The 64,980-nt window shown below is 34.6% G+C and overlaps 4 protein-coding genes and 1 long non-coding RNA gene across 9 annotated transcripts; 3 read left to right on the top strand and 2 right to left on the bottom strand.

The window, feature by feature from the left end:
* Window positions 1-5,724: 5,724 nt before the first annotated feature.
* LOC107460297 (uncharacterized) lies at window positions 5,725-9,166 on the bottom strand. 3 transcript variants are annotated; one of them, XM_016078658.3, is made up of 5 exons: window positions 8,918-9,166; window positions 8,150-8,236; window positions 7,938-8,035; window positions 7,132-7,448; window positions 5,725-6,423 (listed from the first exon to the last, which is right to left on the bottom strand). In XM_016078658.3, the coding sequence occupies exons 2-5, from the start codon at window positions 8,156-8,158 to the stop codon at window positions 6,011-6,013; spliced, it is 837 nt and encodes a 278-aa protein (XP_015934144.1). In that variant the 5' UTR covers window positions 8,159-8,236; window positions 8,918-9,166; the 3' UTR covers window positions 5,725-6,010. The 3 variants fall into 3 exon arrangements, with proteins under 3 accessions (XP_015934144.1, XP_052109162.1, XP_020984219.1); XM_052253202.1 differs by having other exon boundaries at window positions 8,904-9,166; XM_021128560.2 differs by having other exon boundaries at window positions 8,877-9,166.
* A 334-nt stretch (window positions 9,167-9,500) lies between these two features.
* LOC107460300 (uncharacterized) lies at window positions 9,501-12,718 on the top strand. 2 transcript variants are annotated; one of them, XR_008002246.1, is made up of 6 exons: window positions 9,501-9,632; window positions 9,728-9,883; window positions 10,778-10,924; window positions 11,371-11,470; window positions 11,625-11,719; window positions 12,458-12,718. It is a non-coding gene; the product is annotated as an uncharacterized LOC107460300 (long non-coding RNA). The 2 variants fall into 2 exon arrangements; XR_008002245.1 differs by having other exon boundaries at window positions 9,513-9,883.
* A 535-nt stretch (window positions 12,719-13,253) lies between these two features.
* Window positions 13,254-14,038, bottom strand: LOC127741074 (uncharacterized). Its single transcript, XM_052252529.1, has 2 exons — window positions 13,862-14,038; window positions 13,254-13,770 (listed from the first exon to the last, which is right to left on the bottom strand). The coding sequence occupies exons 1-2, from the start codon at window positions 13,946-13,948 to the stop codon at window positions 13,555-13,557; spliced, it is 303 nt and encodes a 100-aa protein (XP_052108489.1). The 5' UTR covers window positions 13,949-14,038; the 3' UTR covers window positions 13,254-13,554.
* An 11,768-nt stretch (window positions 14,039-25,806) lies between these two features.
* LOC107460280 (uncharacterized) lies at window positions 25,807-27,179 on the top strand. The gene is made up of 4 exons (XM_016078635.1): window positions 25,807-25,936; window positions 26,123-26,275; window positions 26,481-26,687; window positions 27,148-27,179. The coding sequence occupies exons 1-4, from the start codon at window positions 25,807-25,809 to the stop codon at window positions 27,177-27,179; spliced, it is 522 nt and encodes a 173-aa protein (XP_015934121.1).
* A 4,476-nt stretch (window positions 27,180-31,655) lies between these two features.
* LOC107460287 (uncharacterized) lies at window positions 31,656-48,940 on the top strand. Of its 2 annotated transcripts, none has more exons than XM_016078640.3 (27): window positions 31,656-32,337; window positions 32,759-32,824; window positions 33,574-33,691; window positions 33,802-33,911; window positions 34,003-34,098; window positions 34,530-34,653; window positions 35,486-35,553; window positions 37,130-37,216; window positions 37,467-37,619; window positions 37,744-37,839; window positions 39,481-39,540; window positions 39,647-39,765; window positions 39,862-39,949; window positions 41,952-42,056; window positions 42,146-42,250; window positions 42,335-42,387; window positions 42,484-42,547; window positions 43,132-43,266; window positions 43,539-43,651; window positions 43,724-43,817; window positions 45,536-45,755; window positions 46,350-46,480; window positions 46,655-46,801; window positions 47,039-47,167; window positions 47,354-47,452; window positions 48,159-48,197; window positions 48,394-48,940. In XM_016078640.3, the coding sequence occupies exons 1-27, from the start codon at window positions 31,939-31,941 to the stop codon at window positions 48,529-48,531; spliced, it is 3,156 nt and encodes a 1,051-aa protein (XP_015934126.1). In that variant the 5' UTR covers window positions 31,656-31,938; the 3' UTR covers window positions 48,532-48,940. The 2 variants fall into 2 exon arrangements, with proteins under 2 accessions (XP_015934126.1, XP_015934127.1); XM_016078641.3 differs by having other exon boundaries at window positions 42,149-42,250.
* The last annotated feature ends 16,040 nt before the right edge of the window (window positions 48,941-64,980 follow it).

The raw sequence follows: 64,980 nt of genomic DNA on the forward strand, positions 1-64,980 counted from the left end.
GATTCATCATATACTCTTAATCATATTATACTCAATTCTTGCTTAGCTATGATTGTGGAATATACGTCATGAAATGACTCAAAACAATTGAACCACAGAAGATCAAAAGCAAGAAGAGATATAAATATAGAGCTTGGACACAAGTTAGTACTTTCTAAATTTATAAACTTCTTTCTTTTCTGATTTCAGTTGGGTTCATTTCTCATGTAACTAATTCCTTTCAATTGAAATGTAGGAAGAGATTGATAGCTTTAGGTACCAAATTGGTCCGCAACTTATGTTCCATGAAATGAACAAAATTAGAGACCAAGTGATTTGGGAATCTCAAGCAATAAAAATCCCAAAGAAATCTGCTGCCCTCTCCAGCCCTTATTTTCAATACACATCTGAGTATTTAGATAGTAAATAGCATACACTATGATTGGTTGTGTTTGTAATTAATAATATTTTGTTTAACTTGTGTAAAAAGAAAAAAATGCTTACATCAAATGTATATATGTGAATATTAATGTAAATATTAATGTTAATTTTTATTTACCAATACATTACAAACTCCAAAAGAACACAGTGAACCGAAATTAATTCACCTGGCAAACCGAAAGTTGGAAACACACTGAACCCCTAAACCCTGAACCCTAAACCCTAAACCATAAACACTAGAACCAGAACCCTGAACACTAAACCCTGAACCCATAAACCCTAAAACCCTAAAAACCTAAACCATAAACCATAAACCCTAAATCCATAAACCCCTAAAACCCTGAACCCTGAACCCCCAAACATTGAACCCCCAAACCCCTAAAACCCTGAACCCCTAAAACCCTAAACCCTAACCTCTAAACCCTCAGCCCTAGACACGGTGAACCGAAATTAAAACACTTGGCAAACCAAAAGTTGGAAACACACTGAACCCCTAAACCCTGAACCCTAAATACTAAACTCTAAACCATGAACCCTGAACCACTAAACCCTAAACCCTAAATATTAAACTCTAAACTCTAAACTCTAAACCCTGAACCACTAAACCCTAAACCCTAAACACTAAACCTAGACCCTAAACCCATAAACCCTGAACCCATAAACCCTAAAGCCTAAACCCTAAACCCTAAGTCCTAGAACCTAAACCCGTAAACCCTGAACCCTGAGACCCTAAACCCTAAAAATCCATCCAAGAAAGAGTTTTAATAGTCCACTAATGTAAGTTAAAAATAATTATATTACTCTTTTATATTTTTTAAATAATTTTTATTTAATTAATCACACGGAAAATGTAACTAGCACTACACATGATTCCCATATCTCAAAACAAATTCTAATTATTCAACTTAGAAATTAATACACCGGACGAATCGAAAAACTGCATATATCAATATAGAATTTCATAAAAAGTGACTATTCATTAAAGACAAACAACATTCAGAAATTAACCCTGCTATAAGCATGGTGAATCGAAATTTGTTCATGGATGAACAAAAATTTACATTAATAAAAACTAAAACTTGTACAATCCTCTCTTGAATAATTTATATCTGGTGCATTGTAAAGAGTGGAGCTTGACTGAATCGATGATCTGGAGTCTCAACTACAAAATCGTAAATTAATTGTATATTAGCAAATTGAACAATTGAATTTAAACTAATCAAAAGCAAGTCAATTTTACCTCGCTTGGAGCTGTCTTTTTCTTTTACTTGATGGCATTTGAGATCTTTTTTTCCAAGTTTGATCCAAGTCTGTTCATGGGCCGACTTCTTGTTTTGACACATGGCGGGCTTTGAAGATCATTCACATTGCTTAATATCGCCTCTTCGTAGGTTAACAAACTTTTTCCTTTGCTTCTCTCTTGATATTCTTCCATCTCAGCCATGACCTTGTCAAATGCTCGGTGCAAAATTCCGATCAACTCTTCTGATTCGGATGCAAATTCACATATATTGTGCGACCAAAACACCAAGTCATCAAATCTCTTACTTCTTGGCTCCAGTAGAGGTTCATCTTGGTTGCTCTTGATGTGTGTATGCCTCCTCTTTATGTTCTTGCTCTAACGTTCCAATATGTATTTCGGTGCCACATTATACACTCGCTCAAAGCTTAGGATGCTTAGGGAATGGCGGCACAATATGCCCCTAGACTCAAACAGCAAGCAATGGCACTTTACATCTCGTGATACTGCATCGTAGGTGACGAAAAACTTGTTGAATGTGGAGTTGGAAACCTGCTCTATGACTTCATATGTTGTGAAACCTAGGGTTGAATGCATTGATCTTGTGATACAGTTCACTTTACCTCTGAATTGAACTTGAACTTCCTTGAACTTCTCATGGGTATATACATGCTAAAACTGTGCCTCTATTGCTAATTTTGTTGCGCACGGTATCACAGTGTGAAAATCTGCAGCATCGAATTATCTCTCTGCTTGCTCTATGCTTGCTAGGAAATTGTCATATTGCTTTACGAATTGTCTCAAGGAGCTATTATGTGTGATGAACTTGTTGAAAAATGAATGCATGCTCTCACTCTTTTGTGTGCTTCTCATCCCGGCCCAAAAACGGTGATCCAAGTAAACCAGAATCCATATGTGCCGATCCGCGTACAGCTCTACAAACCAAACCAAACTCATAAGGTCTAGTGAACTGAAAATATTGCATGCTTTGGGAAAAAAAGATATGAGCATAAAAATAATTAGAATTGAAATCTCAATTACCTGAAAGCCACTTGTTGCTTTCAAGGCCGTACTTTCCAAGGAAATCAATCGAGTTTCTGTCAAATGCTTCTTTTGTGTACGAGTTCTAAACAATATGGCTCATCTCTTGTTCAATTTCGTTGCGTCCCTTGTAACCATTTAATTTTCTTGGAATCTTCTTTATAATATGCCAGATACACCAGCGGTGAATTGTTGTTGGCATACACAGCTCAATTGCCCTTTGAATCGATGCACATTGATCGATAAGAATACCTTTTGGTGCCTTCCCTCCCATGCAACATAGCCAACAATCAAATAGCCATTTGAATGATTGGATGTCCTCATTTCTCATCAGCACGCAAGAACCTAAAACCAAATTGTACCTGCATAAATAACAAGCACACGGTGGTGAACCGAAATATATACACTCACTGAACATCCAAAATATATTTGAAAGAACCGAATACCTGTTTGTGTTATATGTGGTGTCAAATGAAACCACGTCTCCGAAATAATCAAATGCAGCCCTGCTTCTTGCATAAGCCCAGAATGCATGTTTAATGCAATTATTGCCTTCAAGGTTGAGCGCGAAGAAGAAATTTTGGTTCTTTTCTTTCATTCTTACTAGGTACTTCCCAAATTCTTTGGCATCGTCTTCTTCGGAAATATTCCGTACTTCCCTTGTGCTATAATTCTTGATGTCTTTTTCTATAAAACCTAGTTCACGGTGGCTACCAGTTGTTGCCACGAATGATTGGTAAGTTTTACTCGGTCTGATTCCGGCTTCCTCATGGGTTTCAATGGTGCGACGCATGAACATGCTAAGCTCCCTGTGTTGTTTGAACATCTCAGCCTGGTCTGGACAACAAGGATGTGAGTGATCCAAAACAACTTTGAAAATTGTCCAAAGACCAACATCCTTCATTATATGTACGTAAATTCTGGCCGGACAATTTAACCCAGCTGAAGGATTTGTCTTCAAGGTTGGAGATATCTTTGATTTCCACCTCCCCTCGCTAGAGCATACAATTAGTTGATTCTTAATCTTGTCTCTGTCTCGAGTCGTGTTCCTTATTTTGGTGGAAAAATCGGCAAGTTTGAAATAATGTTTGTAGAACTTTCTAGCTTCTTCTAGTGTCTTGAAAATCATTCCCACCTTTGGGACAAATTTTTCATCCACAACACAGCTGATCTGCACGGTAAACTGAAATCTTAGTTATCGTGAACCGAAATCTTAATTACGGTGAAACAAGTATATAGTGCTTAGGGAACAAAACAGAATATATTCGTCTAATTTTTTTTAGACTCCTTTCTGCATACTGAACCGAACACATGCACATGGTGAATCACCTCTTTAGTACTTACCGAACCGAAAGGTTACTCACATTTACTCACAGTTACTCACAGTTTCATATTATCAATTCAATTCAATTTAATTCAGATGTAGATCACCTCAGTCCATTCAATTCACTTCAAATAAAATTAGCAATTTCATTCCATTAAATTCGATTCAAAATTCAATAATCCAAACCTCATCAAATTGATGCATTTTAGAAGAATCATCCAAATCGCAGTCATTCAACTGATTTGAAGTTGATTCATTCATTGTTTCAATTCTAAAGTGCACATCGAAGAAGAAAACGAAGAAGAAGATGAACGACGAAGCTAATTGCGTTGAATCAATCCAAATCCATAATGTAGAGAAGAAAAACGCAAAAGAAGAGAACAATGGATTTAATTATGTTGAAGAAGAAGAAGAAGAACAAGAATGCGAAAGCGGTTTCCGTTGTATGAAAAGGTTTAAGTTGAGAAACGTTAATCACGCAAAATAAGAATTACCTTATATATGTTATAAGAGGCGCGGGTAAAACACACGAGTGTGTGGGGCGTGGAGTGAATGTTACTTGGATACCATCCATGTAATTTTTACATGGATGTAGAGCTTTTCCGTATTTTTATATAGATATTTTTAATACGCTATAATTTTACTATTATTATTCTATACAAAAAAATAATAGGTAAAAAATGTATATAAACAAAAAAAAATAAGAATTCTATAAAGAATAATAATATCCATGAGAGAGTACTAGAGAAAAATATTATAAAAAAAATAACAAAATTAATCATATGAACAATGAAGGACAAAATTGGAAGATAGAAAATAAATTTCAATCTAATGTGAAAATGTAAACGCAAAAGCTATCATTTTTAGCTTTGCCTAAACTTGAAAAAGAAGAAAAAATAGTCAAACTAAAAAGTGAAACTTTCAAAAAAACTAAACTTACGTTTGGTGCTTCAAACGCTAAGCCAAACACCCCACGCTAAGCCAAACACCCCCTAAATTGCCATTTGATGCCTTGATGTTTGTTTGAGTGATTTAAAGTTTTAAAGGCAAAAATAACTTGAAAGAAATGGAAAAAAAAATGCAAAGTGGAGAATTTAAGATGAAGTGGAGAATTCATGGCGACGCGTACGCGTGAGAAGGAAGTCTGTCAAGGGAAGTCTATCATGCGACGCGAGACAAACGGAAGCTACATCAGACTTTTCTGTTGAGTATAGGAGGCATTTGGACGGAGGAACTATTCCGTCCAACTTTTAAAGACGTCGAAAACTTAAAAGTATTTTTCAATAGTAAAAAATAAAAATATCCACAAAAAAAAAGTTAAAAACCTATTTGTTCTACTCAAAAACATAATAGAATATTCTAGGATAAAGCAGCAAATGTTACTTTAATCTTTATTTTTCTTTAATTTCTTTGTGCTTGTTTTTTTTTATTCTTGATTGTTTTGTACTTCTTGCTCCACCTTGTTTTGAACTCCTTTACCTCAAAATAATTTGGATCAATTAGAAGGTTAAATTGAGTCGAAAATCCAATTTCAAGAGCCATTTTAAATATTACGTCAAGAATATTGAGAAATAATATACAGAATCATCACTAACGTACAATAGGGACCTCCCGTCACTAACAAAAGCTTCACTCGACAGAGACAGTCGGGGAAAAAATATTATGTAACTATAATTACTAAATCAAGAAATGCCACAGCTTAAAATACTACTTTAAAAGAATGCATTCCAAGAAAAGTAGAATCGTTAGAAAATGTTCGTCACAATTTTAATTAATAAATGACAACACAAAATATATTCAATCCTTTGACAAGGCACGAAAACCCAAGGGGCAAAATGCATTTTGCTTGCCCTGATCTTGAGATAGATACTAGCATTAGTATATAGGGTAATCTGGAACCCAGTAGGGTATCAATGATCAATTAGGTAAACAACATTGCCAGTGAGGAAAATTGAAACTCACTTCAAAGATAGAGTTACTAGCACTCACGATGACGCCACAGTTTGCCCATATCTTTGCATAACTCTTTTAGTGGCAAGGGCTGCAGCCTCGCTGGCACGCATTGTCCCAGTTGCCATAATTGCTGCAAACTCTTTGACGATCTCATCTTGAACCTTACTGCGAGCATCACCAAGGGGATCTCCTGTAACCCCTTTAGGAGATGACATTTGTTGTGCCTCGCTTGTTGGTTTCGCAGAGGGTGACATTGAGTTTCCGGTCGTCTTAGATTTATCATCTCCGCTTTTTGATCCATCATCTGTGGACGAGTTAGGAACACTAGTCTTTGCAGTGTTAGTCAAGGGAGGTTGCAAAGGACTAGTTGTTGGAGGCCTAAATTGCGGTACCTGAGGAACTCCACCTGACTTCAACGTTGCCTCCAAATTCTGTATCATGGGCACTGGAAAATTGAGATTATAAATATAAGATTTCAGATGATAGAATACCAAGCACACATCAACATAAATGAAAAGGAAAAGCCTAAGGAATAATCATATCTTTATAGCAGTTTCAAGTTAATATCATATAATACATTGTGCTTGCAACTCTAGAGACCATTCTACATTCACAAGGGAAAATTCTTCAACACAGACCTGATAATTGTAGTTCGCAGATAACTATCAGAAAAATGGGAGTGGAGTAAGAGATGAGTAATTTTTACTGAGATGCAAAGCCACATTGAATGCTCAAGTAAGACGAAATAAATAAAAGAAGTTACAAATTCAGATGCATGAAAACATTGATGTCATCAAGTTCCACATCCAAATGCATAAAAACACTTAAATGTCATCTACCATAAAATAGTTTCAAACACCCATATTTAATAGAATTCAACTGTCTTCTATTTTGCATAAGAACTTACTCTCTATCTAGTAGAGAATAAATACTTTTGATTGCAATTGCATTTGCCTCATTTGCTCTTCCACTAATATTGAGAAATAAATTCCCTACTTATTTTTACATTAGCATCTTTTAAATTCAAAACGCAGATTACTAGTAATAATAGTGCCTATCAATTCACTGGTAATAAAATTATCCATATCTAGGGAATGCGGACAACCATAACAATTGAGACTTGAAAAACAGAGTAAAGCAGACGATGACTTACATATAAGTGCACCCATTGGGCTGCTCATTACTTCATTAGGGAGTTGTAGGATATATTCCGGAATGGTTGAACCAACCAAAAATTGGGCAATTTCATTGGTAAAGTTGTTGCAATTGTGCGTAAGCAAACTATATGTCTCGGCTGTGTAACGGGGACTAATCTCCTGCAAATACATTTCAAACACATCCTTGGGGACATGTGTGACACCTAATTCTACCACTCTAAGCGGTGTTCCATAAGGTGTTGATCCAGCAAGAGAATGTTGCACGCCCGCACCGAAGTAATACTCATTACCATAAACCACAATTCCAGTGTGCCTGCAAACAAATAGAGATCCAAAGTTTTTAACACCCTTCCGATGTGTAAAAGGAAAAATAAAATAACACAAAACTAAACATTCAAGATAATTGCATGAGCATGACTACAAAGGCATTAGAATGTTCTGCGTCATATATTATCAATTTCTACACTAGCTCAGCAAACAGAGTATGCAAGTTACAATAACATTTTGATATGCCAATTTAATCAATAAAATATACAATAAAAAAAGAAAAATAATTGAACATTCAAGATATTTGGCCTGTCTACAGAGAAATGCAAGAGGAAAAGAAAAATAAAGTAAAGGCATCAGAATGTCCGGGATTTAGGAGAAAATATCTATTTCTGCACTATTTCAACAACTGCTCAAACCCACAGATCAAAGCATCAAATTACACATCCTTACGAGTCCATATTTGTAGAGTAACATAACTGATTATGCATTCTGATGGAGAGCATTTAACTCATCACCAAAGAGATACACTCACCATATGCCCTCAATGGCTTTCCCCAAGAAAGTAGTTGAAAGCTGACGAGCAAGTCCTTGGCTTAGGTCATAAATATTTAGAGTAACCCTGTAACCCTCCTGCAATGATAAATTATAGGATAAATGTGTAAGCAATTGCAAAGCACAAAGTATATCAAACTACAAGAAAGGAACAAAAATAGGCAGAGATAATTAGTTCACATATGCACATACCTCAGCCATCTACTGCAGTTGAATATAAACTAGTTAGCCTCCTATAAACTGTGTGGTGTTTGATATAATCAAATAGACCTCAAGAACCTGACAGAATCAATAAGGCAGCTACATAAGAGGCTTAAACAATCAACCATAAACCTTGGAAGGGACACAAGTCTTCAATTGAGAAGGATCCATGCATTTATATCAAAACACGCCAATTCTTTGCACTTGTTTTTCACTTCTACCCCAGTTTTGGATACATATGAAATAATAAATAAAAGAAAAAATCTGTCGTTTCTCGTTCCAAGTACCTTGGGCTGCACTTTGGATATCTGTTTCTAAAAGAAAAAGCCAGAGAAACCATAAACAGAAACTCGTTTGGTTTTGGTTCTAAAATACATTTAAAATTTGACAAAATATTCTCGTATTTTCTATACTATCTAAACATGAGTACAGAAAATATCCTATCTCTGCCCATTTGTATCTATATTAAAGAAAAAAGCCAAACGCATATGAGATTAATTAAATCCAAACGCCATCATCAAAACTAAAAGAATCTGGGAAATAGATAATAATAATAATAATAATAATAATAATAATAACCGACAACTTTAATTGAAAATGCTATTGCTTTTTCGTTCCCATAAATTAGGGCAGGACCAGCACTCCAAAGCTTCAAAGTTTCAGATCCAATCCAGAATAACCATCAAAAACAAAAATTAAAATAAAAGATTATTCATACATCATAGTTAATTTCCGTAGAATATACCAGAGAGAACTAACAATGTGCGAAGGCAAGTAAGAATACGCGAAAGATTGTAGAAGGTAGCGCGAAATGAGAGGAGTTTCAATGCTACAAGCAATTGGAACATTGAAAGCGGTGCATTCCTTTAAATAGAGGGGCGTTGGCCGTTGAGACTTAAGATCTGAATCTTCTATTCCCACCCCTTGTATGGTGTGCGTCTAATACCTTCCAGAAGAACCTACATACTAGGTTTGGTGGATGTTATTATAGGGGTGGCAACATGCCCCCGAGGAAGGGTACCATTGTCAATTCGATCCGCATAAATAAATAGGATAGTTTTTTTTTTTTTGGTCAAGTGGATTGGACAACCCGAATTTTAGGCTGCGTATGTTATTAGAGATAGAACAGAAAATGACATTGAAACAAAAACAATAAGACAAAGACATTAAAAATTATTGTTTATGTATTATGTTTAGATATAATGAACAAAACACTACTAATATAATATCCAATATCATATTTGAATAAACATAAAAATACATGAACAAAATTAAAATATTAGATAAAATGATTAAAATAGACATCCCTCCCCTCCTTCCCTGTATCTCTAATCCTTGCCCTCCCTAACCTTTCGCTAAACTCTTCTCACTCTCTCTGGTGGACTACTCTTCAACACATCGCATTCCGTTTTACCATACCTCTCTTGACTGCAAGAATGTTGTCATTGTTCCCATTCTCACGAATCATGTTAAGGTACGCTCTTCTTCAAATCCCAAATTCTGTTCCTCATTCCGCTCTCGGTCTTTGCTTCCCTTCAACTTCATCCCTACACTCTCACTCACTCTCAGCCCCAATCGCTTGACGAAGCTGTTGATTCCTTCACTCGCATGCTCTTTATGTGTCGCCCTCCATCCATCCTTCAATTCCCCAAGATTTTGGGATCTCTTGCCAAGACCAACCATTGCCCCACCGCCATTTCCCTTTTTCAGCAATTGCAATCCAGGGTAATCGCTCCCAACTTATTTACTTTGAATATTTTAATCAATTGTTCCTGCGGAATGGATTTGGATCACTCTTGCTGTCTCTGCTTTTGCAAAGATTTTCAAGAGTGATTTTCAGCCTTATACCGTAACGTTGACAACAATCATCAAAGCTCTCTGTCTATGTGGTAACGCTGAAAAAGCACTGCACTTTCATGGCAAAGTGCTGGCTCATGGATTTCATTATTAGTTTTATGAGCACTTCCATGTTGGAACACTATATTTTATACAATAAGAAATTTGTTATTGAAAAATAGACAGTGTTGTGAATCATCTTTGTTATTGATTATTGTTTCTGGTCATTATATTTGAGCTATATCTAGAATGGCTATTTATGTGTATGTGGATGAGCTTCATCATGAATGAATTTGGGTAATGTTTCCTATATTGTCTTTGCTGAAGAAAGAATAAAGACAGGGTCGATTGTTTACTCAAAATCAAACTCATGTAAATATACATCATTAGTTAAACCCTTAAAAGTGGGTAATTAAGGAGCTAATGCTTAGCAGTATTCATAATAGTTAGAGTTGGTTGGGAGTTACGGAATTCTACTATTTTGTGCAGTTCTTGTTAGCTTGTTGTCCCCCACTATAAAATAAATATCCTCTATATATTCTTCTAATTATCATATTACCAACTCAATAATTCTTTCATTGATTTAGCTTCTGCAAATTCCAATCTTTTACTGTCATTCAAAGCCAAACTGAGCAAAGTTTCATGTAAGTGCAATATTAAATTTTGATCAAAATTTACTACCTGGATACTATTATTAGTACTTGACTATATGAATTGAGCTTATCATGAAGATTGTGTTTTTTTTAGTAAAAGGGACTTTCTTGTGTTTTTTTTTCTTTGGAGATGCAAAGAAGATGGAGAAGAAAAGAGAGATTGTGGAGCTGTATAGGGAGAGGCTGGACAACACTCTTGCCTCACCTCATATGACAAATTATCACATGCTCAAAAACCTTGTTCAGACTCAACTCTTGCATTCTTCAAAACAACAAGGTACTAATAACAGCATTCCTTAGCCATATTTGCTTTGTAATGATTGAATGTTTATTAGTACTATAGTTGAGGAGTGTTTCTGAATATAGTAAAGGGTCTAGTACAAGTACACCATCATACACTGATTGGAAAGTATGCTATCTACACTACAACTATGCTATATTTTTATTGTCCATCCTTTTAGATATAGAACTTGAAATCAGTAATTTGCATTGTTGTAATTTTACTTCTTTAAACAGATAAAATAGGATAATGAAGGGTTTCGTGTTATATATCGCGAAGAGCCGGAGGGAACTCCGTTTCAAGTGGCCTTATATCCGTTTCAAGTGGCCTTATATTATTGTCCATTCTGTTCCTATACATCTCAGTTTGAAAGATTCGTGTCATCCATTTAATTTGGTAATTTTGGTAGTTGTTAATCTAACACTGGTTGATCTTCCTGCCAGAATTCTACCAAGGTGAGGTGCCGATAGCTTAAGGTGAAGAAAGAAAATTCCTAGAAGAAAATGAGCTAAGGGAAAAGAAAAGAAAAGCAGCAGCATGAAGGTATGGACCATAAGTTTAAGCTTTTGGTTAGAAATTCATTTGTTCTGTTATTCTTTGTATACATAAAATCTTACATAGGTATGGACCATATATCTCACTGTGTCCATCAATCACACTTATCTTCATATTTATAATCCCTTGTGCTTTTGTGCAGCCAACACTCCATTTCTTTCAAAATGGAAAAAAGGCTGATGAACTTATAGGTGCCGATGTTGCACGATTGAACTATATTACAGAGAAACTCTTCAAGTAATCCTTCAAACCTTCACTTTATGTAATGTTTTGGTTGCTGTTATTTCCTTTCACTAAAGTTTTGCATTGCTAGCATTTCACGTAGCAGTGCAATTCTATTCTGCATGTTATTATTGATCGGTCGTATATCGTTGTTTCTACTTGCTTTCCCGTTAATTCATTGAGCTATGGGCTGCTCACATATCTTGAAACTTCAAGCATGCATGTTTAGATACCTGTATATGAAAAAGATTATTGCTTTGCATTGATAATTATTGTATTTTGCTTTAGTATTGGTCTTATTGGTTCAACTTTGACAACATTGCACATCTGTTAAAATTAAGACAAGGCTCCTTTAAAGGGAGCTTGTTTGTAAAGTGAACCAATAAGAGTGAATTCATTTGTAAATAAATATTGCTGTGCACTTAGATTAAGCAAAAGCTGGATAGGCTCTTACTCACTTTAGAGGCAAGCTCTGTTTTGAAGAGCTATTGCTATCTGCCACAGCCAAGCACATTTAGATCCTCTGGATTGGGGTATGAATGGGGAGTTTTGACCACAAACTGACCTAAGAGGCTAGGACTTCTCTCCGTGAACACCCCACTTTTGTTTCTAGCTTGGGTAGACTTTTCTTTTTGGTAACAGAGGAAAGCCATTGTTTTAATCAATTGAGATGCTTTTGCATTGTAGTTTTGATGTAGCATAAAATGTAATTGAAGCATGGAAATTTGACTAACTGTGTGTTCTCTGTTCCAGGAAGGACTGAGTTTGGTTTTCAGAGGTGGGAATGGCTGATGGTTGATGAAGTACAAAATGATCAAACTGCAACTGCTTAATATTTTATTTTTTTAAAAAATATTATTCACAGTCATCATTTTATTCTATTTCAAATTTCCATGAGAGAAGAGAGAATATGCATACATGTTTAGGACATGGGACATATGCATTTACACGTAGAATATCGTTGAGCCTGAAGTTTCAAGAACTTGTGTCACTTATTTTTACACTTAATAATAGTTTTCGAGCTTTATTTTTCAGAAGTGGACCATTTGAGTTATGCTTGTTCATTCCATCTCTACATGGTTGATTTTTGTGAAATACAATATATGAGTTTCCCAAGTGTTCTTAAACCGCTCCGTTTAACTACTTTGGGTTCTTTTGCATAACAAACCTTTCCAAACTAGCGCAACAAAATGAAATGAGGTCTACTAATTGCAAATTATCTACTCTTCAACCTTATTAACAATGAACACCGGAAAAACTAATATCGAAGACTGGACGTAACTTTATGAAAAAGACATTATTTTTTAAAAAAAATAATTTAAAATAAATGAATTTATATTTATTTTAAACCATATACAAGATATTAATTTCTAACTAAAATCTTAAACAATTAAACAATTTCTAACCAAAAGCTTAAACAATTAAGCACCCATTTTGAACAAGTTTCTGCAGTAACATAATTAAAATCAATACGTAAAACTAACTATGCACTAACATAAAAAAAAATCTTGCATGTAAAATTATGCTTGTTTGAACCTAAATTCGGTTTTCTGACTATTTTCCAATGACCAAAACATTTTTTCCAGTTGAGGATTTGTGGAGAACTTGAGTGCAATAGAAATAACTTCATCATCAGTGAATCCAAGTTCGCTGAGTATATCACCAACTTTTTTTTCCTCACGAGTGTTTACCATAGCTTGGGCAAAAGCATCCAAACGTTTTCCCTGTTGATCGAACACATATTTCAGCGTGTCAGTTAACTCCTTCATCATCTTGGTATCCTTTGCCGCTTTAAATGAGGAAGGCTTCTTTCCTTGTTTCTTCCCAGAAGATGAAGCCACAGAATTTGATTATTGGAATAGAGATTCACTACAATCATGATTTGAGTTAAAGAAATCCGTATCTTCTTCGTCCATTTCTTCATACCCATTCATTTGCACTTCTTCTTCAACGTCATTGCCGCATACAGCAGCATCCCCATTTGCTCTTTCCTTACAAAATATTTTTTCCAAGCGCGTATAAAGGGAAAAAGGCTTTCCTGGAGTATACAACCTTACTCCTTGTTTCTAGAAAAAATAAAAATAAAAGATCAACAAAAAAGGACAGACTATCAAGTAGAATAAAATTAATTCAACAAAATCAAACTTGTAAACCAACCTTCATATAAGCAGTGAGGATCTCTTTGTTGTCCACAACCACACATTGCTTCACATCATCCCATCCAAAACCACTACGGCCTGCCATGTCAGCAGCAAATTGATATTTCTCTTTCAACCTCTTAACCTTGTTTTTACAATGAGTTATTTGAAAACCACCACTTGGAAACCTCTCATTCATTTTTGCAGCAAGTTTCTCAAAAGATCCAGGCCTAAATTGACCTGCATCAGCTATTCCTCCTTCAATGATAAGCTCTATTCTTTCTTCAATGACAAGCTCCTCCATAAAACCAACAAATACCTCTGTCTCCTCATCAGTCCAAACATGTCTGTCCATTTGTCCCTACAATCTAGATTAACTAAATCAAAATTCAATTGAACATCATAAACATATCACGACATTATCTTTATAATGTATCAATACAATATATTTAAATAAAATACACATAATAATTCAAATAAAATACACATATAATGTATCAATACAACACAAAAGCGTATCTCCTTAAATGCACCTCATACTTTTAAGAGGCGTCAAATCCTTTGTTGAATCTGCAGTTTTGGAGAGAGAGAGAGAATTAAAATATAGGACAACTTCTAGCACAATACAAATAGATTATAAGTTTAACCCAATATGACAAGTAATCAAAGCAAGAATTAAAATAAATCAATGAACCTTAAGTGGAAGCATACTTCATTCCTCAGCTCATTACAATTAAGCACTCCTTAAACAAATCAAATCATTAGAACAACGACTTAAAACCTAAGAGAACATCCTAACAGAGAAATAGCCATTCAAAGGGAAGCAGATCCAAATAGCACCAAAGATACAGTATTCCATGCCATACAAGTCCAAATAGAGTGTACAGGGACACTTCAGACAAATAGAATGCGAAAAAGTTGGAACAGATCAGGTGATGACCAATGCTAAGAGAGGGAACAACAGATGAAGGGAACCCAAGGAAGGATAAATTAGCCAAACTATCAAACACAAGCCAAAGGCAGTTAGCTTGGCTAGAAGAACATTCTTTGGTGAAGGTGTCCTAAGACATGGCAACTAGCAGCTTGAACATTGGTATGTATAGTTCAGGTTGCCTTTCCATCAATTATTGTTTCAAAATCTAGGTAATCAATGCTTGTTTTTGAAAGAAAGTGACAACAAGAGATTAAGTGAGCTAAGCATGAGTTCCAACTTCCAACCAAGCTAAAAATTTTGATAAGAAATCAGAGGAATGGCAAGTTAGTTGGAAACTGTTTTTTTTTTATTAAATTCATTAGACGGGGAATTAAAAAGGATAAGAAAATCCATCAAGTATAATAAATATCATGAAACAAAGCTAACCAATCTTTCAATCAATCTAAAAGGTAAATTGGGCTGGAAAAGAGTTAAATATGATTGCAAGCAGGAAAATGCAAGACGTAGATATAAACAGAAATCACAGAAATGTGAAAACAGGAGGCTACAAAGAAAGATGATCCATCTTTTAGGAACTCAGAAAAATAGTTATATGATTAGGTCTTAGTTGATGTTACCACTTTGACACTATGTTGAAGAAAAATATGGAAAAGGAAGAAAAGACGATAGTACAAGTAACAAATACAGGAATATAAATATTTCAGAGAATATTAAGATTAGAGAGAATGAATCAAAATGAATCAATAATATACATTTTCAATCAAATAAGCCAATCATATGACAATTAATTAATTCGGCTATGCATCCACTCATTGTATATTTCATGTGCTAAGTTGTCTCGCCAAACAGTCCATTCATTGCTGCCCTCTACACTGTCAATCATTTCATCATCGCTATCTTGGTTATCACCGTGCTCCTCTCCAATAAGCACTTGTTCATTCTCAAGTGATATGTCCTCCTTAAGATTGGAGTCCATATTAAGCCGAATAAAATTTTGTAATAAACAACAAGCAATAATTATTTTATTTTGTGTTTTGATTTGGTAGAAACAAGGACTCCTCAAAATTGCCCATCTCTTCTTCAATAAACCAAAACAACGCTCAATAATGTTCCTAGCTGAAGTGCTTCTTGTTAAAATATTCTCGAAAGTTTTTAGGCGCATTTCTACCATAGGCCCATTCTTGTACGTGGTATTGAGTTTGCCTATATGGTGCTAGAAACCCCTTGCAATTAGTATAACCAGCATCCACTAAATAATAATTCCCTATAAATTAAAAGAGACACGTTATGAGGATTAAGAAAATTGTATGAATTAAAAATTTTGAAGTGTTTTTGTTACCTAAAATTTAACTATTACATACAAATTGGTATCTTGAGGTTATTACGACGTGAAATTGCATCTCTAAGGACTCTTGAATCCGATGCGGATCATTCCCATCCACTAAGTACGTACACAAAATTCATATCTCGATTGCATACGCCTAGGATGTTGGTTGATATTTTACCCTTTCTTATTCTGTATCTTGATTTATCTTCTTTAGGGACAGTCACATTTATATATGTTCCATCTAATGCTCCTAGACAATTCTAAAGCAAAGAAATTGAAGGTTCAAAACTATCGCTATACCAAACCATATATAATACAAAACCACAACCGCGTTTCTTCATTAGACGTACCTTGAACCATTTTCATCGGGGATCTATGCAGTCATCTGGAACAGAAACAGGCTTTGCAAACAATAGGCTTTGGACATGTATTACCGACGACAAAACTTTATTAAAATACTTATTTATTGTTTCTCTTGACCTATAAAATCTAACTTGGAGTGTGCGATTCTTTTTATGATGAGCTAAAATTATTAAAAATATAATCACTTGCTTAGGTATATTTACATGACATTCATCGCTTAATCCACCCTGAACTTTAAGTAACTCACATAATCTTCCTAATGCATCTACGCTCATCCTTAATTCCCAAATACAATTCCTATCGCCTCCTCTTATGATGCGGCTTAACACATTCCGTCTTAAGGGATTAGTATTAATTTCTCTATTCCTAATCAACAAATGTCTCCTTCTCTTATTTCTCAAATAAAAAAATGCAAACATCAAAATTAATATTGTGGCTGTCTCAAGTTTAATCTCAATCATAAAATAAAAAAAATCGCCTAAATTGTTCAGAGTGGTCCAATGGTTCCATTCTTCCTTAACAACAGATAAAAAATATAAATCATAATTTATTATAAAATAACATAAATACTATAAATAATCAATAAGAATAAAAATAACAACATCACCAACTAATTATTTTATTTTTGCATTCAAATCAATAAGAAGAGTTCAATATAATTTTTTTCATTCCTTATTCCATTCTAAACAAAATATGTTCAATCATTTATTCACAGCCGGATTGCATAAATTAAAAATTTTGACACCAAAAAGACCATTTCTCATGTCCAAATTCAATTTTTACATTTTCAAATCACAAATAATATAAACAAATAAAAATAAAAGAAGCCAGAAGAACCCAATAATTTAAAGTAAAATAATGCAAACGAAATTAAGAAGCAAAGAGAAAAGGCAGTTATATACCTGCATGACTGAGAAAGAGAAGAACACGTGAATTCCAAAAGTTGTGACAAACTCTAATAAATATTTTGCTTTTGAAATGTTGTAATTAAATTAGTTGAGCAAAAAAATGAAGAGGAGAAACAGTAAAGAAGAAGAAAAAGAAAGAAGAATAAGATAAAGTACTAAACAATAGAACACCGGAGAAAGAAGAGAAATAAGAAGAAGAAGAAAGGGACATAGAGCAAAGAGAAAGAGAAGAGACAGAGAGCTAGACCTGGGAAGTGAAACGAAAAAAGAATCTGAAAAAGAGAAGGAAGAAGGAGAGACGAAACAGAGAGCATGGGGAAGATAATCTTGGAGGAGAAGGCTGCTGCACAACACATAAAATTAGGACTTATGATATGATTTAAAAAAGGGTAACAATGGAATAATAATAATATGTAGAGATAAAATGGGAAAGAATTTTCATTAAAAAATCTGTGTCCACTTTGTTAATTTCCGTGTTCGTCATTGTCTTCCATAAAAGAGTGGACACTAAAATTAAAAAATTTATTCTAGAGACAATATGTCCACTGTCTATGTCTCTGCTACCAAACACGTTTTAAACATTTAATGTCCATGTCTTTGTGTCCATCATTAGTCCCATGTTTCAGACATCCACACAACACACTCACATACACTACATGGATACTATGGAATTAAACAACATCCAATCTCAGCTGGAATTTGAACCCGGATGCAGCTTGATGAGAGGCGTACAAATCCTCCATCTGTGCCAAGTCTCAGTTGCAACTAGGATAGGGTTTGAATAGGATTTTGAGGTGCGGATTAAGCTCAATTTTATCTGACCCGCGTTTTATACGTGTGTGTGTATATATATATATATATTTTGGTTAATAATAATTGAGTTTTTTTATTATTTTATTAATTTTTAATTTTAGATTTACTAAATATATTGGTTCACTTAACTGAATGTATTATTTATGATTCACTCAATAATGTATTCACAATCCCTGTTAAAATCAAGGATCATGTGATGTTTGCACCAAATGAAAATGAAGGTATGTAATTAGTTTTAATAAATAAGCTTAATATTTTTGTTTTTTTTTTCTATATTGATTAGCACAATTTTTTTCGTGACATATGATACTGTAATGATACTGATTATTTTATAAATAGGATACATGGGCCACGATGATTGTAATTACAGTTGCACATGGTATGGTGCAGCTTTTTGGTATTCTGAACGTATTTTAAGGGAATCTAAAGTTAATTGTCTAATATTTTCAATGTGTTGTCTTAAAGGAAAAATGGAATTGCCATTGTTGAAAAAGTCCCCTGAATTGTTGGTATCGCTTTTCAATGAAAATGATCCAAGGAGTAAACACTTTTTGAAGAACATTCGGGCATATAATAATTTGTTTTGTTTTATTTCTATTGGTGAAAGGGTTGATACATCTCTTAGTAATAGAACAGGTCCGCTTCAGTTTATTCTTTGTGGTCAGAATTATCACAGAATTGGTAGTTTACTTCCAATGGCTGGTAAACCACCAAAGTTTGCTCAGTTGTATATCTTTGATATTGAGAATGAGTTGGCAAGTAGAGAAGGAATTTTTCAATATGATTTGATATTTTGATTATGTTTTAAGTAACTCCCAACTATTATTTTTTCCAATTTTTTTTCATTCTTTTTTATGTATAAGTACCTAACATTTGTTTTTGTATAAAGTTTGACCAGTGGTATAGGTTCTTTGGATTCAACATTAATTGAAGATTTATTAAAAATGATCTATGAAAATAATATTGTTGCTAAATTTTTTCAGATGGCTAAACAGTTCTATCAGCAACATCCTGATGAATCTTTTTCCATTCGGTTGTTTAGACATCGAGCTGCAAACCCTTGAGTATATAGTGAACCCATAGTTGCTAAAATTACTGGTCTTATTGTTGGTGACTTCGATGGCTCAAATACTGGAAGCGATATCATTGTTCATTCTAAGAATGGACAGTTATAGCGTATTCATAAGATACATACTTGCTATTGGCCATTGCAATATCATTTGTTGTTCACATATAGTAAAGATGGATACCAAGAAGATATACCGTACCGTCATGTCAGAAGTAGAGAAAACATACTCACAAGACAAAGAATTTCTCTTCGGGAATTTGTTTGCTTCCGAATTCAAGAACGAGATGTTGAGTTTGGGACAATACTTAAATCTAGAAGGCTGTTTCAACAATTTACTATTGATTTTTTTAGCATGGTAGAGTCACAAGGACTTCTGTATATTAGATTTGACCAGAAAAATATAAGATCTCATATGTTGCAAGGAGTTGAGGAGGCCAAGGAACGAGGAGATATCGATGCATCGTCCATTGGAACTAGGAATATGTTGCCGTCTTCTTTTACTAGGGGAAGAAGATATATGTTTAATAATTGTCAGGATGCTATGTCTATTTGCAAACAATATAAATACACTGATCTATTTATTACTGTAACTTGCAATCCAACTTGGTTGGAGTTTTAAAGATACACTGAATAGACTCATATTCCTATATCTGATCGACCCAATCTTTCATGCAGATTGTTTGAATTGAAAATTCATTCTTTGATGACTGATTTAAAGGAAGGTGTCTTATTTAGACATGTGAATGTAGGTAAATTTCATGGAGTTTTTTGTTTCTTATCTAATAATGAATTATATTTAAAATTAGATTTTTCTTTTATTCAGTAATATATACAATTGAATTTCATAAAAGAGGCTTGCCACATGCATATATATTGGTTTGGCTTCAAAATGTACGTAGTATGCAAACAATTGAAATCCTGGATAGGGTTATATCAGCTGAGTTACCAAACCCAACAAGATTTCCAAAGTTGTATAGTGTTGTTACCAAATATATGATTCATGGTCCTTGTGGTAAATTAAGACCTTCTTCTCCATGCATGAGAAATGGTGGTTGTTCTAAATTTTTTTCTAAAAAATTTGTTGACTCGACAAGTTTTGATAAGGATGGTTATCCAATATATAGAAGGCGTAATACGGGGATTACATACATAATAAATGGTGTAGATGTGGATAATCAGTTTGTTGTTCCTTATAATCCAATGCTCCTAATGAAATATCGAGCTCACATCAATTTGGAATTTTGTAATAAGTCAAATGTTATCAAGTATTTGTTCAAATATATAAACAAAGGCCCAAATCGTATCACTGCAACAGTTAGAAATGTATAAACTCAGGAACATGGTGTTCAAAATGTTGATGAGATTAAGCAATTCTACGATTATCGATATCTAGCACCTTGTTAATCTGCTTGGAGATTACATGCATTTGATATTCTTCACAAGTGGCCATATGTTCAACAGTTGATATTCCATTTGCCCAGAAGACAGAATTTGATATTTACTGATGATGATAAGATTCCAAAAATTGTTGAGAAGAACAAGTATAAGGACATAATATTTATTGCTTGGATGCGAGCTGATGTTAAGTTCCCGCATGGTAATCATTTGTTATATTCTTAATATCCAAATCAATTTGTTTACTTGTGTGATACTCAGGAATGGGTTCCAAGGTAGAGAAGGTTCTCAATTGGAAGGCTAACTTTTATCCATTCTGATTTGGGTGAGATATTCTATTTGCGTCTATTGCTCAATGTTCAGAGGGGTTGTAAAAGTTTTGAAAGCATTCGTACTGTTGATGGTGTTTTATATGATTCTTTCAAGGCTGCTTACAATGCTCTTGGTTTATTGAGTGATGATCAGAAGTTCATTAATACTATTAAGAAAATTGTAGAACTGTCTTCTGGTTTTCAACATCGTAAGTTGTTTGTTACATTGTTGGCATCTAATTCAATGAATAAACCTGAATTAGTTTGAAAAGACACTTGAAGACTATTAACTTATGACATTTTATATTATAGAAGATGTGAGTTGTAATTGTCAGGTATTTTGCAAACTCTTGTTTGATTATTTATTATTGATTAAGTTTATACGTAAATGGTTATATCATGATATGTTTAGTTTTTATTTATAATTTATGTGTTCTTTTTTTCACTTATTTCTTAGAGCTCATGATCACATAAGAAGAACTTGAAATTCTTTGTTTGATTGAAGTTGAAAAATTATTGCAAATAAATGGCAAAAGCTTGAAAGATTTTTCCCAAAAGCCTTTTCCTAATCAAGATTTGGTTTCTCATTTGTCAAATTCTATTATTATGAATGAGTTGAGTTATGATGTATATCAACTTCGGGAGTAACATGCTGTAAATTTGAATAAAATGATAGCTGAACAAAAACTCATTTACTAGAAAATAATTGACGCAATTACAAATAAAAGAGCTGGCTTCTTTTTTGTTTATGGATTTGGTGGTACTGGAAAAACTTTTTTGTGAAAATTGTGTCTTCTCATCTTTGTTCAGAAAGGAGAATTGTTTTAAATATTGCTTCTAGCGGTATTGCATCTCTATTGCTACCTGGTGGGAGGACTGCACATTCATTATTTTGCATCCCAATCAAGCTGAACAAGGAATCTGTGTGCAATATTAAGAAAGATAGCCAACGAGCAAAACTCATCTGTCGTGCTTCTCTAATAATATGGGATGAGGCACCCATGACGAATAAGTTGGCACTTGAAGCCCTTGATAAGACTTTTAGAGATTTAATGAGTTCAAATATGTCTTCGGCTCGTGATATTCTCTTCGGTGGGAAAGTTATTGTGCTTGGTGGTTACTTTAGACAAGTGTTACTAGTTATTCCTAAAGGAACTCGTGCTGAAATAGTTATGGCTTCAATTAATTCGTCGTTTCTTTGGAAACATTGTAAGGTAATGTGGTTGACAAAAAAAATCTTCGATTGCAAAGAGACTCCTTAGTATAAAATTTGGATGAAGTAAAAGAATTCTCTAATTGGATTTTAAAAATTGGTGAAGGTTCTTATGTGGTTCAAAAAGAGGATGAAATTATTGTTGATATTCCAAGTGATTTACTTATTCCTCCGACTGACAATCCAATTCAGGATACTGTTTCAACTATATATTCACATATTGATGATAACCATGGTAATGCTTTGTACTGTTAAGAACGTGCTATACTTGCTCCTATTGTTGATATTGTGCAGTAGATAAATGATTTTGTTGTCGATACACTTCCTAGGTTATAAAAGGTTTATTTGAGTTTTGACTCTATTTGTAGAAGTGATTATAAGATGGGATTAAAATTGATTGATTGACAACTGAGTTTTTGAATTAGATTACATGTTCAGGGATACCAAATCATGTTCTTAAATTGAAAAAATGTGCTCCTATTATTTTGCTAAGGAACATAGATCAGGCAAATGGATTGTGTAATCGAACTCGATTCATTGTTCAAGATCTTGGAGATAATATTATTGGTGCTGAAATTGTGTCTAGAAGTAACATTGGTGTCAAATCTTTTATTCCTCGGATGAATTTAGTACTGAGTGATTCTGGTATTCCTTTTAAATTTCAGCGCAGGCAGTTTTCAATTAGTCTTTGTTTTGCGATGACTATTAATAAGAGTCAAGGGCAAATTTTATCTCTAGTTAGTATTTATCTTCAACGAGCAATTTTTTTTCATGGACAGTTATATGTTGTGATATCTATAGTGACAACAGGATCAGAATTGAAGATATTATTGTCTAATGAAGATGATAACTATTGGAACTCCACATCTAATGTTGTTTATAAGGAAGTTTTTCAAAAAATATAATTTGGTAAGTGGATTATTCAACAGAATTCTTTGTTTAGTATATTTTTTCCATACTCCTATGGATCTTACTTTTTCCTAATTCCTATTGTCTTCTGCGTTTAGGCTTCGTTTTGTTCCATATGCCATAAATTCTATATTCAGCTATCGTTCAGAAGAGGTACCATGGGTCTACTGACTGAGTGTTCTTTGTTGATATGTAGGTCTAACATTGCTGACAATGAATTTGGATTAGGGTGTTATTGACGATGATGACCACCTTATTAGAGGAAAACAAAATGTCTATTTAAAAGGTCCTACTATTATTATTTTAGTTTGGTTGTATTTCTTTAATGTCTATTTCAAGACAAAGATTTTTACTAATGTAAAAAGTAATGATATGAAACAATGTGTTGTGATTGATTGGCTTGTATGTATGTATGTATGTTTTCAAGAAAAAAGAATTTCTGGTTTCTCTAAGAAAAGTGATACGGTTTCGAGTAATTGTATTATTAAATACATGGATGATGTCGTAGTATCCTTGCTATCAGAGTGGCGCAACCAAAAGCGTGACATTCTGGCAGACGCCAGTAAGGCTGTTATTCTACCTGCAACCTGACGTTACCGAGCCCTACGTCCGGATATGGTTACTCCACCGTGTACAGTCGCGCATAGGGGCCTCATGAGTTTCAATAAACCATGTACATCGCAGAACTTTAAAAAGATGGCCAAGAAATATTCTCATAGTGAGTAACGGTCCTTATGGTAGGGTGTTCGTATGTTCATATAGTCTCTGGCTAGGTGATAGGAAGATTTATTGTCGGTCTAGACTTTCCTCTTGAAGAGAGGAGTTACTTCGTTGTTAGTATAGCTCCCAACCGACAAACAACTCTCACATCAAATTAAATTTTGGTTTTGTCATGAGTACAAACCCCAATGAAAATTAACCGAAGTATTTGAACTCCGGGTCGTCTCACAAGGAATTACAATGAAGTGCTCAATTATTGGCTATGAAAATGCAAGAGGGGTTTGATTTGGAAATTGACAAGAAAATGTAAATGGCAAGAAAAGTTAATCAAGCAAGTAATTAAAGAAAGCAAGTAATAAAGAGATACATTCATGCCAAGGATTGAGATCATAGGCTTTCCATCCTAGTCACTAACTACAATAACTGACAAGAATTTATCTTATTTTGTAATCTCCAATGTTGGAAGAAAGTGTAAGTTATCTTCCATTAGTGAAAGTCAAACAAGACTAGCTAATCTCAATCCAGATATCCTAATCAACTCACTAAGTGAATTAGCAAGAGATTAGAGTTAATGAAAATAATACTAGCTAATAACTCTAGATCACCAACATAGATTGGGTCTTCATGACTCAAGATTGCCCAATTACTCTTCCCAAGCCAAGAATGCTCAAAATCTACTCTAAAGCCCAACCAAGTATTTTGCCAAACACTTGGTGGGTGTACAAGGAAAGCATAATAAATGTGCAAGAATAATAAATCTACCAACTACCAACTGCAAGAAAAGTAAATTAACAATTCAAATCATCAATAAAAGAAACATCAACATCAAATTGCATTAAAAGAGATCTAAATCCAACATGAGCATCCATGAACATAAAAGAGAGCATAAAAAGAAAATTAACACTACAAACTATGAGAGTCAAAGAGTAGAAGCAAGAATTCACAAAGGAATTGAGATGAAATCATGAAATTGGACCTAGATCTAAGATGGAATTATCCTAAGAACCCTAATTCTAGAGAGAAGAGGGAGCTTCTCTCTCTAGAAACTAAACTACATGATGCTAAGCTACAACTAAGTGCTCCCCCTTTGCCCAAGCTTGAATTCTACATGAAATAGCATCAGAAATGAGTTGGATTGGGCCCAAAATGCTTCAGAAATCGCCCCCAACGTTTTGCCTTTAAGTGAGTCACGTGCGAGTATCGGCGTGTACGCGCCATGTGTGCGTGCGCGTCTATTGGCTATTTCTTCATCCGCGCGGACGCGTCATGTATGCGTGCGCGTCTCTATGTGAAGTCACTTTTGCGCGCGCGCGCCTTTTACGCTTGCGCGCCCATCGATGCATTCCCGATTCTTGTTTCCTCATGCATTCTCCACTTTGTATGCTTCTTTCCTCATTTCTTCTATCCAATATTTGCCTTATGAACCTGAAATCACTCAACAAACATATCAAGGCATCGAATGGAATTAAAGTGAATTAAAATCACCAATTTAAGGGCTTAAAAAGTATGTTTTTATATTTAAGTATAAATTAAGGGAGAATTACAAAATCATGCTATTTCATTGAATAAATGTGGGAAAAAGTGAATAAATCCCCTAAAATAAGCACAAGATAAACCACGAAATCGGAGTTTATCACTAAGCAGGATGGAAGTCCGCCCTATAAGGTAGCCTTTAATACCTTAGAGTTTACAGTTTCTCTCTGCGGCACATCTTAATAAATTCTCTCTCTCTCTAAGGGACTTTTCTACCCTTAGACTTTTAAATAAATCTAGTGCCCAATCTATTTATCTGAGTCTCTTAAGCCTTTTGTCACAAATTACCACTTTACCCTTACTACTTTATAAATTTCCTATTTTGTCCTATTTACACTAACTTTCTCTTTAACTCTTCGGGTTTTATAGTGATTCTTTTACCCCTAAATTTACTAATTCAATTAAGAAAGATAGCCAAAGAGCAAAACTCATCTGTCGTGCTTCTCTAATAATATGGGATGAGGCACCCATGACGAATAAGTTGGCACTTGAAGCCATTGATAGGACTTTCCGAGATTTAATGAGTTCAAATGTGTCTTCGGCTCGTGATATTCCCTTTGGTGGGAAGTTATTGTGCTTGGTGGTGATTTTAGACAAGTGTTACTAGTTATTCCTAAAAGAACTCGTGCTGAAATAGTTATGGCTTCAATTAATTTGTCGTTTCTTTGGAAACATTGTAAGGTAATGTGGTTGACAAAAAAATCTTCGATTGCAAAAAGACTCCTTGGTGTAAAATTTGGATGAAGAAAAAGAATTCTCTTATTGAATTTTAAAAATTGGTGAAGGTTCTTATGCGGTTCAAAAAGAGGATGAAATTATCGTTGATATTCCAAGTAATTTACTTATTCCTCCAACTGATAATCTTATTCAGGATATTGTTTCAACTCTTATTCAGGATATTGTTTCAACTATATATTCACATATTGATGATAACCATGGTAATGTTTTGTATTGTTAAGAACGTGCTATACTTGCTCCTACTGTTGATATTGTGCACCAGATAAATGATTTTGTTGTTGATACACTTCCTAGGTTAGAAAAAGGTTTATTTGAGTTCTGACTCTATTTGTAGAAGTGATTGTCAAGATGGGATTGAAATTGATTGGTTGACAATTGAGTTTTTGAATTAGATTACATGTTCAGGGATACCAAATCATGTTCTTAAATTGAAAAATTGTGCTCCTATTATTTTGCTAAGGAACATAGATAAGGCAAATGGATTGTGTAATGAAACTCGACTCATTGTTCAAGATCTTGGAGATAATATTATTGGTGCTGAAATTGTGTATGGAAGTAACATTGGTGTCAAAGCTTTTATTCCTCGGATGAATTTAGTACCGAGTGATTCTGGTATTCCTTTTAAATTTTAGCGCAGGCAATTTTTAATTAGTCTTTGTTTTGCGATGACTATTAATAAGAGTTAAGGGCAAACTTTATCTCTAGTTGGTATTTATCTTCAACAAGCAATTTTTTCTCATGGACAGTTATATGTTGTGATATCTATAGTGACAACAGGATCAAAATTGAAGATATTATTGTCTAGTGAAGATGATAACTATTGGAACTCCACATCTAATGTTGTTTATAAGGAAGTTTTTCAAAAAATATAATTTGGTAAGTGGAATATTCAACAGAATTCGTTGTTTAGTATATTTTTCCCATACCCCTATGGATCCTACTTTTTCCTAATTCCTATTGTCTTCTGCGTTTGGGTTTCGTTTTGTTCCATATGCCATAAATTCTATATTCGGCTATCGTTCAGAAGAGGTGCCATGGGTCTACTGACTGAGTGTTCTTTGTTGATATGCAGGTTTAACATTGCTGACAATGGATTTTGATTAGGGTGTTATTAACGATGATGACCACCTTATTAGAGGAAAACAAAATGTCTATTTGAAAGGTTCTACTATTATTATTTTAGTTTGGTTGTATTTCTTTAATGTCTATTTTAAGACAAAGATTTTTACTAATGTAAAAAGTTATAATATGAGACAATTAAAAAAGTGTTGTGATTGATTGGCTTGTATGTATGTATGTATGTTTTCAAGAAAAAAGAATTTCTGGTTTCTCTAAGAAAAGTGATATGGTTTCGAGTAATTGTAGTATTAAATACACGGATGATGTTGTAGTATCCTTGCTATCAGAGTGGCGCAACCAAAAGCGTGACATTCTGGCAGACGGCATATAGTCTCTGGCTATGCAGGATGGAAGTCTGCCCTATAAGGTAGCCTTTAGTACCTTAGGTAGCGTTTGTTTTCGGAGACAGGACACGGAGACATGGACAGTACATTCTTAAAAAGTGTTTGGAAGCAAAGACATGGACACTGAACATATTGTCTCTGGGACAGTTTTTTATACTTTTGTGTCCACTCTTTTAGGAAGGACAATGATGGACACGGGATTTGGAAGAGGGACGTGGACTGTTTTTATGAATTTTTTTTTGTCCATGGTGCTATTTTTTATTATTCCACTGTTACCCTTTCTTATTTTTCCTATTTTACGTTGTTCTCAGAAAGTACTTTTTTTACTCCATGCTCTTTTCTATCTCTACGTTCTTTTTCTTTCTCTTTTTTTCTCATGTACTCTCTACTTTTTATAAAAAATTTTATTAGACTGGATAATTTCTTTTTTCTTATCATTCTTACTTCAACATCATTTTAACCTTATCTTATATTATTTGATTTATAATAAAAATAATAACAAAAATAATTAGTCTGAAGACTTTTAAAAGATAAATATTATAAAGGTAAAATTGATATTTTAAAATGCTAAAAAATAATTTATAAATTGTAATTGATTTTATGCCTTATTAATCTAAATGAAATTTTTTATTAATCAAATTCAGATTTTTTTTAATATTAACCATATATATTCTTACATATTAATAATAAATTTAAAAAAAATAATTATATTTATAAATTTTATTTTAATATAAATATTATTATATAATTTTTTGTTAAAATTTTTTACTACTTCAAATATTTTTTTCAAGTTCCCACTGTCTGTACTCCTACGTACTCTCATTATTTATTAAATTAGTTTATACTAAAAAATTTGGAATCACATGGCTATTTTAGTCATTTTATATAATATTTTAATCTTGTCCATGTGTATCCAAACATAATATTGGACATTACATTAGTGTCCTATCCATCGTATCCAAACACGATACACAAAACATAATTTTTAATGTCTCTGTCCTATTGTCTTTGTCTCAGTGTCCTGTTCTGTCGTGTCTCTACAAACAAACGCTACCTTAGAGTTTACAGTTTCTCTCTACGAAACATCTTAATAATTTCTCTCTCTCTAAGGGAGTTTTCTGCCCTTAGACTTTTAAATAAATCTAGTGCCTAGTCTATTTCTCTGAGTTTCTTAAGACTTTTGTTCCAAATTACCACTTTACCCTTACTACTTTATAAATTTCCTATTTTGTCCTGTTTACACTAACTTTCTGTTTAACTCTTCGCCTTAGGTTTTATAGTGATTCTTTTACCCCTAAATTTTCTAATTCACCATTATACACTCATATTTTTCAAAAAGACTTTTTTACCCTTTTATAAGTTAATTAACCATTTTTATGTTGTACTTTATCTTAAATTTACTATTATATCCCTAAGTATTTTAAGTAAATATTGTTTAGTCTTATTAGTGACAAAATTACCAAGTTGACCTTATGACTCCACTTTTATCAATTTACTCCTCACACTTTTAATTAATACTAATTTTACCCTTAATTACCCAAAAGACTATTTCATCCTTAGATTACTTTTCTTACTTTATTAATTATCGTACTTCCACTTTTTACCCTAATGTTGCTACAACTTTTATTTAGGCGCAAAATTTTATTTTAATTATAATTTTGACCCAATTCTTTTATATAATTACAATTTTACCCCTACGACTATTAAGATCACAATTTGCACCTAACTTATCTTAATTATATTTTTAGCCCTCTAATTCTCTTTAATGACCAAATTATCCTTTATGTTGTATCATACTAACTCTATAAGACTAAAACTTGATATCTAGACTCTTTTTAACCTTTTTATTCCACACTTTCTATACAAATTCGTGGCTGAATTTCCAGGAACATGTTTACATGTATCAAACTCAGGAATTCTTCAATCTCAGTCTACTTAAATCTACCTAAGATCCGTGTAAATTTAAGTATCGGAGTTTCTTGCAGGTACTACCTCACATTCTTACTCAAAGAGATCGGACGACTTCATTCTAATAGAGGAGACGTTAACATCACCACTAAAAGGAGTCCGGACCTCACATTTAGGCCCAAATCACCAATTTCAGGTAACCCTTGGAACAATTATTTGTATTTATTTTATCAAAATTTATTATAATTTTATATGTTTATTTAATTATGGTCGAGTTAAACAATTTAACTAATAATCTAACAGTTAAACTACTAACACGATTATCCAATATTTTAACTGAGTTAATTATTAGTTCGATTTTGATAACTATGTTCTCTAGTATTGTGCAAAACCGCAAAATGGATACAAATTCAAAAAGGGGAGGAGGTTTAGTTAATATTTCATACTATTGCCCCAAATATTAGATATGCAGAGTAAATTTTCATAATGGTCCCTGAGATTCATCTAATTACCCAATTCGGTTCTCAAGATTCTAATTTCACTATAGTGATCCTCCAGATAGAGCTCCAGGCACCCTGGGGTCCCTTCTGGTGCTGAGTCAGTGTCAGAGTGCTGATGTAGCCATCTTTTACTACGCAGGACAGATCCAATGGCTACTTGGCTAGGTGACGTGGATACATTCCCATTTGAACCCAATTTGGTCCCTCCCCTAAGAATTCAACCTTGAGACCTTCTAGACCAATGGAAACCTCTCTTCCCTCTTCAACCCTGATCAATTTTGTCGTGATTGCTTCACTCAATATCGTGACATGAAGTTAATGGATTTGTCAGCCACAATGAAGGCACAGACTCTTCACCGTCTCTTTCTCCTTGGTTTGAGGTGGTGCCACTACGCTCAAACTAAACGATGACTTTCTTGGTAGAGGAGCCACCATCGACGGTAGATCCACACTTTTCTCTTTTTTCACAAACGAAGCTACTGTGCCTTCTCTTGTGCGGCATTGGAATCTTTAGCTTGGATTCTCTGCCACTAGAAAACCATTTTCATCTTCGTCCAGCTCCAACGACAGTACTACTTCACTCCCTGCAACATCAGAGTCTACGTAGCAACTTTCTATGATTGAAAAATGAAGATCAAGTTGTGCACTTTGTACACCTTAGCCTTTCACTCTCCAATCATCATTTTTTCCTGTCACCTCCAATTTGTCTTTCCTACCAGCTTTGCCTTCGTAACGTCCATACTGGAAATAACAGAACTTCCAAATCTTGTAGGTATCGGATGGAACAATCTTGAATATGAAGGGAATAAAAGGAGATTTGCATGTAGAAGTCTCGCATGCGGCGGAGGGCGATGATGACACGGGGAAAGAGGCGGTGCCACTTGGACCATGCGTTGCGATGATATAGGCATAGGAGAACGAGCATGGAACTAGCATTAAAAGGCGACTGGATAGATTTCTCTGTGATAGCGCTATCGCCTCCCATCATGATTTCTCAACATCAATAACAAGGAGTTGAAGAAAAAGACAAAAGAGATGAAGAATGAAAGAAAGTATTCTGAACATTTGGGACTAGGATTGTATATTGGGAGATGGACCAAATTGAATCCAAAATTAGACTTAAGATAGTCCAGCTTGATAAAATATGACCACATTAATACTCCGACGCTGCCTTAGCACCGGAAGGAACATTAGGGACTATTATAGTGCCCAAACTCTATCTAAAAGATCACTATAGTGAAATTAAGATATCAAAAACCAAAGCAAATAATTGCATGAATTTCACATACTACCATGGAGATTTACTCTAGATATGCATGGTCCCAACTGAAATAGGAATTCAGAGTGTTTTTTGTTTTTTGACCCAACTAGGAAGGGAGATTGAACCGAGTAAAGAGAACGGCTCTGTTGCAGGGGCTTGGGTGGGCCTCCATCTACGGGCTATCTGTTCACCATCTTATATTGGCCTAAATTCAGACGTTACCTGTTTCTATATAGTTTCAGGTTCGATTTAAAACACACCAAAAAAGAAGTCCAGACCAAAATGAGAACTTCAAAAACCTGAATTGATAGTTTGAGACTCGATCGGCCATGACCAAAAAAAAAAAAAGAATTCATCGGCTGAAAATGAAAAGCAAAATATAAAAGAAAAAGAAAAAAAAGAGTCAGAGAGACGCTCCGGCAGTGACTTGTGACTTGTGACTTGTGATCCCTGAAGGGACAAAAAATCCTCGAAAAATAATCAAATAAAAAAAATACAAATAATAATAACGAAAATGAGGAAAGCGATTGAGATGAGAAAACCTAGACAGATCGATCGCGTGGACGACAGAAACGAAATTTGGCAGCAAAAGTGGAGCTTTTCTGTGATTGTCAATGCCATCATCATATTCATATGAATGAAAAGCGCAACCACCACAACCTCCTCCTGGTGATACCGCTAATCTCCGCCGCCTCCGCCTAGTTGTCAACGTCTGCATCTAATCGGAGAGGATGGAGCTGGCACAGTTGGAAGCATTGTGCGAGAGGCTGTACAACTCACAGGACTCGGTGGAACGTGCTCATGCGGAGAACACTCTGAAAGTGTTCTCCATGAACACTGAATACATTTCCCAATGCCAGTACATTCTGGATCACGCCCTGACCCCCTACGCTTTGATGCTCGCCAGTTCCAGCTTGTTGAAACAAGTCACTGAACACAGCCTTGCCTTGCAGCTTCGCCTTGACATATGGAGCTACCTCATCAACTACCTTGCCACTAGAGGACCCGAGTTACAGCCCTTTGTCACTGCTTCCTTGATTCAACTCCTCTCTCGACTCACCAAATTTGGATGGTTTGATGACGACCGTTTCCGCGACATTGTCAAAGAATCTATGAACTTCTTGACTCAGGTCATTCATCTCAACTCATTTTGCTTTGCGTTGATATCAATTACCCTAATTCGCTCAATGAGACCAAAAGAAAAAACCTATTCCACTCTTCTATTTGCTAATATAATTAATTCTCTTTTGTAATCATACTAGTTATCCGCATTCCTCCGTATGGTTTCTTCACCTTCTCTTTTATTCTTTATTTATGTTACTATCCATTTAGTTCAGAATATTCATTTACTTTGGCTATTGTAATTTTCTAATCCTGTTACTAGGTTAACCGGAGCTCAATTTACCCTAGGAAGTTGTTCGCTTGTTCATCATAGTAACTTTTACGTCAGTGTTTCTGGAGATATTGTTCACACGCTTGTTCATCATAGTAACTTTTAGATCAGTGTTTCTGGAGATATTGTTCACATCACAATTTCTCTCTTTTATCCAGGCAACACCAGGTCATTATGCCATTGGATTGAAGATATTAAATCAGCTTATCTCTGAGATGAATCAGGTTGGATTTTAACTTCTGCTACCTGAATATGTTTGGTGCTGTAGTGAATGTTTCAATTAAATGTTGAAAGCTTGATCATATTTAGTAGGTTTGTGCTGAAATTGTTTCGTATGGTTACCTGTGTTTTGTTCATGGAAGCCATATATGAGTTTTACTGTCCAAGTTTCTATGGAAAGTTTTGTGAATGAACGGACTATAGATTCCTTGATATAAATCAAATGAGGAAGCTGTCTAAAAATTCATTATACTGCTCTTCATACTTGTTCTTTATATCGAAAATGTTTTGCTTCTCATTACCGAGGATGTTTTACAGAGAGCCTGAAGAAAAATTTCATCTGAAAAGTTTGTAGGGTCACTTGAAGAAGGAACTAATATTTACTGTAATATTTTGTGTCGTTTCCTGGGGAAAGTGCTTGAGATTCTTGTAACCGCTATGCTTCCAAACTGTGTGAACTTCAGGGGTATAGGAGTCTTTTCCTTCTAAAATGTTTTATTTGTTTTCTTTTTCTTTCTATGATACTTATTGATGGATTTTAATACTCACATATTCCTTAACGAGTTTAAGTGTGGCAACCTATGCATCACAAGGTCATTGTTGAACAATCTCTAGGTTTTTGCAATGTTATCAGTTGCTTATGTTTTTCCATTATATAAGCGCTTTATAGCTTCTTTTTAAAAAAATTTTAAATTTTTTTATACTTTTTTTTATTGTGCTTAAGTATTTTCTTCTATCCTTAATCTTGCCTCAGGCTAATGCTGGTTTGCCTGCAACAAACCATCGAAGGGTAGCTTGCTCGTTTAGAGATCAATCTCTTTATCAAATATTTCAGATATCTTTAACGTCTTTGGGTCAACTAAAGAATGATGGTAAAATGTTTATATTCTAGCTTATTTTGTTTTGCTCACCTCACTTCATTTTTTTTTTGTATTATCCCTTGTTATTTGTTAGTTTGAGAATTGAGATCTATATTTTGCAGTCATTAGTCAATTGCAAGAGTTGGCGCTTTCTCTTTCTTTGAAATGTTTATCCTTTGATTTTGTGGGGACATCTATTGATGAAAGTTCGGATGAGTTTGGCACAGTTCAGGTATCGACTTGTTATAATTTATTTTTGAACATGTGTTGTTTTGAAGTCTTACATTTGGTTATTTATTGTTGTTTACTATGTTGGTTTGCAGATTCCATCTGGTTGGAAGCCAATTTTGGAGGATTCTTCAACACTGCAAATATTTTTTGATTACTATGCTATTACAAAGCCCCCTCTTTCAAAAGAGGTCTATATATGCATTTATTTTATTACTTCTATGATAATCAGGACTGAAAACCTCTGAACCACAATAATTGAATTCATTTTTGGTTCTTGTGAAATTCTCTGCCACATAGGTCTTACCAGGCTATTTATAGAAATGGTTTATAGCACCCATCCTCTTTTTTTCTTTTTAAAAAAAAAAAGAAAAAAAGTTTTTATGTGTTATTATCACTGATGTTAGATGAAAATATCATTTTTCTTATTATTCCGTTGTATTTTTTTAATAGAAAAGACGTATTTTATTATCTTCTCAATTCTAATTATTCCAGAAAGATGATAAAATAAGCTTCTTGACATATATATTTCTTTTAATTGTTGAAAATCTTTGGTTGTTGGTTCACCCAGTTTGCTACATTTTAACTTTATCTATTAGGAGTTAATTGGTTTACTTTCCAGGCATTGGAGTGCTTGGTGCGACTGGCTTCTATAAGGCGTTCTTTGTTTACAAATGATGCTGCTCGTTCTAAATTTTTGGCCCATTTAATGACAGGAACCAAAGTAATCCTACAAACAGGGCAAGGTGTTGTTGATTCGTTGATTTTATGCTTGTATCCTAATGAGTAACTGCATAAATTACCTTTCGTTTTGTACTTTTAGGTAAAAAAAAAAAGAGTTCTTATCTCTTTTTTGGTTGATAATCTGTTCTATATTGGATATGAATTATCAGTAATGATAACAACTTACCTCCACATTGTCTTGTACATGTTTCTTATGAATGCATTTGTCATCATGGTAATTTATCTTTGCTTGGGTTTTGATCTTTGTGGCTTTTCAACTAATAAATCAATTATTAATTGTTGGTTTAAGAAATGAGAGTTCTGATCTAATTTTCTTTACCCTACTCCTCCCAAAGCAATGCACAGAATAAGCTAGAAGATATGAAAATACAGTTTGCAAACAAGGGTTTTCCTAGCATATGGGACAGTTTGAATATCTTTTCCACTTCCAAATAGGTAGAAGATATGTAGGGTGATATTTTTTCTATATGTGGAGGTAATAATGGAGTTATATGGGATTATCTCGAATGATTTGGGAAAATTTGGCTTCAAGCATCCTGTAAATGCTTTTATTCTGTACTGCATAGATCGGCCTCTCACGTAACAGGATTTTCTGATCAGGAGTTGTTCATACTTCATAGATGGAATTTTGCTGGACACATGGTTCTCTCTTATAAACTGCTATTCAGGAAATATGAGTTGAAATGTTGATTATATTGTACTTTATTTTAAGCCCTGGCAAATTCACATGACCAATATTTAAGAAATATTTTATTTCTTCATTTTCATTTCCTTTTTTTTTTTACTTCTTGTTTTCCATATCTTTATTAGTTTGACCCTTGTATTGGGGAGCAGGTCTTGCAGATCATGATAATTACCATGAGTTTTGTCGTCTTCTTGGTCGGTTCAGAGTGAATTATCAGGTAGCTTTGTGTTGTTTATCTTTTTTTTTATTACCCTTATCATGGATTCTAATTGGTGGCGACACACAGTACATTGGCCCAGATATGAGGTTCCCATAGTTAAGCATAGAATTTAGGGCACTCAAATTTGGTATCACTTTGAGACACTTGAATTGGTTCCTCTCTCCGCACATCAAAAATAGCACTTTTATGTTTTAATTTAGTGGGATACAACTTTTTAAAGAATTATCATTGATTCATTTTTAAGCTAATAATACTTAGGGCTTGTTTGGGTGAGCTTTTAAGAAAAGATCTTTTTTTGAGTTATCCTTTTTTAAAAGATCTTATAGAGAAGTAAAAGTAATTTTATGTTTGGATATCTCATATTAAAAGATCTTTTTATCTATCAATTATGTTTGGGTATAACAATATAAAAGTACTTTTTTGTTTATTTATTACATGAAAAACATCTTTTTTTTAAGGAAAAAAAGATCTTTTAAAAAAAGATGTAAATTACAGCTTCTCAAAAAAGATCTTTTTTTGATTTTACTAGTGCTTTTACTTTTACTACTAGAAATTTGCCAAACACGTTAAAAAATTAAAAAAGATCTTTTTTCATTGAAAAAAGATCTTTTTTTAACAAAATAATGGCGCCCAAACATGCACTTAGCTCTTTGAAAAAACAGAAGCAGAAGCAATTTTTAGTAAAATTATATTCCAAAACTTTAATTTACTCATTATTATTATTATTATTATTATTATTATTATTATTATTATTATTATTATTATAAAGTTAAAGTACTTCTGAAATAATCTATTAGATGCAAAATACTTTTGTCTAAAACATAAGACTCTACTAAAAACAATTAAGGGAAAATATCATGTTTTCAAAAATTTTTCCAAACCCCCCTTTTTATAGACTTGTGGGGTTGTAAGTTTCAGTGTGCACAATTTGAATTTAAAATCATCATTTGAGAATATGCACTGTATATTCTAATTGACATATCATTTAAATTTAATGCAATTAGTATGTCTTAGACATATAAGGTAGGAATAATTATATCTTAGACAGTTGTAACTACTTGTTGATGCTTTCTATGATACGTTCCCACTGTTTTAAGAGCTTCACTCGTGGGAAATAAAATTTCATATGTTTTATTTTGTTTATAACTGCTTGGGGTAATGCAAGGCATTAATCTTTAGGTCTCGAGCTTTCCCTCTATTGCTTCTTCATTTATCAGTACTCCTCTGTTGTCGCTTAACCAAATGTATATATCTTTTGTTATCCATATTTGATTACATTCAATGCGCTTGAAAATCAATCTCAAATGTAATTTCCCTTCCTGAAACTGCAGCCCTAAAACTATTTGAAGGAATGCTGGAGGACTATTTTGATTTATTCTAATGAATTGTTAATTTTATAATACTAGAAATACTTTGACAGTCAGGTTACAAAATTTGGAGAAATAACAGATATTTGTACATTCAATAGTTTATAGTTTATCTAATAGGATCATCCTTGCATCTGTAACTACCTTCTCTCACCTTTAAGATGGAACTCTTCCTTTAGATAAATTCATAAAAATAAATGCTGCAGTTGTCAGAGCTTGTAAATGTGGAAGGCTATAGTGATTGGATACGTTTGGTTGCGGAGTTCACTCTCAAATCTTTACAATCATGGCAGGTTAATTACTATCTCTTTTAAGAATTTTGAAGAGAATACACAATGTGCTGTGGTTCACAAATCACATAATTTTTTGTCGTAAAGGCATTTATTTATCTTTGGCATGATGGCACATGTTTCCCTTTGAAAATAAATTTGGGATGACATTCTATGAGAATTATCACTATGACATATTTCATTTGTTACCAGAATTCCAACATAGGTTATTTGCAAGTATAATGTCTTGATTATGTTGATACCTTATTGTCAGTGGGCCAGCAATAGTGTGTACTACCTTTTAGGGCTGTGGTCTAGATTGGTGTCTTCTGTTCCATATTTGAAAGGTGATGCACCAAGCTTGCTGGATGAATTCGTTCCTAAGATTACTGAGAGTTTCATCACATCGAGGTTCAACTCTGTGCAGGTATTCCAAACTTCTTGTCCATGTTCTGCTTTGTTGCTTGCTGTGTTACTGGCCACTGTATGTATTAACATTTAGCATAATAGCTAGCTGTCAGAATGTAATTTCTTATGCCTGTTTTTTACAGGCTGGATTACCTGATGATCTTTCTGAGAACCCCTTAGACAATGCTGAACTTCTTCAGGATCAATTAGATTGCTTTCCATACCTTTGCAGATTTCAGGTATCTTATATTATCACCTACTGTTGTACTGTTGTTATGTGAGATAATTTAATTAAAAGGTAAGTAATGAGTCGAAAGTAGGATATAAGCAAAGAAGCATAATACGACAAAGGTAAAAACCAGTATTGTCAAAAGCTGAAATGATCCTTGAACTAGTAAGAATATGATTTTTTAGTCAAGTTATATATTCATTGAAGAATAACAATATAAAACAATAAGTAAAAATGATACGATGTACTCCCTCCCTTATGTGTCATTTTGGCTTATATTATTTGTTCCACAATATTTGTCATTATCTTTTTTCTTTTCAGAATTTATTCTTAAATTATCAATATACCCTTTATCTATAAAGTTGTTAAAATTATTCAACTATTCTCTATCTTTGTTAATTAAGTTGTTTAGTAATATTATCTTTAGATTACACTTGATTTCCAGTTTCTTAATGATTGTCCATTGTGACAGATAAAAAAGAATGGAGCGAGTATATCTTAACTATAAATGATGGTAATAAATGATGCTACCATGTTGATACTATAATGATTGTAATTAATGGTTATGTAAGTCAATAAGTTCGACGAATATAATTAACAAATCTCCGACAATTTAAAAATTTGGTATGTGGAATAATTTTCCATTCTTAAAACTTCTATTCCCAGAAAAACTTTTGAGAATGACATTTTGGTGAAAATACCTGGGAATGAACCATTTTTCCTTTGGGTGGACACTAACATTCCTCAAAGTACTATATATTTTTTAAAAGTACTCCCAAAAAAGAAAGAAAAGAAAAGAAAAACATAGTGGTGACTGGTGGCAGTGGGTGGACAGCAGTGGTTGACTGGGTGCAGTTGTAGTTGATTAGTGACCGGAGTCAAGGGCTAATGAGGACTGCCTTCTCTTTTCTACCAACTTTAAGCCCCAATTAGTATTCTTTATTTAGATTATGTGGAAATGTTCCTTTTGACAATTTACATAATCTGTGTTACTAATCCCTTGTGTATCTTGGTGCTTCTAACCATCCACTTCTTTTTCTTGAGCTGCCCTTATTTTCTGTTTCTGTTAATACATGAATAATAAATCATCCAAACAGTAGCAAAAACTCAATCTCAATAAGGTTGGTCTTTTGAGCCCGCTTCAAGACAAGATTACTAATTATCCAATCCTGGGGTAATAAGACTCGTCTGTTTCTAATTTTTTTTTTCTCTTTTACTAATTTTATCTTTTTGCTTTGGCATAATCATTCATATCCATTCTCATGATTTCCCATTGCGAGGTGGTAATGACAATAGGGTGATTCATCTCTTGGAAGGTAACTTACTCAGGAATATTCTTTGAACCCCATGCCAGACATGGGAATCCAACATTCCCATGATTACATTCTTGGGAATGTGAAAAGATTCTGCATACCAGATGCTATTAGGGTTTGACATTATATGAGATAAATTGACCATCAAAGAACAATTTTGCTTTGATTCCTCCAGCTTTTTATCTATGAATGTTTTGGGATTTATATTATTACTATTTACCTGAATATAATTTTTCTTCTAAGCTCTAACATAAAAAAAAAACTATTTATTATATTGATTTCTGCTACAATTTGCTGAGAAATATTTGTTCTTTAATTCCTTTGTTTTTATTTTGCAGTATGAAAGCTGTAGTTTATTTATAATAAACATAATGGAGCCAGTTCTGCAAATATATTCGGTGTGGCTATAACTTTCACTTGAGTGCTGTGATTTTATCCTTTTGTACCTTCAAAATCAAATAGTTGGGTAATTAGTTTTGGCTACTTGTTCAATGACCCAACTAGGAAAGAGCAAGAGTCCAAGCTAGTGATAACAGCGACCTTGCTGTGATTGAAGACAAACTTGCTTGGATTGTTCATATCATTGCTGCGATTCTTAAGATAAAACAGTCTACTGGTTGTAGGTAAAATATTATTTTTCTTTCTTTTGTATTGCAGTTCTGAGCATTGTTCTGATTCATATGTATGTAAATTGTTTGTACTTTTCCCCCTATATGTAGTGTGGAGTCCCAGGAAGTTTTTGATGCTGAAATTTCGGCACGAGTCTTGCAGTTGATTAATGTAACTGACAGTGGAGTACACAGTCAGGTATACAAACACAGTTTTTTTATGAATTGTTCTTTTTTTTTTAAAAAATACTAGCATCACAATGAATACATTGTTTGAAAATGGCACTTATATTTTGTAACTTGTATTTATCCTTTTTGTTGAATAAGGATTTATTGATTTTTCTAGCATAATTTTCCTTCATTTCTTTTTGTTAAAGCATTTTTTTTAAGAGTTGAGCAGGGGAATGCAAATATAAAGTAGGTCAGAATAAGGCGTCCTGCGTATTAAGATAGGAGACCTTTTGTGGGGTGGGGGGGGGGTTGTTGATAAAGGAACAAGAGGCAACTATGAATGCTGAATGCAATACATGTTAGAGATAGTTTGGCTCCATTCTACAATTTCTAATATTATAGTACAATTCAGGCATCCGTACTTTGAGTTGTCAGGACTGAAATAGGCTTTTAACTCTACTTTTTTAAGTATTTAACATCGTTGTATGACAAATGATGTGCACACTTTGTACACCTCATGTACATTGTAAATCTTGGATATAAAATCATTTGTGTCAAAAACCTAGCAGCTTAGACTTTTTGAGAGATATGATTCAAGATGTGGTATCAGATTGTATTACTAGAAGCTCTAGTGTTCAAGTGTCCCCCCAACCCATCCAACCACCACACCACAACTAAGGATAAACTACTAGTTCTATCCACAGATGATCAGAATGCTGACAAACCTATTCACGAAAAAGCAAAACTAACCTTATACCCATGAAAGATGGGATTTTCTTGACAAAACTACACAAACTCTAAAAAACCATTTAAAAAAAAATCCCCAAATTATCCTCTAACCTAACCATATCCCAACTGTAATCTTTTTTCACCTCCAATCTCCAATCTTCTACTAGACCACTACTGTGTACTGTCACCACCACCAGTCCTACCTTGTGCTTTACACGGTTCACTTCCGTGGTTCTCTACACCATCTCTACATTTTTTCTTGTTCAGTTTCTTATGCAGTAGATGTGCCTCAATTGTCTTTAACATCTTTCAAAATTTTCTGGCACGACATAATTCCAAGCTCAAACCACTCTCTATGTTAAGTGCATATTACCTGATATCAACAGATTGGTTGGTATATTAACATTAACTCCCAAAGTTTACAATGCAACCACTTCGATGGGGAAAAACATTTTAACACAGTAATCTCTACCTTCTATAACTATTCTAGTTTGTCACAAAAATGAAAATCTACAATTGGTGTCGATAGCAAAAAGAAAACCTTGATTTGGCACAACAGAAAAACCAAATTAATGTTAAATGCACTGATCTCTTTAAGCAAGAAATAATTCGCCTACCCCATGAAGCCAGAACTCTTTCTCTCGGACCTGCTCAGTCAGTGGAGCAATGGCTTTCAAGCACTTGACATGAAGCAAAACCCTGCCTATTGATGTGCTTCTATTCAGTGAGTGGTGGTGGTGGATCGGGAATTGGAGATTGGGGTGGAGTAGAATTAGAGTTGGATTAGGTTAGGTCAGGTCAGAGGGTAATTTGAGGATTTTAAATGATTTTTTAGAGTTTGGATAGTTTTGTCAAGAGAAACCCATCTTTTATGGGTATAAGGTTAGTTTCGTTTTCTCGTGGGTAGATTTGTCAGCGCTTTGAACATTCATGGATAGAAATGGTAGTTTATCCCCACAAATAAAATTTGAATTTCAGCACAAGCTTGGATGATCTATGCTTCAAGCTTAGGCATGTTAAATATAAAACCATTTTCTGTGCCTCTACCCAATAGCTTAAGCTTTTGGGAGAGATGACTCATGATTGTAACTAATTTGTACACACACATACACATGCAACTGGATGAAGTCATTTGGTTTCCATGAAATGCCAAGACCTAATATTTTTTCTCAATGCAGTAATTGATCTGTCTTTTTTTGTTGGTTTTATTATTTTTCCTTTTTGTTTTCCTTGATAGTGAATGTGGCTATATGCTATGCTTTGGAATTTTCTTATTTGCTCATTTTACTGCCATTTGACAGAGATATGGTGAAGTAAGCAAACAAAGACTTGATAGGGCAATTCTTACTTTCTTTCAGCATTTCCGAAAGTCTTATGTTGGGGATCAGGCCATGCATTCGTCCAAGGTTATACACTAATGCAGTTACTGACAATAAGAAATAACAAAATAAATTTAGGTCCCTGTGTATTTTTGATGTATTATTTTGTGTTGCAGCAGTTATATGCCAGATTATCAGAGCTTCTTGGCCTTCACGATCATCTGTTGATGTTGAATGTGATCATTGGCAAGATTGCAACTAACCTTAAGTGCTATACAGAGGTGCATTTGTTGTGCACAAGATATGTTTGTCTTATATTTCTGAGTTCTATAGTGATTTAACACACTTTTAGTGTGTCGTTTCAGTCTGAAGAGGTGATTGATCACACCTTGAGTCTTTTCTTGGATCTTGCATCTGGGTTAGTTTTAACTGAATCGAAGAATATTAGCAACCTCCTTTTTGTGGTTAAGACAATCCACCTAAATTTGCTGATGTACACTATCTTTTTTGACAGATATATGACTGGAAAACTACTTCTGAAGTTGGACACAGTGAAATTTATTGTTGCCAACCATACAGTAGGTTATCTATTTTCTTAGTTACTCAATTTCTATTGTATGATTTAGTATTTATCTTCCAAAATCATATAAATTGCTAGAAAAATATGGACTCATTGTAGAGGGACTGGATGGCCAAATTTCTTTCTTGCTAAACGGTTTCCTCTTCACATGAGCTTTCTTCCAGCACCATCTTAAGCATTTTTCTGCATGTCTCTGCCTCAGCTTTGGTTCGATGTTGTTTTGGTTTCTCTCTAGAGGTCTGCAGATGCTTGTTTCAAAGAAGTTGCTGTTTTCGGATAGATAAAGAGTGGCGCAGTCCTGCTACAATTTTATTTTCTGATGCACTATGTTATCTCTGATTTGAGCTATTCGATTCAGCCACACCTCCCCTCTTCTTTCTGTTGATGTTCCATTCCATTTAAAATAAAATAAAATATACCTACAAATTACTTTTGTCTTTAAGGCAATCGACAATAATGTTGCATTCTTATCTTTTCTTAATGTGTTTATTTTGCTTCTTTGTGCTCATAATTTTCTATTTTTTTCTTGCATAGAAGTAGATTCCTCTACGTATTTGTTCTAATTCTTATTAAAATTTTCAGAGAGAACATTTTCCATTTTTAGAAGCCAAGAGATGTTCTCGCAGCAGAACGACTTTCTATTACACTATTGGCTGGCTGATTTTCATGGAGGATAGCCCTGTGAAATTTAAATCTTCAATGGATCCACTCCAGCAGGTACTTTATCACAAATACTCGTAATATGCTTGCATATTCAGTTTTCATCTCAGTATCTAATTCATTCTTGATGAGTCAATGCTGATCCAATTGTAGCCGTTTCTACTATCCTCTAGGTTATTCGTGAGTGCAGTATAAGAAGTAATAATTCTTTTATTATTTTTATTTAACTAATTATGGCATCTAGCTTAATTTTTTTCTCATAATTAATTGGTTAAGCCTTTGTGTTCTGGGTTCTGGGTGAAGACAGCATATGTTGCTTTGCGTTTCAGGTTTTTCTCAGTTTGGAATCAACTCCTGATTCTATGTTTCGAACAGATGCTGTCAAGTTTGCACTTGTTGGTTTGATGCGGGACCTTAGAGGAATTGCAATGGCTACAAATAGGTTGGTACTTGTGCTTGTTCTATCATTTAAGATGAGGAAAGCAAATAAAACTGACATGTTTGTTTTTCCTAGCCGCCGAACTTATGGCCTTCTATTTGATTGGTTGTACCCTGTGCACATGCCTCTACTTTTAAAAGGCATCTCGCATTGGACAGACACCCCAGAGGTAATGGAGCATAATTGCAATTTTTGGTACCTTAATGCATATTAAATGGTTAGTTTTAGTACTCTCATTCTACAGATGCTAGTGTAGCACAGGAATTACTACATAATATCATAACGTGGACTCTGTTGTGTTTGCCAATCTCGTTGACAGCAACTGTCTTCTTTTTCCCTTTTTGTCATATTTTTTAAAACTTTTATACATTTGATCAGCTAGACATGTAATGGTGGTTTTGGACACACTTAAGCATCTAGTTTCCTGTCATGACTCATGTATGGTTTTAGTGTTAGCATTATTAGGCACAAAAGAAGTAAGTAGTTATAGTGTTCATAATTACATGTATCCAAGGAGATGATCTTAGCTTTTATGGGAGGCCAGGAGCTCCACAAATGACCGTGGCTGTGTTCATACGGAAGGCACAGCCATTTGGTGTAGCTCTTCTGGAGGTTCACTGATGCAAATGTGGCTGCTGCTTCTGACTCTTGCTTTGAGGTTATTTCTTGGTGATAATGGTGTATTAGACTATTGGCATTTCTCAAATTGGAATGAGATTTGCAATTATATTTTTAGCAGTCTATTACCAATATTTTCTTAATAGAAAGATGTTTGGCCTGGGTTGATATAGAATAAAGAGCATTGTGCTGGTCAGTCTACAGAGAATCAAACTTAGATCATGGGCAAAACATCTATATGCAAATAATGAGTGTTTAACTGCTAATCTGGCTATTGCTAATCACAGTCCTTGGTGAAAGAACTGTAGTTGTACTTGCAAGTCTATCCCTGCCTATTTATCTAAGCCATTGGAATTTTTGGATTGGAATTGTTAGGAACTGGTATTAGATAAAGGAAATGGAAGAATCAAGTACTGTATACTAATGGAGCTTATCTGGAATTAGTGTGTGAAAGTGAAACTAGAGAAATAAGGATAGTTGCATGTATTAATTAGCAAAGAATGTTGATGTGTTGTGGAGCTTTTGATATGCTCAGGTATCTAATGAATTTCACCAAGTTGAACTGCCCCCTCATTCCTCACACCCCTCATACTTGTATTCCTCTCATAGCTGCATTCTGTTCATTCCTTTGTTAACTTCTTCCATATACTTTGACTTTGGTCATGGGTCATATGTGGAGGGTCCTATTTCTTTGATAGAAATTAATGCAAGAGAAAAGGGAAATTAGTGGATGGATAAAAAGATCCTAAAAATGCTAAAATAACAACACAGAAAGCAGGAAAAACTCAACAATACAGCAAATTTGCAGAAGGTTTCTGCTTAAACAGAGATATCACCTCCCTTGAAACAGCTTGGACTACTGAGCCAAAGTCATAAACTCAACCATATCCAATATTGGGTTTAGGAAAGATGTACGTTGTATGATGGGATTGTCTTGCTCCAGATAAATGTGGAAAAGGATTGAAAAGACTTCATGTTTGATGTTTCCACCAATTTTTTTTCCTTAACTTTCTGCACCAAAACTATTATAAAGATACAGCACTCTCCATTGTGTTTCTTCTGGATATCTTGCATTCAGATTTGGTGATGCTACTAATACAAATGTAAATCAATAATATAACCAAATTGGATATTATGTTTTCTTTTCTTTTTTATTTTTTGTTTTGTTTTGTTTTTGTTTATTTTCCCCCTTTTCTTTCTTTGAATGTTCATAATCCCCCCAACCCCCACCTGGCCCTCCGGGCTGATGAGGCTTGCTTGTTTCTTCAGGTTACCACCCCATTGTTGAAGTTCATGGCCGAGTTTGTGCTAAATAAAGCTCAACGTTTGACATTTGACTCTTCTTCTCCCAATGGCATACTTCTCTTCCGAGAAGTCAGTAAACTGATTGTTGCTTATGGATCAAGGGTTTTGTCTCTTCCCAATGCTGCTGATATATATACATACAAGTACAAAGGAATATGGATATGTTTGACAATTCTGGCAAGAGGTGAAACCCACTCTTTTAGGTTCTTCTTATTCTCATCCATGGTTTAGTTTTCCACCTTAATTTTATTGGCTGTGCTTGGAAGTTACAGTAACCGTCATTTTTTTATGTTATATAACTTAACGAGTTCTTTGAATGATTTTTTTGAATATGTCTATTTATCACTGGCAAATCTACATTCATATCTCTCTAAATGTACTTAGTTTGACATGATTTCTTTGGTATATTGACTACATAGTTGGGATGGTGAATAAATTACATCCTCCATCCTATTATCTAACTGAACAACAATACCAAGTTCGATCCTATTATCTAACTGAACAACAAATACCAAGTTGCCTACATTTTTTCTACCCCCACAAAAGATGGAAAAAGTTACGACACTATTTTCCAATATGCTCTACTTAACATGGCTTCAACTTCCAACTGAACTTGGCAAAAAAATTATCATAACTCTTGCAATGAAACTAAGAAAGAAATTCTGTTGGCATGTAGGGCCTTGGGTTGTCTTGGTTTCTAACTGTCCTGAAACTCTAAATTAATGGTATTGCCGTGAGGCCTAAATCCTTAATAGTATTGTATTTTGCCAAATGACAGCCCTTTCAGGAAATTATGTCAACTTTGGAGTATTTGAATTATATGGTGACAGAGCACTGTCTGATGCACTAGATGCTTCTCTAAAGATGACACTGTCAATTCCTTTGTCTGATATATTGGCTTATCGAAAGGTATGAGAACTATTTTCCTGTCCTTTATTATAATTTATATTCCTTATTCTTCATATTATATTTTAGTGCATGACGATGGGTATAAAAACAAAGATTCTGTGTATAATTAATAATTAAAGGAATTATACCAAACATTTTTAAGGTGAATCTTACATAGTTTTTGGTTTTATGCAGCTAACAAGAGCATATTTTGCCTTACTGGAGGTTTTGTTCAACAGCCACCTTACTTTCATATTAAACTTGGACACAAACACTTTCATGCATATAGTTGGGTCCCTTGAATCTGGACTTAAAGGCCTGGATACGAGTATCTCATCACAGGTTATGGCTTGCTATTTCTTATTTGCATCCTCCTTTCTTTAGAGTAACTCATTTTATTTCGCTGTTTCTTTTGGTTTCTCAAGGATTAGGATTTAAATTACTTCTCTATGAACATATTTTATGATTAGACAGAGTTTTTCTTTTACATGTAGCTGACTCTACCTTTTTGGAGAAGGCTATGCAATTGTTTTTTTGCTTTCTTGTGAGGTTGCTAATCTTTTCAATTTCCGGTCACAGTGTGCGTCTGCTGTTGATAATTTGGCTGCTTTCTATTTTAACAACATCACTATGGGAGAGGCTCCAACCTTACCTGCATCTGTCAATCTTGCTCGTCACATTGCAGAGTGTCCCAATCTATTTCCAGAAGTATGATTTCTTTTCTTATTTTATTCACTACTATTTACTAGTTTAAAAGTGTAAAATGTTTGCTCTAAAAGTTTGATTGAACATATTTCTTTGCTCATTTTATTATTTTTTCCTCCTCTGAATGTAGGAGTGGGGAAGCATTTTTTTTAATTTATTTTACTTGGAATCTATCTTCTGCTTACTCAGATTTTGAAGACCCTTTTTGAGATAATTTTGTTTGAAGAGTGTGCCAACCAGTGGAGCCTGAGCAGGCCAATGTTGAGCTTGATACTTATTAGTGAGCAGGTACTCCAGCTTGTAAATCTCACTTCTATTTCATTATTGTTGTTTTGAAATTTGAACACAATAATTTAATTCATATTCACACTTACTATATTAGACTTGCATGTATCTATTTTTGGTTTAATTACTCTGTTGGTCAATATAGTTTTATCAAATTCGCAATTAGGTCTCTATTTTTTTTCTTTCAATTGGGTCCCTGCACTACTTTTAATTTTGTAATTACGTCTTTGTCAGTATAAAAAATGTTAATGAAATATTTCTTCAGAACTTGAAGGTACCCACAATTGAGAACCTAATTAAATCTTTTGACTACATGTTTTTTGGGAAGAATAACCCGTTAATTTTAGCGTTTTTGATACGGAAAGGACTTAATTACAAAATTAAAAGTAGTGTAGAGATCTAACTAAAAGGGAAAAAAAGTATAGGGACCTAATTATAAATTTGAAAAAAGTACAAAGACTAATAGAATAATTAAACCTCTATTTTTCAACTAATTTATGCTAAAAAATTGAGTTTATCCTTCCAATAATTAGTTACTTATGGGCAACATATTAGATATATGCTGTAAATATAACCATGTGAGACTAGTTATTCACACTACCCCAACTACACAGATTAATTATATACAGTAAATATAGCACTTGGCAACTTTGCTCTATATTTGATTGATACTAAACAGATGCCAAACTAAATTATGATTTACTTGCAGATATTCTCAGATTTGAAAGTTCAGATATTGTCATCACAGGTAGTTTCCTTCTCCCTTAAATTCAGAGTTGAATTATGCAATTTTCAGTTCCTGATGGTTTCTCGAACAAAATATTGAGTGTGACTGATGACAAATTTGTGCTTTTGTTATCAATTGTATTGGGCTAGTTGGAACCAAAGGTTATGTTTTCCGCCGTGTTCATGCTTTGTAACCCCATATTGATTATTTGTTGCAGCCAATGGATCAGCACCAGCGACTCTCTTTATGTTTTGATAAACTAATGGCAGATGTTACTCGAAGCTTGGATTCAAAAAACAGGGATAAGTTTACTCAAAACCTAACCATATTTCGCCATGAATTCCGTGCCAAATAATTCAAAGCTATGTTAAGGAGTTTAATGTGAGAAGGGTTGATATCTGTATATTGTCTGTTTGGAGAGTTCCTTTGTTTTGGTGGGCATCATAGAATATACTAAGAAGAAGCAACTAAGCAGCCACTTTATGTGATTTCTTCATATAATCTTGTGTGAGAGAAATTCATTATGGTTCATGGTGTGGAAGATCAGGTGTATATTTTGTGGTGTTACAGCATAGTTCTATTTGTACCCAGGTTTGGGTGATTCAAATCCAAGTTAACAGATAAGAGGAGATTTGGCAGATATGAAGAAGTGGTTAGAACAAAGGGGAAGAAGGGATTAAGGGCGTAGCGATTGGGTTAGAATATATTCTTTTCAAAATACATGTATATTAGTATCCATATTTGTTTTAGAAACATGTTACTGTATGATATTTTGTAGGGATTAATGCAAATCCTAACATGGTTTTCAAATAATCAAATTGTTTATGCCCTATCCCAAAAAATATAACCAGGTCCAAAGTGAATAAAGGTTCGATCAAGAGATTTGACTTTATTGACACCTATTTGACCTCAAGGAGGTTGGATATGGCAACGGCAGCACAACTATACTTATCTCAATAAGTAATTAATTCTTAAGATACTTTTCATCTATCTAGACGAGAGATTTTAACAAATTTTTCTAGAAAAAAGAAACTGTTATCCACTATCAAAGATGGAATTACAATAAAAGGTGGTTATGTCTTCTATTATAAATACACTGATACTCTCAGGTATATGCAGAATTTAATTTACTAAATCTGTTTAAATTCTTGTTAACTTAACCATTGGAGTCTTTTGCAGGTACTATCTCCTACCTCAAGGAATTTGGACGGCGGCACTTCGATAGTAGAAGTCGGATGCTGCCTAAAAAAGAGTTTGGACCTCACGTTCAGACCCAAAAACAATCTAGTTTCAGGTAACTCACGGAACATTGGTGCCGTTGTTGGGACTTAGAAGTCTACATCCAATCATGGTGGACAATTAGTTTGAGGATAAACATATGGCATCTGAATCTGAACCAAAGCACAATAATGATGATCGAGCACTTATGATACCTCCACGACCGAATAGAACAGGTGACCTTGGAAGGAACATCGAGAAATCCACAGCCCAGGCGAATCAGTTCGGAGGTACATCCACCCGGGAATGAGGAGCCTATGCACCCAACAGAAATCCTGGGACTCGCACATGGGCATCATGGCTGACTGTAGCAGCTCGAACAGGAGATTGAACGACAACGAGAAGTTGAAAAAGACCTGTGAAGAGAAGTACAACGTCAAAGAGAATTAGAAAAAAAAATTGAAATTAGAAACAGACCTACGAAATCGGAGCAATCATGCATATATGAAGGAAAATCATTTTGGTGGAGAAAGATTCATTCATAGAAGAAATCATGCGCACTAGAGTTCCCAGGAACTTTAAAAGTCCTGACATGGACTTCTATGATGGAACAACCGACTCAAGACATCATTTCAGTAATTTTAAAAGTCAGATATATTTTTGGCCGATGCATCCGATGCTACCTGTTGCAAAGCTTTTCCGACAACGTTAACTAAAGTGGCAATGAAGTAGTTTGATAGCTTACTACCTAGGTCGGTGACTTGTTTCGACGATCTCGCAAGGAAGTTTCTTGCCCGATTTTCCATTCACAAAGATAAAGTCAAGCACGTTCCAAGTCTCCTAGGGGTCAAACAAAAGGTCGGAGAAACACTCTGAGCTTATATGGAAAGATTCAACAAAACTTGCTTGAAAATTTAGAATTTACCTCAAGAAGCAGTAATAATGAGGTTAGTTAATGATCTCAAAGAATGACTATTTTCTCAATCCATATCAAAGCGACATCTGACCTCTTTGTACGAAGTACAAGAATGGATGGAAAAATATATCAACATGAAAGAGAATTTTCGACTTAGAGAACCAATTCCAAGGCAAAACCTTCTTTACCAAATTTGGGATAAAGATAAGGATGCAAAGAAAAAGGATGAATATAGCTCAGATAAGCCTCGAAGATACCTTAACTACACCCTGCTTACTGTGAGTATCACAAATATGGGTATTCCACCATTGATTGCTATGACTTGAAAAATGTGATAGAAAAACTAGTCAGAGAAGATCGGTTAAAAAGTACCTCAAAGAAAGTTCGTACGATTCGAAAAAAAAGGAAGAGAGGTGATGAAGACAGGGGTCGACGAGATCGGCTACCACAAATCCCTGATAGGCACATCCACATGATAGTTGGGGGATTTGCAGGAGGAAAGGTAACCAAGTCTTCTCCCAAAAGACATATAAAAAAAGTCTACTAAGTTGATGAAGAATACGAAGTTTCCAATTTACCCACAATCTCATTCACCAAAGAAGATGCTCAAGGAGTAACCCCTAGCCATGACGATCTTATTATGATTACAATGATACCCTCCAATGCAAACATCCACAGAACTCTGGTAGATTAGGGGAGCTTGGCCGCTATATTATTCAAGCCTGCTTTTGACAGGCTCAGGTTAAAAGAGAAAGAGCTGAGAGCCTACTTGACAATCTTTTCAAGTTAGGAGACACGCCTATCCGACCTCTCGGTTTCGTCCCCTTGCACACCACTTTTGGTGAAGGTGTGAAGTCTAGAATTTTGAATATAGACTACGTTGTGGTCATTGTGGCATCAACCTACAATGCATTAATAGGTCAGACCACTTTGAATTGACTAGCTGTGGTCGTTTTCACTCTTCATCTCTGCATGAAATTTTTGACTTTAGAGGGAATCGCTACCATAAGAGGAGATTAGAAGTTAGCGCGAAAATGCTATAATGAAATCTTGAATCTACAGGGAAGCATTAAGGAATAAGAAGTCAACACCATTGAACTTGGTGGTGTCCGAGCATGAGAAGAACTACGATCACAATCTAGTGGACAGAGCGAAGTGGTTCAAATCGGAGAACAAGCAGAGAAAACAACAAGCATAGGGGCTAACTTGGATAAAGAGATGAAGGTAGACCTCCTTAAGCTCTTACAACAAAATTTTGATCTCTTTGCCATGCTTAGGATACACCCCGACCTTATGAGTCACAAGCTCACTCTCTATCTTGGCTCACGACCTGTTCAACAAAAGCGACGAAAGCTTGGCCTTGAAAGAGCACAAGTCATTGAAGAACAAGTTCAAGTATTATTAGAAGTCAGGTGCATAAAGGGGGTAAAATACCCTTTGTGGTTGATTAATGTAATACTCGTGAAAAAATAAAATAGGAACTGAAAAATGTTTGTCGATTATACTGACCACAATAAAACCTGTCCTAAAGACCCATACCGACTTCCCAGCATTGATACCTTGGCGGATTTAGTTTCAGGATATCGATACTTGTCTTTTATGGACGCATACTCAGGATATAACTAGATCCTGATGTACAAGTCGGACCAAGAGAAAACCTCCTTCATCACTCCAACAATCAACTACTGTTATGTAGTAATGCCTTTTGGATTTAAAAATGCTGGAGTCACCTATTAATAGCTAATGAATAAGGTGTTTTCATCCCACCTCGAAAAATTAATGAAAGTCTGCATTGATCATATGCTCGTTAAAAATAAAGGAAGACACTAATCTCTTGTCTGACTTAGCTGAGGTATTCAACACAATAAGAAAACATGGGATGAGACTAAATCCCTCAAAGTGCATGGTTGCAGTGGAGGCCGGGAAGTTCTTGGACTTTATGCTCACCCAAAGGGGCATTAAAGCCAACCTAGACAAATGTAAAGCAATACTCGAGATGAAAAGTCCGACTTGTCTCAAGGAAATCTAACAATTGAATGGAAGATTAGCAGCCTTATCTATATTCTTGGTGGGATCAGCCTTGAAGTCTCTACCCTTGTTCTCAATACTCAAAAAATGGTGTGAATTCGAATGGACTCAGGAACGTGAGCAAGCTTTTCAAGAATTCAAAAGCTTCCTGAGTCAACTACCAATCCTCACCTAACTTGTTCCAGAGAAAGCTCATATTGTACTCAACAGTTGCAAATAAGGCCATAGCCTCAGCTTTAGTCCGAGATGATGAGAATGGACAGCAACTAATTTATTTTGTTAGCAAGGCTCTACAAGGGATAGAACTAAACTATCAAAAAATAGAGAAGTTCGCTTATGCCCTTGTGCTCACTTCCAAAAGGTTCTGACCTTATATCCAAGCTCAGTCTGAATTAACCAACTTATGAAGGATATCCTCCAAAAGACAAATACTGCAAGTCGGATGCTAGAATTGGAAATAGAGCTATCTGAATTTGACTTACGGTATGAAACTCAGATAGCAATAAAAAATCGCAATATCTGGTCGACTTTGTAGCCGAGTACACAGAAACCTAGGAAAGTCCTACAACCTATAATTTATATGTAGATGGATCATCCAATGAAACTGGAAGTGGAGCAGGAGTCATTATGGAGAATGAAAAAGGAACTCGGATAGAACTTTCATTGAAATTTGAGTTTTTGGCCTCCAACAATCAAGCAAAGTACGAAGAATTACTTGTTGGCTTGAAGCTAAATAAAGAGGTTGGGGCGGTAAGGTTGATCGTGTTTAGAAATTCTCAAGTAATAACCTCTCAAGTAAATGGAACTTACCAGGCTAAAGATCCCAACATGAAGAAGTATTTGAAAGAAACACTGGAACAATTAGCTCAATTTCATGAAGCAAAGATCCGACATATAGCTTGGGAATCAAATATTTGAGCTGATGCCCTTTTCAAGTTGGCCAGCACCAAGCCAGGGGGCAACATTAGAAGCCTGATCTAGGAAACACTTCACACACTATCAGTGGCCAAGGAAGTTAACAAGTTAGGCACAATGGCTATCTCCAATCTAGGCTTGGTTTGGATGACCCCCATTATCGAATACATTAAATTTGATATCATCCCTAAAGAAGAAAGGGAAGCACAAAACTACACCTTGATTCACAACATCCTCTATAGAAGAGGAGTATCTACACCTCTATTAAAGTGCGTCCTAGCCTCCAAGACTAAAGTAGTCTTAGAGAAAGTCCACAGCGGCATATGCGAAAAACATTTAGGAGAACGATCACTAGCTAAGAAAGTGATTCGAGCTGGCTTCTTTTGGCCGACCATGCAAAGAGAGGCAGCCGACTTCGTCCAAAAAATGTCCGCCCTACCAAACCATGCTAACTTCCATGTGGCACCTCCAGAAGAGCTCATTTGCATGACCTCACCTTGGTCATTTGTAAAATGGGATTTAGACCTCCTCGGTACATTTTCATAGGCATCCGGGTAGGTAAAGTACCTTATAGTTGGGATTGATTATTTCACTAAGTGGATCGTGGTAGAACCTCTAGCAACCATTACAGCTCAAAGAAGTCGGAAGTTTCTCTACAAGAGCATTTTTACCCGGTTTGGAGTTTCATTCTTCATCACCACAGACAATGGAACTCAATTCACTGATTTAGCATTTAGAACTCTGGTGGCAAGCCTTAAAATTAACCACCAGTTCACGTCGGTAGAACACCCTAAAGCCAATGGACTAATAGAAACTGCAAATAAAGTCATATTGGCTGGGTTGAAGCGCCGACTACAAGATGCAAATAGAGCATGGGCTGACGAGCTCATTCAAGTCTTATGGGTGTATCGGACAACTTCCCACTCAACAATTGGAGAATCTCCTTTCCGAGTTTCTTATGGCATAGAAGCCTTGATCCCTATAGAAGTCAATGAACAATGTGACATCCCTTCCAACAAAATACCTTGCTTAAGTTATGGTATTTCTATTAGAAAGAATATTACGTAACCTTTTCTAATATTAACTACTTAATTAGTGAGCCTTTATTTCAATATCGTATTTCAGTTTTAAGAAAACGCTAAAAAAAATTGTTTTTATTCTTTAAAGTCATATATTAAAGATTTTCAATTAATAATAATCACATAAATACTATCAATAATAAATCTTATACAAGTAAATCTAAAAATAAAATTCAGATTCAACATACTACACCTACCCCTCTTTATAAAATAAAATCTTAAGCAACAAGAGTGAGGGACTCTATGAACACAACTTGAATCATAAATAAAGTCTACTAATCAATCGTCTGCAACTTCATATTGAGTCTTCAGGCCTGTATCACTGAAAGAGTAAAAATTTTGGGGGTGAGAACCAAACCACAAGTTCTCAGTAGAAGTAGAGAATGCCGCGAAAGTAAAGAATAAAACGCAAATAGTTAATTTTGTTCAACAATATTTAGTTTCATTAGTTCCATAAAACACTTTGAAGTTACATAAAAAAAATTGGTTATCTGCTTCGAGTTATATTCTTCATAAATTCTTTATGGTTAAAAACAACGTCCAATACAAAAGTAAAACGCATACACAAGCAAATCAGACATTGCAGATAAACAATGCACCCATCAATCAAACAGTAAAATAATATAAATAAAGCAATATACAGTACAGGTACACTCAAACAACACATACAAATGCATATAATGAATGTCTAGCCCTAGTGAAGGTAATAAGCTTATCTGTTGATTTCTACTCGCTCCTATTACTACCTGGTACTAGTTCCGGATATGGCCTTCCAGTTGGCATTAACCTCTGAGCGACCTTGCCTTACAGGTGTGGCTTTTCCTAGCCGTTGAATGCCGAACATATCCTCTATAAGCATCCTTGCCTTATAGTGCAGCTCTCTTTAGGGGTGGAATAAGGTCAGGCAGCCTGCTAGGAGCCTACAGTTTGGCCTATGTTTGGGCTGGTCTGACCTAGCCTGTTATAAAATAGGCACAGGTTCAAGCTCTTATAAAAACCTTAATATATTAATAGGTCAGACTCAAATTCACTAATTAGTCTTGTTTGCCTGTCAGACCTGTCTCGGCCTATTAAAATATATTTAAATATATAAATAATTTTTTTATTAACAAAATTATGAGATATTTTAAATTTATTATGTTTTATTAAAACATATAAATATTTTTAAAATTTTTTTAAAATAATATTTTTATTTTTGTTAAAAAAATTTCAGACCTCTTAATAGGCTAGGCTTTGTACTTAAAAAAAGTCTATAGCAGGTTGCAGGCCAGGCTTAGACTAATTAACTACATGACAGGCCAGACCTGTTAAGAGCAAAGTCTGGCCTGACCTGACTTGTTTCGACCCCTAGCTCTCTCTAGTTATTGTATGTCATGATGTAAGGACACCACCTTACAGGTGCAACCATCAATATAAACTGGCCGTTGTATCCTTGGAAAGCAACTTTTTCAGTAGAATTATCACATCACTGCTCGGTTCCAACAATAGACAGTCAACTTAGCTCGTATTCATCTTTAAACATTTATCTCTGCTCGTTTTTAGCAGGTAAACAATCATTTCAATATTTTTCATTGTTCATCATCAATTATTATTCTCATTTAGATTTTATTTTTCTTACTCGGCCTTTATTAAGGCAAAATTTTCTTTTTATCTCTTACATTATAATTTGTTCCAGTTTCTCTATAACTTAAAAGTTACTTAAATTGTATGAGTAACTAATATGTTCCAAGCATAGGTTCATTAAGTCTATATTGAACTAGTTTGATTTTTTATACTTTGCTAAACCTCAAACATAATTCAATTATCTCTTCCTCAAAAGACTATTTAAAAGTATTACAACAATTTCTTACTTTAATATTCTCAAAAATATCTGATAATAACATAAAAAGGTATTTTTAAATCCCATACCAGAGGCCGTTACCAAATCAACCTCGGCGACTGAATTTCTATTCCGTTTTGAAAATAACAAATAAACTCGAAACTGCACAAACTTTATGTTCAGGCAACCATCTCGAACTAATCTTTCTAACATACTAAAAACCATAATTTTTCAATTACTCTAGCTTTAAAAATAGAGAAAAAACTATGACTGCTCTGCAGTGTTTAAAAAACAAAAAAACATGTGCAATGCTCAATTTTCAAATTTTCATATAAAATTTAGATTAAATCTAATGATCTTAGAACTTAATATTGTTTAGGTAGACTCATTTAGGTTTCTTTTTCAATTGGTTTTAGGTCATACTACTTTTAATGAAGAAGTTATGTGGATTGGAAGTTGAATAATTTTTTGGAGAGTTCTGTTTTAAAATCCATGAAACACAACCTCTTCCAAGTTCCATAACTCATTCATTAAAAAATATACAGCCTTGAAATTTAATTCGCATATATTAGAAATACTCGGTTTACATCACCAATATTGTTCACCTCAATTTTCATCCAAGATTACAAGTTGTTGGTTTACAAAGTTACAGACTTAGAAAACAGAACCTGATTTTTACTGCATAATATATCATATTTCAAACATATTTTTAAAACCACAACTCCAACAGTTCTGAAAGTTGACGACGTTAAACTGATAATATCAAACTTTCACGTAAAATTGGTTCCATTTTAAAATTCGAATTGGAGAATTTTCTGCAGAGTAAACAAGTTACTGTCATTTTGAAAGTTCTACAGAAAAATCAGATTTGACCACCACGATTCAAAAATTTACCATAAATTACATACTTAACAAAAAGGCATTAACTTTCCTAGTCCAGCTCCATATATTCCCAAGTTTAACCCATTCTTAGTCCTACACAATTCCGATCATCACAAAATTAGTTATAGCTTTCAAAGTTGCTGACTTCGTTTAAAGGTAATGCAGAAAATTGGATTTCGCAGTCCAACTTTGAAAATTCATAACTAATTCTCCAAGTAATACCCACCTCTCAAAATTAAATCCTAACCACTACAATTATTATAGTTTACTTAGTTTTTAACCCCTTATAGTTTTGATCACTGTCGAGTTACTGGTTGGTTTTTAGAGTTACTACATTATTTAGAAAATCAGATTTTCAAGGGAAAGTTTCAACGTCTTAATTTCCAATCTTCTAACAACTATAAAAATCAACTCTAACCAGTCACAAGTCGATTTCATAGCTGTTGAGATGTGTTAAATAACCAATTCAAGAACAAACAATCCAAATTAATTTATTCATGATCAGAATCTCAATCAACTCATCACAACAATCAACAACTTCATTCACAATTCAGAGTAATCACATCAACTAACCATTCTCAATTAATCTAACATATTTGCAATTATGAAATGAACTTTATAGGCATTCCAAAATTTAAAAATTTTAACTTTAAAAAAATATCCTCCTACCTCGATTAGTTGAACTTGTAGGAATTAACCACGATAATCCCTTTTTTCTTTTGACTTGCGGCAACAGCGACAACTGCAAACTAAACTCAGTATCAACCTTAACAATGTCATGGTAGCATCAACAATCTACCCTTGATGTAACACTGATGATTGAAAATTTGCATAACATAAATTCCTTTGGCAAGTGTACCAAATCGCCAAGTAATAAGTCACTGTTAAGTAAGGTCGATCCCACAGGGATTGATAGATTAATCAACTTTAGTTAGGTGGTTTATCGAGTCAAGCAAATATTTGATGATTTTGTGTAATTGAGTGAACAAAATTGTAATTGACAAAGAAAGTAAATATACTAAAATTAAATTGCTGAAAACTAGAGAGCTGAAAGTAAATTGTGAAAGGTAAATAGCAGAAACTTAAATGACAATAAACTAAAGAGCTGAAACTTAAATGAAAAGTAAGTAAGAGCAAGATTGTAAATAGCAATGAAAGATAAATTTCATGAAATGTAAATGGGTTCTAGGTGTTGGGAATCAAAGATAATAAGAAATTTAAAGTAATTGAAAGGAAGAGAAACAATGGGTGAGATTCATTAGGGATTGGAGATATTATAATCCTTCATGAATCAATGGGTCTCAACTTTATTCTCAATCATATGAAGTAGATCTATGACGGATTGTAAATAATAGAGTTCTAATTCCTTGGCAACCCAATTTCTCTTAACACAATTAATTGCCAATTCCTTGATCTAATTGTTCATGAGAAGAGGTTAAGTTCAAATTTCTAATCCATAAGCCATACAACCCTTAGGATCTCAATTCAAAGAGGTTATATGTCACCTACCAACTAAGAATGTGTTGATCAAAAGAGTTATGAGGGAGAAGGTTCAAACTGAATCCTATGATCCCTTTTCCAAGGCTCGCAAAGAGATTCAAGTAGATGCAAACCCTTTCCGGTAGTGAATGGATCTATGAAGCACAAAAGCTTTCCCTTAGCTACAACAAGCGGATTGAGAAGAAGAGGAAGAATTGCGTTAATTCATTTGAATTACAATAGAGCTCCTCCCGCTAATGATGTGGGGTTTAGTTCATCATCGCTCTCGAAAATCTTAGGAAGCAAAATAAAGTACATGAAAAATAAAAGTAACTAAAAAAAAGAAAGAAAAGTAGTCAGAGTTTCCCAATTCGGATCTCCAATCTCGATCCTCTGATCCGATCATCCTCTCTAAGTTCAAAACTCTTCCTTTATATACTACTCTTCTGATCTTCAAATGAGTCTTCAAGTACTTGGATGTGGGCCCTTGGCCTTAGTTGAAGTAGGTTAGAAGTTACTCAGATCCTTTCCGACGTTAACGCTGGCATTAGTGGGGTAACTTTAACTCACTAATGCCTTTATACTTTGCACGCGAGCCCTTGGAACTAGCGTTGGTACTGGCGATAGTGTGCTAACGCTGCCACTAACACTAGCGCCTGTTTTGCATTCGTAGGTTGACTCGTGCGTGCACATCCTTGTAAGTTTTGCCTCGTGTGCGTACGCACACTGCTTCATGTGTACGCACACAGACCAATTTTCCTCTGATGCGCACGCACACTGCTCCGTGTGTATGCACATTAGCCAATTCTTCCAACCCCAACTCGTGTCTTGATCGAAGACGTTAGTGTGTTAACCTTGGTGGCGTTAACACACTAACGCTACCTCCTTCTTCCTTGGGTAACGTTGTCCATGATGTTAGTGAGCTAACTTTTGCCACTAACGCTGCCTTCCTCTTGAGTAACGTTAGCATTGGCGTTAATGTGCTAACCTTGCCACTAACGCCAGCTTCTTCATTGGGCAGCGTTGGCACTAGCATTAGTGGGCTAACTTTGCCACTAATGCCACCTTCTTTTCCTTCGTTGGCAACGTTAACACTGGCGTTAGTGGGCTAACTTTGCCATTAAAGCTAGCTCCTCCTTCATTTGAGCACGTTGACACTAACGTTAGTGGGTTAACTTTTCGATTAATGCCAGCACCTTCTTGCCTTCCTCTGCTTTTTCTTTGCCTGTCATCAATCAAACAAATACATCAAAGCTTTGCTATAATCACAATATATTGCATCATTCAATGCATCAATTAGTTCTTGCATAAATCTCATGAAAATGATTATAATTTATTAATGTTTAATGAATCAAAGCATGCATAGATAACTCATCCAAATGCTTGCTTATTGATGAAGATAATGCATGAAACTAACTTAAAACATGCTAAAAATGGCTTGTGAAACTAGCCAAGATGCCTTGGCATCACAACACCAAACTTAAATCTTGCTTGTCCTCAAGCAAGTGATAAAACATAAGAAGAATGCATGAAAACATAAAGAAGTATGAGTCCTTATTAAGAGATCTTTAATCCTGGTTTGTGGGGTTTCAATTTCATGCATGACACTAAGGTTCATAGTTTCATTGGCTTCTAGGTTCTAGCATTCTCTTGGGTATTAACTCTACTGCTTCTGTGAGACCCTTTTATTCTTTGATCCTTGATTTGAACTTTTTGTTTTGTTTTTCTCCTTACTAGAGGCTTATTCCTTTATTGAAGCTTAGTGCTCTGTATCAAGGCAACTCTTTATTGTAAACTTTCAATGAACACTCCCGAACCAGTTGGTTTAAGATGTTAGGTTTGAAGCACCCCTTAGGACTTACTGACTCAAGCCTCTCCTCCAGACAACACACCATATGCACATGACTTGCAATTCAATCCTTAAGACATTGGTGCCCAGCACCTCTTTGGTTTGCTAAATGCTTTGTAACACGGTTGCTCTTGATATTGGACTTTTGGTTGATAATTTCGGGTTAGTTAACCCAAGTTATGAAGAGATGAAGCACTCCTTAGAATCTATTCATCCAAGTATATCCTTGTACAAAAGCATCACATGCATATATCTAAAGGGTCAAGCTATTGGTGCCTTAGGGGTGGCAAACGGGCCTAAACCCGTCGGGCCGGCCCGTGTGACCCGCCAAAAAGGCGGGCTGGGCTGGACGGCAGGCTGACGCTTTTTTTTTTGGGCTGAAGTGCTGAACCCATTAGGCCATTACCCATGAACCCACCCACCCGGCCACTCCCTACCCGACCCGACCTAATCCCCATTCCCCATTTCCCCAGCCAAACGGCCGAAACCCTAATGGCCTAATGAATCCCCAACCCCAAGAGCCAAGACCTAATCCCTAATTCCAGATTTGCAGCTTCCTCACTCAGCCACTCCTCAGTTCGTCGTCACTCAGCCACTCCTCGACGGCCTCAGTTCCTCAGTTCCTGCGTTCCTCACCGAGCACCGTCAGTTCCTTACCGTCAGTTCCTCACCGTCACTCTCAGTCTCTCACTTTCATCGTCCCTCACCGTCACTCTCAGTCTCTCACCTCAGCTCGAACTTCATAGTTCCGTCCTCACCCCTGAGTCCCTGACGGTCGCTGAGTCGGAGTCAGTTTCTTCACCGTCGATCTTCGGTCGTCGTGGCCTACAGGTTTATAGCCACCGCTGCTGCTCTGTCTGGCCGTCGTCGCTGCTGCCTGCTGGTCTCGGTCCTGGGCTCCTGGGTCTTGTCCTCTGACTCTGCTGGTCTCGCTCTCCGTCACGGCTGCTCCTCGCCTCATCTGTGGCTCTGTCCTGGTCCTCGTCTCCTCTGGTAAGTTTTCTGGCTTAGGGTTTGAGATTCATCAATTTAGGTTTGTTTGTTGTGTTTTGTGACTGCTGTTTGATATAGGTAAATTAGGGTTGCTATTTGGTTGAGTTTTGATTATAGTTGATATTTGGTTAAATCTGATTATGGTTGAGTTTTGATGATGGTTGATAATGGTTGAGTTTTGCTTATTTGGTTAAATCTGATGCAGATTTAGAAATTATTTCTTATTTTTTGTGTTGTTTGATAATGGTTGAGTTTTGATTATGGTTGATATTTGGTTAAATCTGATTATGGTTGAGTTTTGATGATGGTTAAATCTGATTATGGTTGAGTTTTGATGATGGTTGATAATGGCTGAGTTTTGATTATGGTTGATATTTGGTTAAATCTGATTATGGTTGAGTTTTGATGATGGTTGATAATGGTTGAGTTTTGCCTATTTGGTTAAATATGATGCAGATTCAGAAATTGTTTCTTATTTTTTGTGTTGTTTGATAATGGTTGAGTTTTGATTATGGTTGATATTTGGTTAAATCTGATTATGGTTGAGTTTTGATGATGGTTGATAATGGTTGAGTTTTGATTATGGTTGATATTTGGTTAAATCTGATTATGGTTGAGTTTTGATGATGGTTGATAATGGTTGAGTTTTGCCTATTTGGTTAAATCTGATGCAGATTCAGAAATTATTTCTTATTTTTTGTGTTGTTTCTTAATGGTTGAGTTTTGATTATGGTTGATAATGGTTGATATTTGGCTGAATACTTGAATCTGATGCGGATTCAGAAATTGTTTGCTGTTTTTTGTATTATTTGCTAATGGTTGAAAATCCTAGTTCATATAAACAATTTACATTTACTTTTATTTCAGGAAATATGAATTCTGAAACTGTGAGTAACCTTGTTACTACTGGAGTTGGTTCTGAGGCTGCTCCGGTCGAGGTTGATGAACCTAGTTCGAAAAGGCTGGGACCAGCAACCTCTGATGTTTGGAATTTTTTTAAAAAGCTCGGTCCAGATAAGGATGGAGTAGAACGTGCTGAGTGTAAAGGATGCAAGAAAGTGTTTAAAGCTGGAGGTAAGCGATATGGCACTTCTACTATAAAACGGCATCTTAATAGTTGTACTCAAATTAAGCATGAAGATATTGGTCAGACTATAGCAGAATTATAACTTAAAATGGGTTCACTTAAGATTGATTCAGGAGTGGCTAGAGATATGTTTGCTGGGTATGTAGTTGCTGGGGATAAGCCTTTTAATATGATTGATGATAGGAGATTTAGAAATTGGGTGAAATATATTAGTCCAACTTTGAAACTTCCTTCTAGGAATACGGTTAAGGCTGACATAATGAAAGTCCACAAGAGAGAAGCTGCAAAACTTAAAAAAAATTTAGTTTCCATTCCAAATAGAATTTGCTTAACATCTGATCTTTGGACTTCCAGTACCAATGAGGGGTTTATATGTTTGACTGCACATTTTGTTGATGAGAACTGGAAATTACAAAGTAAAATTCTCAATTTTTGTCATATGCCTCCTCCTCACACAGGATTTGAATTGTCTTCTAAAATCTTTACGCTTTTGACTGAGTGAAAAGTTGATAAAAAGATTTTTTCCATTACTTTGGATAATGCTTCTTCTAATGATACTTGTGTTGAACACTTGAAAAGTACTTTAGATGTGCATGGTTCATTGTTGTGTGGTGGTGAATTCTTTCATGTTCGTTGCTCTGCTCATATTTTAAATCTTATTATCCAAGATGGAATGAAAATATGTGGTGATGCAGTGTGTAAGATTAGAGAGGGTATTAAGTTTCTGAGAAAATCTGAAAGTCGAATGGTTAAGTTTAAAGAATGTTTTGAAGATATTGAGGGACTTGAGTATACGACTGCATTATGTTTAGATATTCCTACTAGGTGGAATTCACTTTATGCAATGCTTGCAAGTGCTATTCCTTATAAGAAAGCTTTTGAAATGTATAAAGTAAAAGAAGCTGGGTTTAGGGAGTATTGTCCTTCATCAGATGAGTGGAGAAGAACTGAAAAGATATGTGATTTCTTGTTACCATTTTACAAAATTACCAAGTTATGTCTGGAACTTCTTACCCAACATCCAACTTGTATTTTTTACAAGTTTGGCAAATCCATCTTATTTTAATGAATAGTTTGAAGAATGATGAAGTGCTTATAAGGAACATGGGAGAAAAAATGATGATTAAGTTCAAGAAATATTGGGAAGAATACAATGTTGTTCTTGCATTTGGGGCAGTTCTTGATCCTAGATTTAAACTCAACACTTTGGTTCATTGCTATAATGAGATTGATCCTATTAGTGCTAAAGACAAAGTGGAGCATGTGAAGAGTAAGTTATACAAGCTTTTTGAGGTTTATGACCAAAATTTCTCTACAACTGTAGAGAGTTCTTCCCAACTTTCAAGTAATTTTTCTCAAGCAACATCTTCTGCAATTGGAACTTAGCTTATTAAAATTGTTGGTGTAAGTATTTTTATCTACTTGATTATATGTATTTTTTATTTTTCATACTTTTTGATTCATATATTGTTTGTAATGCAAAGGATTTGATGTCCTGTAATCAAGAAGTAGAAGTGAAAAGTGGAAAGAACCAACTGGATATTTATTTGAGTGAGGCAACATTATTTTGCAATAATGCAATCATTAATGTTTTGCAATGGTGGAAAGACAACCATCATCGTTTTCCAACACTATCACTAATTGCACGAGATTTGTTGAGCATTCCTATTACTACTGTGGCTTCAGAATCTGCATTTAGCATGGGTTCTCATGTTTTGAATAAGTATAGAAGTCGTTTGTTGTCAGATAATGTTGAAGCGGTGATTTGCACCAGAAATTGGATACGTGGATATGATGATTTTGGTATATTATATTTATGACATACATACTTGAGTGATTTTGAACATTATTATGTACTATTTTGCTAATATATTTATTTACTTTTTTCTAGAGGAAGATAAAGATCAGGAAGATATTGCAAAAGGAGAAGGCTATTCTTCAGGAGTTGGTTCCAATGATGTTATTGACTTATATGAAGATGAAGATGAAAATTAAGTATATTGAATTAAGTTTAATTTGTTTTGAAGACTATTTATAATTATGTTTTTGGACTTTGGATTATATATTTATTTTGTCTATGGGACTATTTATAACTATGACTTGAGTATTTTGAATAATTGGATTATGTTTATTTACTTTGAAGACTATTTATATCCTTTGAAGACTATTTATATTTAATATTTGTATTTATATTGATTTAAATAGAAGATATTAGATATGTTCTTATAAAAAAAAACAATTAATTAGGCGGGCCTACTAATCCACCCTATTAAAATAATGCCATTAAACACGTGTCAATAAGCTATTGTTGGCTCAAAATTTAGCCATTTTTAGTCAATAGTTCCCTTGCTACATAGAAATCACCTTTTTACAAAGTTTATTAATTAAAAAGGTTAGATGATAAATTTAAAAAAAAAAGTCTAGGACTAAATAAATATTTTAAAAAAATAAATAAATTATTTTTAGTTTAAAGTTTTAACTATTTATTTATATTGAACACGAAATAAAACTAAAAAAATAGTCAAGACTAGTTAAAATT

The sequence above is a fragment of the Arachis duranensis genome, chromosome 8 (genome assembly GCF_000817695.3).
Source record: "Arachis duranensis cultivar V14167 chromosome 8, aradu.V14167.gnm2.J7QH, whole genome shotgun sequence".
Lineage (NCBI taxonomy): Eukaryota > Viridiplantae > Streptophyta > Magnoliopsida > Fabales > Fabaceae > Arachis > Arachis duranensis.

Bases quoted from the DNA above. Each gene is read 5' to 3' on its own strand.
- LOC107460297 (XM_016078658.3), bottom strand. The intron at 7,449-7,937 runs GTGAGTGTATCT...ATTTGTTTGCAG, and splicing joins AAAGCCATTGAGGGCATATG to GCACACTGGAATTGTGGTTT. The intron at 6,424-7,131 runs GTAAGTCATCGT...TCAATTTTCCAG, and splicing joins CCCAATGGGTGCACTTATAT to TGCCCATGATACAGAATTTG.
- LOC127741074 (XM_052252529.1), bottom strand. From the start codon at position 13,948: ATGGCAGGCCGTAGTGGTTTTGGATGGGATGATGTGAAGCAATGTGTG. The intron at 13,771-13,861 runs GTTGGTTTACAA...TATTTTTTCTAG, and splicing joins TCCTCACTGCTTATATGAAG to AAACAAGGAGTAAGGTTGTA.
- LOC107460280 (XM_016078635.1), top strand. From the start codon at position 25,807: ATGACGAATAAGTTGGCACTTGAAGCCATTGATAGGACTTTCCGAGAT. The intron at 26,276-26,480 runs GTAATGTTTTGT...TTACATGTTCAG, and splicing joins ACATATTGATGATAACCATG to GGATACCAAATCATGTTCTT. The intron at 26,688-27,147 runs GTATTCCTTTTA...GTTGATATGCAG, and splicing joins TTTAGTACCGAGTGATTCTG to GTTTAACATTGCTGACAATG.
- LOC107460287 (XM_016078640.3), top strand. From the start codon at position 31,939: ATGGAGCTGGCACAGTTGGAAGCATTGTGCGAGAGGCTGTACAACTCA. The intron at 43,267-43,538 runs GTACTTTATCAC...TTTGCGTTTCAG, and splicing joins CAATGGATCCACTCCAGCAG to GTTTTTCTCAGTTTGGAATC. The intron at 46,802-47,038 runs GTTATGGCTTGC...TTCCGGTCACAG, and splicing joins ATACGAGTATCTCATCACAG to TGTGCGTCTGCTGTTGATAA.